This window comes from Phyllobates terribilis, unplaced genomic scaffold (assembly GCF_046119375.1).
Source record: "Phyllobates terribilis strain yellow unplaced genomic scaffold, ASM4611937v1 Scaffold_1__5_contigs__length_1240528914, whole genome shotgun sequence".
Classification (NCBI taxonomy): Eukaryota; Metazoa; Chordata; class Amphibia; order Anura; family Dendrobatidae; genus Phyllobates; species Phyllobates terribilis.
In genome coordinates, this window is record NW_027362761.1 from 602,724,746 (window position 1) to 602,795,542 (window position 70,797).

Consider the following 70,797-nt stretch of genomic DNA (forward strand, 5'->3'; position numbering starts at 1 on the left):
GTCCTGGGTAGATTGCTTGCCCATTGCATTATATTCAGTGAGGACCGCCCCAAGGTGTAGCGAGAAGCTGTCCCCAGTGAAATTATAGGGGGATATATGACAGTGGCGCTAGAAGGATTTTGCCAGCAGGACTGCTGCGAATTCAGAGGCAATGCCACAGTTTGCCCAAAGAGTAGGGTAAATAGATATAATATATTGAATTCGCACTGAACTGTTGCATAAATGAACTGAATTGAATATTTGAGATAAATGATTAAAAAATGCTTTATTGATATAAAATCATACAACTAAAATTGATAAAATATTGTTTAAGACGAGGATAGAAGAATGAGTTGTCCTCCGGTGTTGAATATATTCGACTTGATGAGTTTAGGTCCTATTGCTAGAAGTAGTGCTGTAGATTTGAAGCTGATGATGGTTGGTGGTGGGCCCTAAATGAAGGGAATAAGTTTTTTAGATATAAGGATAGTGATTTATCCTGATAAAAGGCCTAAGTAGGAGCGTATAGGTTACTTACCCATATGGGGTAGTGGGAGGATGGTCCCCGTAATGGTGCCTGTTGTTGCAAGGCCGTGCAAATTAAAGTGCCCGAGTGCTGGATGCTAGAATATGAAGGGTACAGCCGTTATTTAATAGGGTATAGGGGTATATCCATAACGATGTGTCTATTGATATGGTAATAGTAATACCTGATTATATGTGCAGTAGCATGTAGTAGGCTGCTAAGGTATTACAGGAATTAGGCTTTCTCCTTCACAGGCAGTAGTTTATACTGGGGTGATCCGCATGGATCCCTACAGATGTTTGGAGATTATGTTCGGTTAATATGGTGTGGCCCTATTTCCAGGATAGTCAGGGCTGGATAGATAGTGCGGACATGGATTGTTTCTGGCAGACCCTTGTATCAGCGTGATATTGTTATGGCTGCTGTAGGAGAGAAGGAGGCACGTAAGGGAAGTTTCCCATGTCAGATGCCGCGGTTAGGGTATATTGTGCGGTCTTCAGTATTGACACAACCTGTGAAGAGAGTCTTGCCTCCAGCAGGTGCACTGTCTGTATGCAGCTTTTAGGTGCTTACAGTACCTTGGTGCAGCGTGAGTAGAGTGCGGCTGCTTCTGTAAATATGCCGTCAATGCGTGGCTCTAGAAGTGATTATCGTATGTGATGTCCGAAAGTCCTGAGGAAAGGCGATTCTGGCTGATAGTGTTGATAGGCAGAGTCCCGGCCGTTGACTCGTGCTTCTGTGGTATGTTGCTCGTTGGCGCGCTTTCTTGTAGTAAGGCAGGCTGACCTAGCAGGACCTGACGTGATGTCACGGTCACGTGACTATCACGTGATGAAGCAGCTAAGGATAGCTGAGAGGACCAAAAATCCAACGCGTTTCGGAGATGTTCATTAATTCTAACATGCATTGATCGCTTGGTACGTCCAATGTATAATCTATGGCAAGGGCATCTAAGACCATATATGACTCCCTTAGTAGAACATGTAATAAAATTTATAATAGGGAATTCGTTGTTATTATTTTTAATGGTTTTATATTTCTACATAGGTAGAGTTTTGCAGACTGAACATCTTTTGCATGGAAAAAAGCCTTTTAATTTATTGAACAGAAAATGTTCAGTGTGCTGGGGGGCCTTTTTTGAGGAGTTTTTCACTGAAGGGGCAACAATAATGGTGTGGGGTGGCATTTCTTTGGAGGGCCGCACAGCCCTCCATGTGCTCGCCAGAGGTAGCCTGACAGCCATTAGGTACCGAGATGAGATCCTCAGACCCCTTGTGAGACCATATGCTGGTGCGGTTGGCCCTGGGTTCCTCCTAATGCAGGACAATGCCAGACCTCATGTGGCTGGAGTGTGTCAGCAGTTCCTGCAAGATGAAGGCATTGAAGCTATGGACTGGCCGCCCGTTCCCCAGACCTGAATCCGATTGAGCACATCTGGGACATCATGTCTCGCTCCATCCACCAACGTCACATTGCACCACAGACTGTCCAGGAGTTGGCGGATGCTTTAGTCCAGGTCTGGGAGGAGATCCCACAGGAGACCATCCGCAACCTCATCAGGAGCATGCCCAGGCATTGTAGGGAGGTCATACAGGCATGTGGAGGCCACACACAATACTGAGACTCATTTTGACTTGTTTTAAGGACATTACATCAAAGTTGGATCAGCCTGTAGTGTTTTTCCACTTTAATTTTGGGGGTGACTACAAATCCAGGCCTCCATTGGTTAATAAATTTGATTTCCATTGATGATTTTTGTGTGATTTTGTTGTCAGCACATTTAACTTTGTGCAGAACAAAGTATTCAATGAGAATATTTCATTCATTCAGAACTAGGATGTGTTATTTCAGTGTTCCCTTTATTTTTTTGAGCAGTGTACATTTATGAAACACAGTGAACATAATTACAGTTTCTTTCCTGTATGACTTCTCTCGTGTTTTAAAAGATATGATTTATGTATAAAAGATTTCCCACATTCTGGACATGAATACGGCTTCTCTCCTGTGTGACTTCTCTCGTGGCTCACAAGACTTGATTTTTTTGTAAAGCATTTCTCAAAGTCAACATGAATACGGCTTCTCTCCTGTGTGAATTCTCTGATGTCTAATAAGACTTCCTTTAACTGCGAAGGACTTCTCACATAGTGAACATGAATATGACTTCTCTCCTGTGTGGATTTTCTGATGTGTAACAAGCTGTGATTTATTGGCAAAGCACCTTCCACATTCTGAACATGAAAATGGCTTCTCTCCTGTATGAATTCTCTTATGTGTTGCAAGATTTGATTTATATATAAAACATTTCCCACATTCTGAACAGGAAAATGATTTTTCTCCTGTATGAATTTTCTCATGTGCAACAAGGTGTGATTTATATATAAAAGATTTCCCACATTCTGAACATGAATACAGATTCTCTCCTGTGTGACTTCTCTCATGTTGCACAAGAGTTGATTTTTTTGTAAAGCATTTTTCACAGAATGAACATGAATACGGCTTTTCTCCTGAGTGAGTTCTCTGATGTGTAACAAGTTGTGATTTATCTGGAAAGCTCCTTCCACATTGTAAACATGGAAAAGGTTTTTCCCCGGTGTGAATTCTTTGATGTTTAACAAGCTCTGATTTACTTCCAAAACATTTCCCACATTCTGAACATGCAAATGGCTTCTCTCCTGTATGAATTCTCTCATGTGTAGCTAGATTTGATTTATATGTAAAAGATTTTCCACATTCTGAACATGAATACAGATTCTCTCCTGTGTGACTTCTCTCATGTTCCACAAGACTTGATTTTTTTGCAAAGCATTTCTCACAAAATGAACATGAATATGGTTTCTCCCCGGTGTGAATTCTCTGATGTTTAACAAGATCTGATTTATATCTAAAGCATTTCTCACATTCTGAACATGAATATGGCTTCTTTCCAGTATGAATGCTCTGATGTCTATTAAGATACCTTTTACCTGTGAAGGATTTCCCACATAGTGAACATGAATATGGCTTTTCTCCTGTGTGAATTTTCTGATGTGTAGTAAGATGCGCTTTATCTGTGAAAGACTTCCCACATAGTGGACATGAAAATGGCTTCTCTCCTGTGTGAATTCTCTGATGTCTAATAAGATTCCCTTCATCTGTAAAGCATTTCCCACATTCTGAACATGAATATGGATTCTCAACTGTGTGAGTTTTCTGATGTCTAATAAGACTACTTTTATATGTAAAGCATTTCCCACATTCTGAACATGAATATGACTTCTCACCTGTATGAATTCTCTGATGTACAATAAGATTCCCTTTATCTGTGTAGGATTTATCACATTCTGAACATGAAAATGGCTTCTCTCCTGTGTGAATTCTCTCATGTATAACATATTTTGATTTACATGTAAAACATTTCCCGCATTCTGAACAGGAGTATGGCTTCTCTCCTTTGTGCTTTCTTTGTGTTAAAGAATCTGAGCTTTTAGTAAATTGCTTGTCACACTGAAGTCTTTTATCCACTATGTCACCTGGAATAGTGGTAACAATGTGAGATTGTTCAGGAGAGGGTTCCTCATGATCAGGAGGATTATAAGAAGGTGAAGTGCTGTGAAGTCCAGGAGGTGCAGGAAGGGTGATCAGGTTTTTTCCATTAGAGTGCTTCCTGATATCTTCTTTTCTACAATTTAGTGATAAACCGTTATTCTCACAAGGATTTCCTATAAGGAGGAAAGATAGATTAGATGTGATTTTTTTTCTTCAACACAAAAGAGATTTCTCAATGTATTTTATGAAGATCACAATAAAGACTCCAGTCAGTGAAAGTACCGGTAATAAGGAGGACAACTACATGCCATAACATTAACACAATGATGGGTAAAGTGAATAACACTTATAAACTGGTGACATTGGCACAAGTCAGGGGTGGCAGAGATTAGACAGCAAATAGACTGTTCTTAAAGGGAACCTGTCATCACGAATTACCCCCTTAATGTACCACCAGTGCCATTTCACTCTCTCAAGCTTCCTATCCTGCCCTCAGTGTAGAAAAGTGTCCACACAATTAAAAATTACTTTTTAATATTTCAGTATCATATACAAATGAGATTGACTAATCACAAAGGCGGCCGCACATCCAGGAGCAGTGGAGCTCCGGCCTCAGTAATGACGTCACAGAAGATGTGGTATCCAGATCCAAGTAAAAAGATGCTTTTAATTAGTCCATGTTAAAAATTACACCCATGAGGAAAGGGTATGGGGGGTAGGTGGACAGTGCTACGCGTTTTTAACGATCTGGCGTTCTTTGTCACAGCTTCTGGAACAGTGTGTCAGTGCATCCTAAATTCCATTGATAATTACAAACCAGTGCTGATTTAATCAGATGGTTAGCCATGTCCACAGACCTCATCACTGAAAAGAAATCAGCATGGATTTCAGAAAAGTGTGTCAGCGTACCCTGAATGATCTAAAAAAATTGGTGAAATAATTAGTTCACATTTTTTATTTATTTTACTCACTTATATAGCGCCACTAATTCGACAGTGCTTTCCAGACCTTATGGGCACTGTCCCCATTGGGGCTCACAATCTAAATTCCCTATCAGTCTTTGGAGTGTGGGAGGAAACCGGAGAACCCGGAGGAAACCCACACAAACACGGGGAGAACATATAAAACTCCTTGCAGATGTTGTCCTTGGTGGGATTTGAACCCAGGACCCCAGTGCTGTAAGGCTGCAGTGCTAACCACTGAGCCACCGTGCAGTGCTAACCACTGAGCCACCGTGCAGTGCTATCCACTGAGCCACCGTGCAGTGCTAACCACTGAGCCACCGTGCAGTGCTATCCACTGAGCCACCGTGCAGTGCTAACCACTGAGCCACCGTGCAGTGCTATCCACTGAGCCACCGTGCAGTGCTAACCACTGAGCCACCATACAGTGCTAACCACAGAGCCACCGTGCAGTGCTAACCACTGAGCCACCGTGCTTGCCATTATCAAATTATGAACCGACATCGCTGCCAGAAGAAAACACAATTATGCAGCGGCACATAGAGAATAAGTGCAAATACAAAAAGTGAAAAACAAATATACAATGAAAAATGGGTATGAGTATAAAAAAAACATCCAAAAACCCCATCTAAGGAGAAACATACAGAGGAGAGATGCATACCTCTCTGGATTATTGAGTAGTGAAGCATTACCTCTCTGGATTATTGAGCAGTGAAGCATTACCTCTCTGGATTATTGAGTAGTGAAGCATTACCTCTCTGGATTATTGAGCAGTGAAGCATTACCTCTCTGGATTATTGAGCAGTGAAGCATTACCTCTCTGGATTATTGAGCAGTGAAGCATTACCTCTCTGGATTATTGAGTAGTGAAGCATTACCTCTCTGGATTATTGAGTAGTGAAGCATTACCTCTCTGGATTATTGAGCAGTGAAGCATTACCTCTCTGGATTATTGAGCAGTGAAGCATTACCTCTCTGGATTATTGAGCAGTGAAGCATTACCTCTCTGGATTATTGAGCAGTGAAGCATTACCTCTCTGGATTATTGAGCAGTGAAGCATTACCTCTCTGGATTATTGAGCAGTGAAGCATTACCTCTCTGGATTATTGAGTAGTGAAGCATTACCTCTCTGGATTATTGAGTAGTGAAGCATTACCTCTCTGGATTATTGAGTAGTGAAGCATTACCTCTCTGGGTTATTGAGTAGTGAAGCATTACCTCTCTGGATTATTGAGTAGTGAAGCATTACCTCTCTGGATTATTGAGTAGTGAAGCATTACCTCTCTGGATTATTGAGTAGTGAAGCATTACCTCTCTGGATTATTGAGCAGTGAAGCATTACCTCTCTGGATTATTGAGCAGTGAAGCATTACCTCTCTGGATTATTGAGTAGTGAAGCATTACCTCTCTGGATTATTGAGCAGTGAAGCATTACCTCTCTGGATTATTGAGCAGTGAAGCATTACCTCTCTGGATTATTGAGCAGTTAAGCATTACCTCTCTGGATTATTGAGCAGTGAAGCATTACCTCTCTGGATTATTGAGCAGTGAAGCATTACCTCTCTGGATTATTGAGCAGTGAAGCATTACCTCTCTGGATTATTGAGTAGTGAAGCATTACCTCTCTGGATTATTGAGCAGTGAAGCATTACCTCTCTGGATTATTGAGCAGTGAAGCATTACCTCTCTGGATTATTGAGCAGTGAAGCATTACCTCTCTGGATTATTGAGTAGTGAAGCATTACCTCTCTGGATTATTGAGCAGTGAAGCATTACCTCTCTGGATTATTGAGCAGTGAAGCATTACCTCTCTGGATTATTGAGCAGTGAAGCATTACCTCTCTGGATTATTGAGTAGTGAAGCATTACCTCTCTGGATTATTGAGCAGTGAAGCATTACCTCTCTGGATTATTGAGTAGTGAAGCATTACCTCTCTGGATTATTTAGTGGTGAAGCATTACCTCTCTGCGCAGGTTCAGACCGTGGAACACACGAGCCCAAACTGTAACTCCAGAAGGCTTCTCTGGTGCACAGTCGTCTCATACGATCGCCGCCCCGGGTAGATGTAATAACTCCTTCTATACCCATAACACGTAAAGATGAAATCTGTCTATTATGTGGAGACATTAAATGTTTAGATGCCAGTCTGCAGCTCGTTGAGAGCATTCAGGCTGCGCTGACACACTGTTCCGGAATCCATGCGGGTTTCTTCTCAGTGATGACGTCTGTGGACGCGCCTAACCGTCTGATACATCAGCACCGGTTTGTCATTATCAATGGAATGTAAGATGCACCGACATCGGCTCCGCAAAACCAGCAGAATTAGATGAAGAAACATCTGAAGATAGTAACAATACTCCATCCAATTACATATAACTGGGGGAAGTGATAATAACATTTATATTAATTTTCTAATATGTTTCATTTGAGGCATCGAATAAACGTAACTCAGAGCAAGCGAAAGCCCCTCAGGTCTCTAGATGTCAGATCAGAGCCATCAATCCATAGACCCCAGATCTTGTCACATTTACAGATAGCATCTCCTTTTAGGTATATGCCTTTTTCCAAATTTACTAGCCCGTTACCTTTATCATTCTGATATCATGGGCTCCTGATCTGCTATCAACTTTCTTGCCATATATAACATACGTGCCGCCGCAATTTTGCCGTACTCCTCAATAGTCAGATCTTCAACATATCCCAGTATACATAGTAATGGTGAAAGCTCTACGTCAATTGAATAAACCCTGTTAATCATTGCTACAACACTCTTCCAGAAGGACACCAGGTTAGGACCGTTCCACATCATATGAAGCAGGTCTGCTATGGTAGTTTTGCATCTAGGACAGTGGGGACTTGAATGAAATCCGATGTTAAATAAGAATTGAGGTGTCCTGTATACCCGGTGTATTACATATATATGGGACAGTCTATGGGATTCACTTAAAGACAATTGTGGAACTCTTTGCAGTATATCTGACCAGTGATTTTCCTCTATGGTCCCATTACACTCTCCCATTTTTCTTTTGATCGCGTCGGCTGGTTTGTCAATGTAATGTCTAAGAGAATGTTATAAAGTAATGAGATCAGTCCACGAGAACTGTGTAGATTTGCTACTCTCTGTATTATTGAGTTTCGGGGTACCCCTCCTTCCAGAACAATGCCTTCCCCCCGATATGCGTGCCTAAATTGTAAGTATCTATAGAATTCAGAGTAAGGTAACTCATATTCGTTTTGCAGCTGTGAGAATTCCTTAATCACATCACCTATCAGCACTTGATTAAGTCTGTTTAAACCCTTGGAGCTCCAGGAGTTAAATCCCACCAGTTGCTGTAAATTTGGAAGCCATGGAGTGTTCCATAATGAAGAAAATTGTGAAACACCTTCTATTCCTTGTAATTCTTTCACCGTCCCCCAAAGTTTGGGACATAATAGCATAGTCGGTATTTTGCCTCCAAGTGTCCCAAACTTATGCGCCTCCAATACTTCATAGAGTTTATCTGATTGGAAATAATGCTGTAACAACATACGCTGAGCTCCCCCAGGGTCGTCCTATCCCCACATACGCTGAGCCCCCCCTCCCCCAGGGTCGTCCCATCTCCACATACGCTGAGCTCCCCCTCCCACAGGGTCGTCCCATCCCCACATACGCTGAGCCCCCCCTCCCCCAGGGTCGTCCCATCCCCACATACGCTGAGCCCCCCCTCCCCCAGGGTCGTCCCATCCCCACATACGCTGAGCCCCCCCTCCCCCAGGGTCGTCCCATCCCCACATACGCTGAGCCCCCCCTCCCCCAGGGTCGTCCCATCCCCACATACGCTGAGCCCCCCCTCCCCCAGGGTCGTCCCATCCCCACATATGCTGAGCTCCCCCTCCCCCTGGGTCGTCCCATCCCTACATACGCTGACACCCCCTCCCCCAGGGTGTCCCATCCCCACATACACTGAGCCCCCCCTCCCCCAGGGTCATCCCATCCCCACATACGGTGAGCTCCCCCTCCCCCAGGGTCGTCCCATCCCCACATACGCTGAGCCCCCCCTCCCCCCAGGATCGTCCTATCCCCACATACGCTGAGTCCCCCCTCCCCCAGGGTCGTCCCATCCCCACATATGCTGAGCCCCCCTCCCCCAGGGTCGTCCCATCCCCACATACGCTGAGCCCCCCCTCCCCCAGGATCGTCCCATCCCCACATACGCTGAGCTCCCCCTCCCCCAGGGTCGTCCCATCCCCACATACGCTGAGCCCCCTCTCCCCCAGGATCGTCCCATCCCCACATATGCTGAGCCCCCCCTCCCCCAGGGTCGTCCTAGCCCCACATATGCTGAGCCCTCCTCCCCCAGAGTCGTCCCATCCCCGGGTAGGTTGAAGCTGAGATGCCGAATAATACACCCATGGGCTAGGAACTGCAAGCCATCCCATTGTTTTGTTTCTTTGCAAGGTTTTCAGTGTAATTCTCGGAGTCTGTTTGCCCCATATTAATTTTCTAAACTCCTGACTGACTTTAAAGAAAAGCCTCTGATTTATCCATATTGGGGGGTTGTGTAGAACATACAGCAGTTGTGGCATCCGGATCAGTGTGACCAGGTTAGCACGGCCCACCACCGACAACGGTAACTTAGACCAGGCGCCTAGTTTACCTCTAAATTTAATCAAGACTGGGTCAAGATTCAACTTCTCCTAATCATTTATTTTTGCCGATATATTGATGCCTAAATATTTAAACTCCGACACCACTTGTGAACCCGAGTTAATGTAGTGGGAAGCATTCTCATCTGTATTATCCAATGGAAGTATGACTGATTTGCTCCAGTTTATCTTCAGACCGGAGTATTTTCCAAATGTTTCTATCGTTTCCATTGCTATAGGAAGGGACTCAGAAGTTTTAGCCAGAAATAATAAAGTGTCGTCAGCGTATAACGCGACCTTCTCTTCACTGATCCCACTACGAAACCCAACTATTCATGGATGCTCCCTGATACGCGGTGCCAGGGGTTCAATGGCCAGTGCAAAGAGCAGGGGGGACAATGGGCACCCGTGCCTCGTACCGCTACTCAGTGCAAAAGCCGGGGAGAGGTGTCCATTTACCCGTATTCTAGCCACCGGCCTACCATACAGCAATTTAACCCATGAAATAAAACTATGTGCTATACCAAACTTTTCCAACACCGCCCATAAATATTCCCACTCAACAGAATCGAATGCCTTAGCGGCGTCCAAAGAACATACAGCCCTGTCCCCATCACCATCCACCGGCAACTGAAGATTAAGAAACAATCTCCGGATATTAACAGCTGTGGATCTAGCCGGCATGAAGCCTGACTGGTCGGTATGAATTACTGTAGAAATAACTGTATTCAATCTAGACGCCAGAACCTTCGCAATGATTTTAACGTCAGTTAACAATAAAGATATGGGTCTGTATGAGTCAGGGATTAAAGGGTCTTTACCTGGCTTAGGTATGACTACTATCACCGCCTCTTGCATTGAATGGGGTAGGTTTTACCCCCTCACCGTCTCCTCGAAGGTAGCCAGTAAGTGGGGAAGTAAAATATCTCCAAATTTCTTATATATTTCTGTGGGAAGCCCGTCTAGTCCTGGAGATTTGTTATTAGCCATAGAGGCTACTACCATTTGTAACTCCTCCAGTTGTAGTGGTCTATTTAATAATTCTTGATCTTTAATGCTGAATGTCAGTAGTTTGATTTTCCTCAAGTAGGATAAGATCTGTTCTGTATATAGATCTTTATAAAATTCTAGCAGAGTGTTTGAGATCTGGTCAGTCTGGTTTACTACCGCTCCTTCCCAGTCCTTCAGCACCAATAAAAGAACCCCCCCGTCTGGGCTCTTGCCATCACGGCCAATAAGTTTCCTGCCTTCTCCCCTTCCTCGAAGAAGTGTGTCTGGGTAAAACATGTGTTTGTTTTTAGCTTTTTTCCCTAATATGTGTGGTGTATGCTTCTTGTGCCTCTCCCCACTCCATCAGGTCTTCTTTTACACCGGTTAGTACAAATTTCTCTTCTGTAGATCTAACTCTATCCCGTAAAAACTCCCCAAACTGTTTTGTCTTAGTTTTGGATCTGTTAATGACCTGTATTAAGACTCCTCGTAAGCCGCTTCAGTGGAGTAATCCGGAAAAAAGGAAATTCTTTGGCCGTTAATAGAGATGTCCCCTTTATCATGGGCGGCCTTAAGGATGGCATCTCTGTCTTTGTAGTGCAGCAGCTTTATTAATACTGGACGTGGAGGGGCCCCGGTGACAGCGGCCGGGTTGGCACCCTGTGCGCCTTTCCACAGCAAAGAAGGCAGACAGGCAATCAGCCCCAAACAACGTAACCATGTCTCAAAGTACTCATTCGGATTATTGCTCACAGTTCTTTCAGGGACACCAATCACTCTTATATTATTTCGCCGGAGTCTGTTCTCCAAATCATCTGTTTTAGGTAATAGGGTCATGATCTGTTGTCCATGTCTGTGGCTGTCCTGTGATACCTGAGACTGTTTATCCTCCAGATCACTGGTTCTGCCCTCTGCTGCTGTAGTGCGGTCGTTAACCTTTTGTAGCCCTTGCCTCATAAAACAAAGTTCCTCTTTAATTTTTCCCATCTGACTGTTAAGTGAGGCTAAAGCAGCTTCATACTGTGTTACAGCCACAAACACATCCTTTATCGTGGGCTCATTAATGTTCTGATCTGTATTATGGTGGGAAGCAGTGATTTCTGGCTGAGGCTGCGGGCACGGGAACTTGCAGAGACCTTATCAGCAGTGTTATTGAATTCCTCTGAGAGCGCAGAGAAAGGATTAGACACCTCAATGATTTGTGTCTGTGCCTCATTGTCAGTGCTGGCTCCTGTGTCTGAAGCTCTAACAAATCCAGCCAGCCTCAGTGCTGTGCCTGCAGCCACTGACTTCCCTGTTCTGTTACCTGCTGCAGAGGAGCCTGCGCCATCTTGGGTGCCTCCATTCCCTCTTGCTGCTGCTCCCCGTCGTCTCGCTGCTGCTCCTCTGGCCATGATCGCTCCTCCTATGCACACCGGTAAGTGCTAGGACGTGTATAGAAGGGGTAATACCGCTTTTTATTAAGTTAGGGGACCAATAGATCCTCCGGCAGGCTAGTTATCCCAGGGGCTCTCCTAGCACACTTCCACTCACATGTCCGTCCACGCCCCATGGATGTAATTTTTAAACATGGACTAATTAAACGCATGTTTTTACTTGGAGCTGGACACCACATCTTCTTTGGCTATTCATCACGCTTTGATCAGAAGCTTCTCCCGTGCTCCAATCATGAACCACACAGGTGAGCTGGATTTACTTTATCTCTTATCAGTAATCATGTCCACAGTATGTCTACCAGCATGATAGATAGGAAACCTTAGAAGACTGGAATAGCACTGAAGACACATTAACCACTTAAGGACCGAGCCACTTTGTATGCTAATGACCCGGCCTCATTTTACAATTCTGACCGGTGTCACTTTATGTGGTAATAACTCTGGAGCTTCCGCACATCCCAATGATTCTGAGAATATTTTTTGTGACACATTGCACTTCATGTTAGCGGTAAATTTTGGTCGTTATTATTTGCATTTATTTATGAAAATATCAAAAATGTGACAAAAAAAAAATTGAGAATTTTGCAATTTTCCAACATTGAATTTTTATGCCCTTAAACCAGATATTTATTAACTATTTTTGGTGGTAAAACTAAAATTTACTACATGTCTACTTTACATCAGAGTCATTTTTAAAACAAATATATTTTTTTGTTACGAACTTAGAGGGTTAGAAATTTATCAGAAGTTTCTCATTTTTTCAAGAAAATTTACAAAACCTATTTTTTATGGACCACATCATGTTTGACTTTGAGGGACCTATGTGACAGAAAATACCCAAAAGTGACACGATTTGAGAAACTGCACCAATCAAAATTGCTCAAAACCACATTCAAGAAGTTTATTAACCCTTTAGGTGCTTTACAGGAATGAAAGCAATGTGGAAGAAAAAAATGAAAATGTAATTTTTTTCCCACAAAAATGTTGCTTTAGCCCCAAATTTTGCATTTTTACAAGAATGAAAGGAGAAAATGCATCATACAATTTGATGTGCACTTTCTCCTGAGTACACCGATACCCCATATGTAGGGGAAAACCTACGGTTTGGGTGCATGGCAGGGCTCAGAAGGGAAGGAGCGCCATTTGACTTTTGGAGTGCAAAATCATCTAAATAGATAGCGGACGCCATGTCACGTTTGCAGAGCCCCTGATGTGCCTAAACAGTGGAAACCCCCCACAACTGACCCAATTTTGGAAACTACAACACTCAAGGAATTTATCTAAAGGTATGGTGAACATTTTGAAACCACAGGTGCTTCACAAAATTTTAAGAAATTGGACTGTGAAAATTAAAAATTATGTTTTTTTTCCAAAAATGTTGTTTTGGCCACAAATTTTTCATTTTCACAAAGAAATCATCCAGGGGTGCAGTGATCATATTGACTCCATATGTGTTTCACAAAATGTTATACCATTGAACGGTGAAGAACATAAATGACATATTTACCACTAAAATGTTGTTTTAGCCCCAGATTTTACATTTTCACAAGGGGAAATGGGAAAACATGACCACATAATATGTTACACAATTTCTGCTGAACGTGGCGATACTCCATATGTGGCTGTACTGTACTGCTTAGCCACATGGTGAGACTCGGGAGGGAAGGAGCAATATTTGACTCTTGGAAAACAAATTTTCATAGAATAATTTGCAGACTCCATATACAGAGCCTCTAAGTGGCAGAAGAGCAGTATCCCCCCTCAAGTGACCCTATTTTGGAAATTATAACCCTTTAAGAATTTATCTAGTGTAGTGATGAATTTGACTCCATGAATGTTTTCCAGAAACAAGCAGCAATGGATGTTGTTGAGTGAAAATGCAAATATGCCATTATAGTGCCCGGTACATTGTAGTGGCCAGTACTTTGTAGTGCCCATTACATTATGCCCGGCTCGTGCTTCTGGAGTCACGCACCCTGGAAATTAAGTGGGCTCTTCTATCTACATTAATGACAAACATGTGGACGCTAACTGTGGTTTTGGCACACTGTGGGGCCCAGGAGGAGGGGGTATTTGAATTTGGGAGCGCAGATTTTGCTGGATTTCTTTTAGTGGGAGCCACGTCACTTTTCCAGTGCCTTTGTTCTACCAGTAATGTGGACGCCCCCTATACTTCTGTTTACAGATGATGAACCTGAGTAGGGACTTGTTTTTTGTGGGTTGAGTAGAAGCTTTTATTGGTGCCATTTTGGATCACATTTATCCTGTGCTCTACGCTGAGCACTTACATCGGGGTTTCAATCTATATCTACAAAATACGTGTTTCAGATGACACCCCCGAGGGATACATTCATATAATGAGACAGAAGAGTTGCTTTGGACTCTGCGTTGGCTCTGATCAGCGGTGTCCTTTTTTTCAAAAGTGCACAAAGCTGTGGCGGACCGCGCTTTTATGCACGCTTAAAAAGACGGACACCGACGGATCACAGGTCAGACGGCGTCCACAATGTCTCCATCTGCCTCATTATAGGGAATCTGTCTTGGAAGTTCTGTCTGAATCACAAGCTCAATCATTTATATGGCAGCACGGGACTTGTGTAAGAACAATATGGAAGTGAAGGATGGAAGGAATATTAAAGCCAGTAATTATTATACACTGGACATTATTACACACCTGTGGAAACATCTACCGGAATCTCCTCCTTCCCGTCACTCACACACGGCTGATCCCTCCTCGTCATCGCTTCTTCTTCTGTCTCATCCTTCATTTTATTCTTAGTCGGATCTTCCTCCTGATATATCAGATGTAACAATCAGCACAATACAAGAAACCACCAAAATCTGTGACATCTATGACCTCGATCACAAATGTCCCCCCATAAACAGATCCAGTACAGGGCTCAGCACCATCTACCTGATGACCCTCCGGGATGTTGTGATTCTCCTCTGGACAGTCCTGGGGATACAGAGGACGGGGACATCTCTCTGGTGGATTTCTTTCCATGAGTCCATCTGTAGGAAACACAAAGTGACAGAATACAGTGACATGTAAAAGTTTGGGCACCCCTGGTCAAAATTCCTGTTATTGTGCACAGTGAAGAAAGCTGAAGATGAAATGATCTCTAAAAGACCTAAAGTTAAAGATGACATTTCCTTTGTATTTTAGGCAAATAATAAATAAATAATGCAAAAGTTTAGGCACCCTGCATGGTTAGTACCTAGAAGCGCCCCCTTTTGCAAGTATCACAGCTTGTAAACCCTTTTTTGGCCAAATTCTTATTTGAGGGATTTTCATTCATTCTTCTTTGGAGAATTCTTCCAGTTCTGTGAGATTCCTGGGTCGTCTTGCATCCTCTGCTATTTTGAGGTCTAGCCACAGATTTTCAAGATGTTCAGATCAGGGGACTGTGAGGGCCATTGTAAAACCTTCAGCTTGCGCCTTTTCAGGTCTTCTATGGTGGATTTTGATGTGTATTTAGCATCATTATCCATTTGCAGAATCCATCCTCTTTTCACCTTCAGCTTTTTTACAGATGCTGTTATGTTTGCAACAAGAATTTGTTGAAATTTCATTGAATCCATTCTTCCCTCTAACCATGAAATGTTCCCAGTGCCATTGACTGCAACAGAACCCCAAAGCATGACTGATCCACCCCCATGCTTAATAATTGGCGAGATGTTCTTTTCCTAAAATTCTGTGCCCTTTTTTCTCCACACATACCTCTGATCATTTTCTATTCTAACCTCATTGGTCCACAGGACTTGTTTCCAAAATGCATCAGGCTTGTTTAGATGTTCTTTTGCATACGGCTGACACTGAATTTTATGGAGAGAATGCAGGAGAGGTTTTCTTCTGATGACTCTTCCATGACGGCCATATTTGTGCAGGTATCTCTGAACAGTAGAACAATGTACCACAACTCCAGAGTCTGCTAAATCTTTGTGAAGGTCTTTTGCAGTCAGGTGGGGGTTCTGATTTGCCTCTCTAGCAATCCTACGAGCAGCTATCACTGAAATTTTGCTTGGTCTTCCAGACCTTATATTGACCTCCACTGTGCCTGGTAACTGCCATTTCTAAATTAAATTTCTGAGGAAAGGGCAACTTGAAAACGCTTTGCTATCTTCTTATAGCCTTCTCCTGCTTTGTGGCCTCCACCATTTTCAGAGTGCTCGGCAGCTGCTTAGAAGAACCCATGGCAGCTGTTTTTGGCACAATGTTAGAGGGGGCTGGGTTTTTATAAAGCTAAGAAATTTGCATCACCTGGTCTTTACTATTGATGATAGTGAATGAGCCATAACCCTAACAGGCTAAGTAAGGTCTGAGACCTTGGTTGAAGTCATCTGAGCACACAAATCTCCAAAGGCGCCCAAACTTTTACATCAGCCCATTTTTCTTTTTGTAGTTTTTAAAATGTAAAAAATGTCAATATTTCTTATTTTTTGCCGAAAATACAAAGGAAATGTGTCATCTTTAACTTTAGGTCTTTTAGATCATTTCATCTTCAACTTGCTTAACTGTTCACAATAAGTCATTTTGACCAGGGGTGACCGAACTTTTACATGACACTGCAGATTGTGTCATGTGATGATGAGATGATGGGAGTAGTAGTAGGTGACCACAGAACAGACATGACAGTCTCCCCTCCTCACCCTGCTGATCGGCCCATATTGCGGTCGCCTCTTGTGCTCCATGTATAACCTCAACCTTAATATCAATCAGATCTTCACCCTAAAAATAGGAATGTAAGATGAGCTCAGGTCCCATCACTTCATGGTCAGATGTTGTGGGGACTTCAGTGTCATCTACCTGATGATCCTCCGGGATGTTGTGATTCTCCTCTGGACAGTCCTGGGGATACAGAGGACGGGGACATCTCTCTGGTGGATTTCTCCTCCTGGATCCATCTGTGGAGACACAGAGACTGAATACATGACCTGCCGTGTATCTGTCTATATATGAGACTCGTCTCTCAGAACCAGTAATTCTATGTTTATGTATCAGGGAATAAATTACATTGTTGTGGTCGTCATCCCCGGTACAGAGGTCCCAGCACATTGTGGGCCTCAAGTATGAAGTGATAATCAGCGAGGCCAAAGCCTAATGCTCTCTGCTCTGCACTCGGAGGATGAAGACCCCGAGAAGAGGGACAGAGAAGATCAGGGCTGTGGAATCGGAGCCCATTTTGCTGGAGTCGGTAGAAAATGGACCAACTGACTCCTAAAATATATAATAAATTGGGTATAGTAATTCAATGCAGTTTGTGGGAAATATTTTTTCATAAGAATTTGGGAAAGTTATGAAATGTCCTATACATGTCTGTCCTATTCCTGATCTAAGGGTCTAGACTTTTAGCTGAGATGAATCTGTGCTAAAGTAAATTTATCACTTAAACATGAGCCGTGTATGAGGGAGTCGGAGTCGGTGTCATGGAAATTGAGGAGTCGGAGGTTTGGCTTACCGACTCCACAGCCCTGGAGAAGACCCTCGTCAGTCAGATGAAGGAGCCGTACTAAGAAACACAACTTCTCCAGGATTCATCTCCACCAGGGATGGAACCACAGAGGAGCTGGAGAAAGCTCCACATTTCCATCCATCGGTTCCTTTCCTAATTCGCCATTATGGAGATTGGGGGACGGATAGTTACCATTTACCAGTGATTGTTTTTTGAGAGCTCATGATGTCACCATGAGGACAGGATCCTCTGGGATCACTAAGAGGAGAGAACCTGACATCCTCCTATTAAAAGATGAGTTACTGTGTTTTTATTCTTTTTTAAATAGAGAGAAATCTCAACATCCGCTTCGATATAAACACTAAAATAGGCAGCAAGTGTGCGTAAAAGTCTGAATTTGTCTCTGAAGGAGGAAAAAAGGGCACATGTACGGCTGACGGATGAAGTCACAGCGCCCGGAAGGACGGTGTTGTGGGGAGCACCCGGTACGCAGCGGTTAGCACCCATCAATGTGTAGAAAGGACAACTAGAGAGCAGGCACCGGGGTCATGGGCGCTTACTGATGCACACGGGGAGCCAAGGAGAGATTGTCTGGTCAGATTCCACATAAAAGCTCCATAATACATATTCTTCTGAACAAACATCCCTGTAAGGGAGACTTACACTTATTATTACCACCCTTGTGCTGCCCGATGTTCCTGCACGGCCAACACCTGCGCCATGATCCCTCTTATATCGTTCTGATCAGACCCGATGAAGAGGAAGAGCGCACCACCTGACATTTTGCTATCGTTGAGCCCTTGAGGCGAGAACACCCCGTCCCGCGCATTCTGATGTAATGTGATAAAGCTCTTTAACCCCTTCCTGATATCTGGTATTCATGCATGGAGCATGCCGGGTGCACGTATGTGGAGTGAGCTCCAATTGCTGCCATTTAACCACTTCACTGCTGCTGACAGCCTGGCAGTGCCATTTAAAGGGAACCTGTTATGTAAAACAATGCTATTAACCTGCAGACATCAGGCCAATCTACAGGTTAATAGCATTTTGAACCTGCTTGGCGCCCACATTTACAGCCACGCTGCCGGTAGGAAATGAACCTTATTCCATTCCGCAGTGTTTGGCTTCCAGTCATAGAGTTTGGGCCGGAGCAGCTACAGTCACTGCTCAGTGTAAAGAGAGCGGCGGCACTTACCGCACCCTGGCACTGACTGACAGCCAGCTCAGCATTAGAACTGGCAGTCAGTCAGTGCCGGGGGTGTGGATTCAGCCGCTGCTCACTGTATACTGAGGAGAGACTGAAGCCGCGCCCCCAGGTACTGACTGATAGCCAGCTCAAATGTAGACCCGGCTGTCAGTCAGTGCCGGGGGGCGCGGTAACAGCCGCTGCTCTCTATACACTCAACAGTGACTGTAGCTGAGCCGGCCGAAACTCTATGACTGGAAACCGAACACTGCTAGGGAACATCTGCAGGTTAATAGTGTTATTTTACATGACAGGTTCCCTTTATGTGGTTGGGTGTCCCATTCTCCTACCAATCAGTCAATAAATCGGAGGATCCCAACAACGGTTTGCCATGACTGCCGGGGGACTGCAGAAGACCCCCGTCTCTGCCTCCATGGTTTTCCTATGAAGCCCGGTATGAATAGGATCTTAGGTTGAAGTCGCCATTATTTTTGCTTTATCTCCCAAAATGAGAAGACATTTTTTTTTTTTATAAACAAACATAGTTGCCATTTTCACTTCAGGATTTATCCCACACGGTCAGGACAGAGGACAGAGACTCGTGTTTCGGGGTCTGAGGGACGGTCCGGTGCCGATATTTATCCAGGACTTTGTGCTCAGTATGGAGAAAGAGATTTGTCACAAAGAAAAAGAATGAACGGAGGAGACCAGGGAAGGTCACACAAGTGTCAGCCAAGAGGGAGGAGCCAGACGCCCGACCACGACTGATGACGACATTGAGCCGGCACCGATTCTGAGGGACGGACGAGCGACAGCGGATTAGGGGGAAAATCATCAGTAAATTAACCCTGACTCTGCTGAGTAACAATCCACGACAGACTCAGGTACCGAAAGATCTCACAGGAGAGAACGGACAGAAGCACTGGGACATCTGCAGACAAAATGTGACCGATGCTCTAAAGAAGGTGAAAGATTCTGAAAGAAGCCGCCGAGGACGAAGACTCAAGACTGATGAAGACGACAGCGGAGAAACCGCGACTCACAGATCAGAAGAGAAGAATCAGGGAATGAAAGCTGTGAGAAAATGTAGAGAAAACCAGAGCAAGTCTGGAGAAAAATCATCTATTATAGGACGAGGCCGAGAGACGTCATCACATCCCCCGGAGCCAACAAGAGTCTCCTCTCACCTGGTGATGTCAGAGGCCGGAGCTCCTCCATCATCACCTCCTGGTACCGATCCTGGTGTCCTTCTAGATACTCCCACTCCTCCATGGAGAGATAGACAGCGACGTCCTGACATCTTATAGGAACCTGACAACAACGACACCGTCATCACCCAGAATCCTCCAGTGCTGCCCTGTATAATGTCCCAGCAGCCACCTCTCTGCTCATCACCCAGAATCCTCCAGTGCTGTCCTGTATAATGTCCCAGCAGCCACCTCTCTGCTCATCACCCAGAATCCTCCAGTGCTGTCCTGTATAATGTCCCAGCAGTCACCTCTCCGCTCATCACCCAGAATCCCCCAGTGCTGTCCTGTATAATGTCCCAGCAGTCACCTCCTCCGGTCATCCCCCAGAATCCTCCAGTGCTGTCCTGTATAATGTCCCAGCAGTCACCTCTCCGGTCATCACCCAGAATCCTCCCGTGCTGTCCTGTATAATGTCCCAGCAGTCACCTCTCCGCTCATCACCCAGAATCCTCCAGTGCTGTCCTGTATAATGTCCCAGCAGTCACCTCTCCGGTCATCACCCAGAATCCTCCAGTGTTGTCCTGTATAATGTCCCAGCAGTCACCTCTCTGGTCATCACCCAGAAACCTCCAGTGCTGTCCTGTATAATGTCCCAGCAGTCACCTCTCCGCTCATCACCCAGAATCCTCCAGTGCTGTCCTGTATAATGTCCCAGCAGTCACCTCTCCGGTCATCACCCAGAATCCTCCAGTGCTGTCCTGTATAATGTCCCAGCAGTCACCTCTCCGGTCATCACCCAGAATCCTCCAGTGCTGTCCTGTATAATGTCCCAGCAGTCACCTCTCCGCTCATCACCCAGAATCCTCCAGTGCTGTCCTGTATAATGTCCCAGCAGTCACCTCTCCGGTCATCACCCAGAATCCTCCAGTGCTGTCCTGTATAATGTCCCAGCAGTCACCTCTCCGGTCATCACCCAGAATCCTCCAGTGCTGTCCTGTATAATGTCCCAGCAGTCACCTCTCCGCTCATCACCCAGAATCCTCCAGTGCTGTCCTGTATAATGTCCCAGCAGTCACCTCTCCGCTCAGCAGCTCAATCATCTTGTTGCTGAGCTCTAGGATCTTCCTCTTCCTCTCATGTATCGGGGGGTGCGGGGGAGGCTCTGTGATGGGGTCCGGGCTCCGCCCTCCTGACTCCTGGAGATGGATGATGGGAGTCACACCCTCCCCCGGTGTCTTCCTCACTATTGTGTAATCCTGTGTATGGAGAGAGACACTTAGGGAGAAGAATTCCTTCCCGACTCCAGATCTGACAATCAGTAGAAATCCCGGGATCAATAACCGTCTCCAGTAATCTGGGGCCATAACCTGGAATATTATTACACTCAGGACAGACATCCAGGCCCCTCTACAGCTCTTATAGGGAATCCCCATGACAACTCCTCCTGGCAGAGAGCTGCACACAATCACTGCTCTTACAGTAAAGAATCCTTCTCTTCCTCTTCTGGATTTCCTCTTCCCGATGTCGGACTTGTTACATAACACAATAAAGCTGATAGAAATGTAGAGGAGTTACCTCTCCGCTCAGCAGGGAGATGATCTCCAGGGTGAAGTGTAATAATCTTCTGGTGGTCTCGTCCTCGTCCATCCTCGGGGTCATTCAGGAGAAGGAGGGATGAGCACTGGATCAGCTGGAGGGATCTCGTCCTGCTGGCTGATAACAGAGAGCAAGAGCTGCACACAACCAGGATGGAGCTGCTGCACTGAGAGCTGGAGGACCTGTGGTGACGTCATTGTCATGTGATCAGGGGGCGGGGCTCAGGAGTGAAGTGGTGGAGGACCTGTGGTGACCTCAGTATCACATTGTCGGTGGTAGCCCTTTGAAGAAGAGCTAATTTGGATGGAGATAATTATCTGTAAATCTGTCGGCCATTTTTGGTTGTAATTAGATGAATAGAATCAATACGATGCATCGGAGAGAAGAGAATAACAAACAGCCGGTGTCTGAGTCTCAGGAGCCGTCACGTATATTTATTACAGCAGAGATATGAGAAGGTCTTCAGGTCTTCACAGGATTTACATTACTTCACGCTGCAGATATTTTAATTGGAAATAGCAGAGTCGTCCTTGAAGGCAGCTCTGTGTAATTAGCTCTACTTTACAAAAACAGACGAACATGTAACAGAAAGGCAGCTGTATATAACATGCAGTGCTGGGTTATCGCTTTTATGAATAACACTTATAAAGCTAATATTAAACTATCAAATATATATATAGGTGGATTTGTCTAAAATAATAACAAAACCAAAGTATAAATATTTACCACAACAAGATGTAGAGGTGGAGGGGCTGCACACAGTAGTGGAGGGGCTGCACACAGTGGTGGAGGGGCTGCACACAGTAGTGGAGGGGCTGCACACAGTGGTGGAGGGGCTGCACACAGTGGTGGAGGGGCTGCACACAGTAGTGGAGGGGCTGCACACAGTGGTGGAGGGGCTGCACACAGTGGTGGAGGGGCTGCACACAGTAGTGGAGGGGCTGCACACAGTAGTGGAGGGGCTGCACACAGTAGTGGAGGGGCTGCACACAGTGGTGGAGGGGCTGCACACAGTAGTGGAGGGGCTGCACACAGTGGTGGAGGGGCTGCACACAGTGGTGGAGGGGCTGCACACAGTAGTGGAGGGGCTGCACACAGTGGTGGAGGGGCTGCACACAGTAGTGGAGGGGCTGCACACAGTAGTGGAGGGGCTGCACACAGTGGTGGAGGGGCTGCACACAGTGGTGGAGGGGCTGCACACAGTAGTGGAGGGGCTGCACACAGTAGTGGAGGGGCTGCATACAGTGGTGGAGGGGCTGCACACAGTAGTGGAGGGGCTGCACACAGTGGTGGAGGGGCTGCACACAGTAGTGGAGGGGCTGCACACAGTGGTGGAGGGGCTGCACACAGTGGTGGAGGGGCTGCACACAGTAGTGGAGGGGCTGCACACAGTGGTGGAGGGGCTGCACACAGTAGTGGAGGGGCTGCACACAGTGGTGGAGGGGCTGCACACAGTGGTGGAGGAGCTGCACACAGTGGTGGAGGGGCTGCACACAGTGGTGGAGGGGCTGCACACAGTAGTGGAGGGGCTGCACACAGTGGTGGAGGGGCTGCACACAGTGGTGGATGGGCTGCACACAGTGGTGGAGGGGCTGCACACAGTGGTGGAGGGGCTGCACACAGTGGTGGAGGAGCTGCACACAGTGGTGGAGGGGCTGCACACAGTGGTAGATGGGCTACACACAGTGTTGGAGGGGCTGCACACAGTGGTAGATGGGCTGCACACAGTGGTGGATGGGCTGCACACAGTGGTGGAGGGGCTGCACACAATGGTGGAGGGGCTGCACACAGTGGTGGAGGGGCTGCACACAGTGGTGTAGGGGCTGCACACAGTGGTGGAGGGGCTGCACACAGTAGTGGAGGGGCTGCACACAGTGGTGGAGGGGCTGCACACAGTGGTGGAGGGGCTGCACACAGTGGTGGAGGGGCTGCACACAGTGGTGGAGGAGCTGCACACAGTGGTGGAGGGGCTGCACACAGTGGTAGATGGGCTACACACAGTGTTGGAGGGGCTGCACACAGTGGTAGATGGGCTGCACACAGTGGTGGAGGGGCTGCACACAGTAGTGGAGGGGCTGCACACAGTAGTGGAGGGGCTGCACACAGTGGTGGAGGGGCTGTGACGCGCCCCTGGGCCTTCGTCGCACGGCATCGCGCGCACGGGAGCTTACCCGGAGCCGGATCTGTTGAGGGTTGTAGTCTCGTGGTGGTGACCCGGTCCGTGCCCAGGGAGTCAAACTGAGCGGCGATGTATTAGCGGTAGATGTTGGACGACTACGCCACCCGTTGAATGCAGCGAAGGAGCTGCCGCTGCAGGGCAGACCGCTGAGGCCGGTGGTAGGATTCTGCAGCGTGATAGTATCACCCCCAACGGGAGGGGTATGGCCTCAGGGCAGCCGACGTGGATGATGGGGGAAGCAGGAATCACTCAGAGACGATGCGGTGTAGTTCAGGGTCTTTACTGGTGATAAAGATAGACCCTCCCGGAGTACTGGCTAGCGACCGGGGCCTGATCAGTCTTTGAGCAGATGGGATTTCCCCTGGCCAGGCGGAGTTGTAGGCCTCCCCAACTAATTGTACTCTTCTGGCTACCTTGCTAGAGGCGGGTAAAAGTAGCCCACGTCCCTGAGTGTACCGTGTGGTGCTCACCCGTATGGCCGGTGACTCGGGGCCTTCTAGTGGCGTCCGCTCCACGACGGCGGTGCTGGTCCCACGCGTGTGACCGTGCCTTCGGGTTTCTTGGCCAGAGGACCTGAAATCCCCTGCCGGGCGGTTTCTGCTGCTGGGTATAGATTAGTCCCCACAGCCTCGGACTCCAGATAGCTTCTCAGTCAGGGCGAGCTCTGCAGCTGCCAGCCCCTGACTCCTTATAGCACTGCTCCCACAGAGCTCCTGATGTTCTTTTCCTATATCTTCTTCTCTTCTCTGTCTCTACTTCTTCTCTACCCTAACCATGCCTCAGCCCCAGGTTTATATAGGGGAAGTTCTTCCCCTCCCAGGACTGGGCAGGAGGTGTGGCATGCATAGGATCCCTGACCAAGAGACCTCCCACCTGCTCTCAGACATAACATTGCTGTTACTGTGGAAACCAGACCCCTGGGGTGCCACATTCCCCCCTAGTGAAATTTAGTACTCCGGGACTAAACATATTTTTAGAAAAACATAACAAGGTATAAACAATAATAATACAATAAGAAAAACACATAAAGATGGTTACGGCGTGTCCGCAACCGGGTGCAGTTTTGAAGAAAAGCAAGGTGTCCATTTCACCAAACAGGGAGACGTAACCAGGTAGGGGTCTGTCCTGCCCCGAGTCCTTAACAGTCTTTAGTCCATTCCTAGGTTACGCTCCAACCAATTGTACAAGGATTCCCGGTAAATCCACCAAGGACTCCTAAAAATAACTAGAAACACATAATTATTTACAAGTAACAGACAGGTGACCACAAATAAAACAATTTAAACACTTCAAATCCTCCAACGTGCGGGTAACTGGCCTCTAGTGGCCCTAGTGGACCTACGGAGCTGACTGTCTGGCCCTGAACTACAGGGTGTAGGAGCTGTCAAGGGTAAACTGGGCAGCTGTCTACGGGCTCTTTGGCTCACTAGGGGTACGGCAGGCTCACTATAAGCAGAGGGTTGATCCTCCTGTTCTGCTTGTGTGGAGTCTCTTGCCTCCTGGACCGGCTGCTCTCCCAGCTCTACCTGTTGCTCCGTAGGCACTTGGGATGCTGGTTGGAGGAACGTGAGGACGGGTACCACAACTGCACCATTGACTTGAGTCCAGGACCGAGGGAAGTCTCCGAGCACAGTACTAACCATATCTTCCCTTTCCTCTACGGGTCGAGGGTCTTCTTGTTCCCCTTCTGGGTTCCGTAGCTGTTCGGGACACTTCTTCAGGTGATCCCGGGATACAATGGCTGTGGTTTCCCCTCCGTCTTTACTGATGGTACAAACCTTTGGGTTGTCGTGGCTTGAGGGCAGTACGGTGTACGGGTCCTTCTCCCACTGGTCGTCCAACTTGTGGAGCCGTCTCTTCCTCTTCAAGACCTGCTCTCCGGGTACCAGGGGAACAGCGGGAGCATACTGGTTGTAAGTTTTCTCTTGTCTTTCCCTAGCGAGACAGAGACTTCGCTCCACGCTCTCCTGTACTTTCCGGTACTGCTGCTGCCTCTCTGTGTCCCAGTCTGCTTCCGGTGAAGTGTCCTCGGGTGTCAGGACTCCCATCTCCAGGTCAACAGGTAGCTTACCAGGCCTTGCCCTCATTAGGTAAGCCGGGGTACAGTTGGTGGAACCTACAGGGATGTAGTTGTATAGGTCCACCAGGTCGGGCAGCTTCTCAGGCCACAGACTGCGTTCTTCCAGGGGCAACGTTTTCAGAAGATCCATTACCACCTGGTTCATTTTCTCACAAAGTCCATTAGTTTGCGGATGATAGGGTGTCGTCCTTATCTTCCGGCAGCCATACAGATTGCAGAATTCCTGGAAGACCTCCGCTTCAAAGGCAGGTCCCTGGTCCGTCAGCACTTGGTCCGGGTACCCGTGTGGACGGCAGAAGTGCTGCTGGAAGGCTCTAGCTGCTGTTTGAGCTGTTAAGTCCTTAACGGGGACGACAACCAAGAACCGGGAGTAATGATCCACAATGGTTAACGCGTAGACGTAGCCACTTCTGCTTGGGGTCAGTTTTACATGATCCAAGGCTACCAGTTCCAACGGCTGCTTGGTGACGATGGACTGAAGGGGGGTCTTCTGGCTGGCACGGTCCTTCCTTCTTAGGTTGCACGGGCCACAGTCTCTGCACCACCTCTCGATGGTTCCCCTCATGCCTACCCAGTGGAACCGCCCGCGCAGCAGGAACTCCAGCTTCTTCCATCCGAAGTGTCCAGCCCCGTCGTGGTATGCCTCCATCACCATGGCTGCGTCTCTTCGTGGCACCACTACTTGCCAGATTAGTTCATGCGTCCGGGAGTTAACCATTCTGCGGCACAACTTCCCCTTGTAAAGGAACAGTCGACTCTTCTCAGCCCACAGTTGTTTGGCTTCCTCCGGAGCGTCGGGGTCAAGGCGAGCCTCCGGCCGAGTCAGCATCTCCTTCACCAGTCGGACGGCAGGGTCACTGTCTTGCGTTTCCTCCCAGTTGTAGTGAGGCAAGGGGTTAAACGTAGCGGCTTGCTTACTCCTTACCCGATGGGAATACTGGATAGTCCCATGACGGTGGAACGCGGGGAGTTCGACTTCTTCCAGTCCCTCTGGATCTTCTCCTACGTCCGGTAGGTTTGGCATCCTGGACAGGGCGTCCGCGTTGGTGTTGGAGCGTCCTGCCCGGTATTTGATTGTGAACTCGTAGTTGGACAGACGGGCCATCCATCTCTGCTCTAAGGCACCGAGTCTTGCCGTGTCCAGGTGTGTCAACGGGTTGTTATCCGTGTACACGGTGAACCGGGAAGAAGCGAGGTAGTGCTTAAAGCGTTCGGTGACTGTCCACACCACTGCCAGGAACTCTAGCTTAAATGAGCTGTAATTCTCAGGGTTTCTTTTGGTGGGTCGCAGTTTTCGACTGGCGTAAGCGATTACTCGTTCTTTCCCCTGCTGGATCTGGGACAGTACGGCTCCTAGCCCGATGTTACTTGCGTCGGTGTAGAGGATAAAGGGCTGGCTGTAATCAGGGTACGCCAGGATTTCATCCCCCGTGAGGGCCATCTTCAGCTGGCGGAAGGACTCTTCTAACTTCTCCCATTTGAAGGGCGGCTTCTGGTTCTTGGCCTTCCGGGACTGGCCTATCAGGAGGTCCTGCATAGGAGCTGCCTTTTTGGTGAAACCGAGGATGAATCTGCGGTAATAGCCTACCAACCCGAGGAACTGCCGCACTTCCTTTACACTGGAGGGACTTGGCCATTCCTTAATTGCGGTGATCTTATCAGGGTCGGGAGCCACTCCGTCAGCGCTCACCACGTGTCCCAGGTACTGCACCTTTGGTTTTAGGAGGTGACACTTGGAGGGTTTTACCTTTAGGCCGTAGTTTGCCAGAGCTTCGAACACTTCCGCCAGGTGTTTCAGGTGGTCCTCATAAGTCTTGGAATATACGATGACATCGTCCAGGTACAACAGGACCGTCTCGAAGTTTTTGTGGCCCAGACAGCACTCCATTAATCGTTGAAAGGTTCCTGGTGCGTTACAGAGTCCGAACGGCATGCAGGTGAACTCGCTAAGTCCCATCGGGGTGGTGAATGCGGTCTTCTCCCGGTCCGCCTCTGCTACAGGAACCTGCCAGTACCCGCTACTGAGATCCAAGGTAGAGAAGAAGTTAGCAGATCTTAAAGCAGCCAAAGACTCCTCTATCCTTGGTAAGGGGTACGCATCCTTGTGTGTGATACGGTTGATTTTCCGGTAATCTACACACATCCTCATGGTGTTGTCTTTCTTTTTGACTAAGACTAGTGGAGCTGCCCAGGGGCTACAGCTATCCCTGATCACCCCAGCCTCCTTCATGTCCCTAAGCATCCCCTTGGCATGTTGGTAGTGTGCAGGGGGTACGGGTCGATACCTCTCTTTTATGGGAAGATGGTCTCCCGTGGGGATGTGGTGTTCTACCCCCTTGACTCGCCCGAAGTCTAACGGGTGTTTACTAAACACTCTCTCGTACTCTTGAACCACCCGATAGACTCCCTGTCTCTGGTGTGAGGGAGTGGAGTCAGTACCCAAATGTAGTTGCTGACACCAGTCCTCCATTGTTTCCTTAGAGCCGTTACTTTCCTCCGGGGAAGATGGAGGCAAGGGTTCTACGGACTGTACGGAGTTTTGATTGATGGTATACAATTTGGCTAGCGTGGCATACCGGGGCAGGTACACTTCCCTCTTCCCGATATTTATTATGCGAACGGGCACCCTCCCATGGCGTACATTGACCACCCCCCGTGCTGTCAAAATGGTGGGCCTACTGTCTGAGTAAACTGGTTCTACCATTGCCTGGTAATCTCTACCTCTCAGACCAATAGCTGCCCGGCACCAAATCATCATTTCACTTTTTGGGGGCATGGCAATAGGGAAAGGGTCACACATTCTTACGCTACCAATCTCACCACCGGAGAGTTCTATCTGTTGCCGTCGCATCAGTGCCCGGATCTCTTTCTGGAGCACTCGCTGCTGGCCGGAGCTGGCGTTCTTGGCAACCTGCTGTAAAAGGAAAATCACCTCTGCAAGACAATTTTCAATTACATTAGTTCCTAGAGTTATCTTTGGGTGACTCTCGTGCTTGTCAATGTCTACAATGATCAGTCCCTGTGCCGCCAGTTCAACTCTACCGATTTTAATGGTCACCTCTTTAAATCCAATCTGTGGCACGGGCTGACCATTGCTGGCGATGATACTCAAATCGTCGTCAGGGTAGCGGGTGATATCCGAGTCATTCCAGTACTGCTTGAAGAGCACGTACGGGATAGTGGTAACCTGTGACCCGGTGTCCAGTAGGGCACTCATAGGGATGCCATCCAGTACCACAGGCAAGACTGGACGTCCTCCCACATATTTGTCGCGCCAGTTCGATGGGCCTGATGATCTTTTTCCTGGGGTTTGGCCCTCTACCCCAGGTTGTGCCAGTTTAAAGGACAGTACCTTGCCATATGTCCGGGTTGATTGCAGCGGCGGCAGATGGGTTGTCCGTCCTCGTTGTATCGGTCGCTGGGTCTTCCTCTGGCCGGTGGGGTCCTCCTTGGTCGACGCCACGGGATGTCCTCCGGTCCGGATGCCAGCTGGATCTTCCCTGGAGTGGAAACCTGTAAAGACTGCACAGTTCGGGTTAGCGCGGCAACGCTTTTAGCTAGCTCTTGGACCTGATGGTGCAGGTCTGGAGCCGGGTCATTGTTCAAAGCCTGCGCATCAGCTCCCACAGGCCCTGCCGACAAGGGCGCCTCCTCCTGGTGGTAAGTGGTAGTGGGGCGTCTGTGGGTCACAACGCCACCTGGTGCCGGTTCTCGGAGCACCCGGATGGCTCTGTCCTTGAACTGTGCAAATCCCAGATGAGGGTCCTGTAAGGCCATTGCCCGCAACTGGGTTCGATGGGCATTGCAATATAAACCCTCTATAAATTGTTCAGTCAACAGCCTGTCCTCGTCTCCCACGCCGTCAGGGTCGGTCTGCTTAATGGCTCTCAGGGCCTCTTGTAGGTTCACGGCATAGTCCCTTATACTCTCGTGTGCTCGCTGCTTGCACCCGTAGAATCTAAGCTTGATCTCGGCTGAGGTGCGGGTATCAAAGGTGTCCCTCAGCCGGGTTAGTATCCCTGCAACAGTCCTCCCCCCAGGTGGCCAGGACTTTACCTCCCTTTGGGCTGCCCCGGTTAATTGGGCCACCAGGATGCTCACTTTTTGCTCTTCTGTGAGGGGATACACCTGGAAGAGGCTATCCAGCTTTTCTCTAAAGTCATGCAGGGTATGTGACTCCCCTGAGTACTGGGGTAGGCAGGCCGCTCCCGGGATATAGGGCATGGTGAAAGGCATGACTGCAGCAGCAGTGGCGCTGGCGGGGGTTGAGGCAGTGAAGCTCTCCTCCGTATCCGACATCTTCCTCCCCCCCTAGTGGACCGTGGCCTACCTTGCGATGATCCTCTTCCGTAGGCCGCGGCTCCGCAGTGGATCGTCAGGGTTGAGGACCTTCCGTCGCGCTCTTGTGATGTCGGCGTCTGCTGGGCTCCTTCCAGGACCTTACGCAACGTCCGGACGTGAGGCGGGGCTTCAGTTCTCGCGCGCTTTCGGAGTCCACGCCCCTCTTCTTCCCGCGCGGCGTCTTCAAGATGGCGTCCAACGGTGGGAAAACTCCACGGATGGCGGGAAGAAGGCAGAAGATGGCGCCGGATGGCGGGAAAACTTCGCGGATGGCGGGAAGAAGGTAGAAGATGGCGCCGGATGGCGGGAAACCTCCACGGATGGCGGGAATCTTCACCACTGGTAAGTTTGAACAGTCTTTTTCAGGCACGCAGTACCCGGTGGTTGCGGGCACGAAATCCTGCCGACTACGCCAAAAGTTGACGCGCCCCTGGGCCTTCGTCGCGCGGCATCGCGCGCACGGGAGCTTACCCGGAGCCGGATCTGTTGAGGGTTGTAGTCTCGTGGCGGTGACCCGGTCCGTGCCCAGGGAGTCAAACTGAGCGGCGATGTATTAGCGGTAGATGTTGGACGACTACGCCACCCGTTGAATGCAGCGAAGGAGCTGCCGCTGCAGGGCAGACCGCTGAGGCCGGTGGTAGGATTGTGCAGCGTGATAGTATCACCCCCAACGGGAGGGGTATGGCCTCAGGGCAGCCGACGTGGATGATGGGGGAAGCAGGAATCACTCAGAGACGATGCGGTGTAGTTCAGGGTCTTTACTGGTGATAAAGATAGACCCTCCCGGAGTACTGGCTAGCGATCGGGGCCTGGTCAGTCTTTGAGCAGATGGGATTTCCCCTGGCCAGGCGGAGTTGTAGGCCTCCCCAACTAATTGTACTCTTCTGGCTACCTTGCTAGAGGCGGGTAAAAGTAGCCCACGTCCCTGAGTGTACCGTGTGGTGCTCACCCGTATGGCCGGTGACTCGGGGCCTTCTAGTGGCGTCCGCTCCACGACGGCGGTGCTGGTCCCACGCGTGTGACCGTGCCTTCGGGTTTCTTGGCCAGAGGTTTATATAGGGGAAGTTCTTCCCCTCCCAGGACTGGGCAGGAGGTGTGGCATGCATAGGATCCCTGACCAAGAGACCTCCCACCTGCTCTCAGACATAACATTGCTGTTACTGTGGAAACCAGACCCCTGGGGTGCCACAGCTGCACACAGTGGTGGAGGGGCTGCACACAGTAGTGGAGGGGCTGCACACAGTGGTGGAGGGGCTGCACACAGTGGTGGAGGTGCGGTGCAGGAAGACAGAGCATAAAGTGCTAATTATGGAGGCGACCTAACGTTTCGCCCCAGTCCTGGGTCTTGTTCACAAAGTGTCTCTGAGGGGAGGGAATGAGCAGATTGATAGTGTTATGGTAAATATCTATACTCTGTTTTGATTATTATTCAGACAATTCATATATCTTTGATAATTTTGTATTTTAGTATTAGCTTTTATAAGGCTATGTGCCCATGATGCAGAAATGCTCCGGATTTTTCCTGAGCATTTCTGCATCTCCCTGGCAGAGAAAACACATGCGGATTGTACATGCGGATTGTACATGCGGATTGTACATGCGGATTGTACATGCGGATTGTACATGCATTTTTCCTGCCAGGGACATGCGGATGTGAAGCGTTCTTCACTTGCATTTCTGCATGCGGGTTGACAAGCGCTTTCCAAGCGATTTTAGCATCACTTGGAAAAGTGCTTGACAACTTGGTCACACTATATACAGTGCCTACAAGTAGTATTCAACCCCTTGCAGATTTAGCTGGTTGACACATGCGGAATTAACTTGGCATTGTGACATTTGTACTGTAGATCAGCCTGGAAGTGGGAAATGAACTGCAGCAAATTTTATTTTGGTTTTTCTTTTTTTTTTTTTTTACACGTTAAAAGTTAATTCAGAGTGTCATTTATTATTCAACCCCTCAAACCACAAGAATTCTGTTTGGTCCCCCTAAAGTATTAAGAAGTATTTCTGGCAACAAGAATAATGAGCTTCACATGTGTGGATTAAAGATCTCTTTTGCCAGCCTTTTCTGACTATTTAAGACCCTCCCCAAACTTGTGAACAGCACTCAGACATGGTCAACATGGGAAAGACAAAGGAGCATTCCAAGGCCATCAGAGACAAGATCGTGGAGGGTCACAAGGCTGGCAAGGGGTACAAAACCCTTTCCAAGGAGTTGGGCCTACCTGTCTCCACTGTTGGGAGCATCATCCGTAAGTGGAAGGCTTATGGAACTATTGTTAGCCCTCCACGGCCTGGACAGCCTTTGAAAGTGTCCTCCCGTGCCGAGGCCAGGCTTGTCCGAAGAGTCAAGGCTAACCCAAGGACAACAAGGAAGGAGCTCCGGGAAGATCTCATGGCAGTGGGGACATTGGTTTCAGTCAATACCATAAGTAACGTACTCCACCGCAATGGTCTCCGTTCCAGACGAGCCCGTAAGGTACCTTTACTTTCAAAGCGTCATGTCAAGGCTCGTCTACAGTTTGCTCATGATCACTTGGAGGACTCTGAGACAGACTGGTTCAAGGTTCTATGGTCTGATGAGACCAAGATCGAGATCTTTGGTGCCAACCACACACGTGACGTTTGGAGACTGGATGGCACTGCATACGACCCCAAGAATACCATCCCTACAGTCAAGCATGGTGGTGGCAGCATCATGCTGTGGGGCTGTTTCTCTGCCAAGGGGCCTGGCCATCTGGTCCGCATCCATGGGAAGATGGATAGCACGGCTTACCTGGAGATTTTGGCCAAGAACCTCCGCTCCTCCATCAAGGATCTTAAGATGGGTCGTAATTTCATCTTCCAACAAGACAACGACCCAAAGCACACAGCCAAGAAAACCAAGGCCTGGTTCAAGAGGGAAAAAGTCAAGGTGTTGGAGTGGCCTAGTCAGTCTCCTGACCTTAACCCAATTGAAAACTTGTGGAAGGAGCTCAAGAATAAAGTCCACATGAGACACCCAAAGAACCTAGATAACTTGGAGAAGATCTGCATGGAGGAGTGGGCCAAGATAACTCCACAGACCTGTGCCGGCCTGATCAGGTCTTATAAAAGACGATTATTAGCAGTAATTGCAAACAAGGGTTATTCCACAAAATATTAAACATAGGGGTTGTATAATAATTGACCCACACTTTTATGTTTAAAATTTAATAAAATTCAACTGAGCAACATAACTTTTTGGTTTGTAAGATTTATGCTTCTGTTCATAAAACCTACTCTCGTTTGCTGTTTGAAGGCTCTAACTTATTTGCATCTTATCAAACCAGCTAAATCTGCAGGGGGTTGAATACTACTTGTAGGCACTGTAAATCCATGCAACCGGCAACCGGCATAGATTTATATACTTTGACCAAATTAGTTAATTATTTTTTTTATAGGTTCTATGGTACCCGGATCTGGATTAGAGTCTCCTCTTCTCCAGACCCGGGTACCATCCGCACATTGAATCGCTTAATATCCGCATGTGCACATGTAGTGATGCGGATATTAAGCAATTCAAGTCAATGTCGGCGAAAACGCTGCGATTACGCAAAATAATTGGTAGTGCTGCGGATTTTTCATTGGGGAACATGGCAGACCTTCTACCAAGCGTTTTTTTTCAGCATTTCTGCTGCGGAATTGCCGCTGCGGAAACGCTTAAAAAACGCATAGTGGGCACACAGCCTAAGTGTTATTCATAAAAGCGATAACAGGTGAACACCAGGATTTGCCTCCCACACTGCCTGTTCCCCATGATGGCTGTCCTAGCACATTCCCCCAGAGCACAACTCAAAGGGTGTTATGTGTCCAGTGATGCTACAAAACTGGTGCGACCCAGGGTTCTCGAATGCAGCTACAAAGTCTGTCTCGTTTGTGCGAAACATAACCCCGGTAGACCTATTCGAGTCCCACAAAATGCACACCAAAACCAGATTACCCATTTCAGAGACTGCAGGAGGACTATGACGCACCCCCTGGGGCCGTGGGGTACTCGGTAGCCGGGCTGGTCCTTTTCTATTGGAGTAGTCACGGTGGCAGTGACCCGGTCCGTGGCCCAGGGCGGTCAATAAAGAAAAGTCAATTTGGGGAATAAAGTTTTTGGGGATAATGATTCACGACGCCACCCGTGGTATGCGGCTATATGGGGCAGCCGCTGCTATTCAGATCCACTGGGGCTGTTAGCGATGCAGCAAAGATGTTTCAGCTCTCCACGGACAGAGCTAAGCCCCAGGGCAGTATATAGGACTTGATGAGGTAGATGTTGCTGGTGTAGTGCAAGGCAGGTGGTGCAGCAACCAGTCAAGGACACAGCGGGGTGCAGTCTTCAAGTATTTACTCACAGTTATCAAGCTGCTCCAGGTTACAACTGCTGAATTATAACCGCCCACGTCGTCCTGTGTCCTCCGGGGAAGTGATCCAGCCAACTCTCAGATAACTTGGGTGCATTTGAACGGGACCCCTTTCTGTGTACCTTTCCAGGTCGTCTCTCTGCTCTGGCTCTCGCCCTCCCTCCCTGTGCCTCACACAGTGTCCCGAGCCAGTGGCCGCGGGCCTTGTCGGGTGACGTCCGGTCTGCCCCCTTTGTCCTATATTGTGTGTGGATTTTGGCTATGGCACATGAAGATACCGCAACCTCCAGTTTGATAGCTGAGCCTTAAAGTACTCCACTAGTCTGGGGCCGGTCCCCTACTACGGCCTTGATCCCTCCACGGTCAGTGTGAACTCGGGCGCACGGGTGGCACCCGCCATGCCCCTAGGATCCCTTCTTTCTCTGGAGCCCCTCTCACTGCTCTGGAGTTCTCTCCTTCTGGGCCCCATTGATTGGGCCCCCTCGCCGTCAGGACCTTAATCCTCACAGTCCTCCCTCGCTCCCCTGAGCAGACCTGACAGAACTCCTGCTCCAAGGACTGGATGCAGGAATCAATCCTTCTACATGTTTCTACCCTTCTTTTTATACTCTTTCTTCAGTGCTCCCCTAATCTACTTCCTCCACCCACCTCCTCTACTTAGTTCCACCTTCCTAACAGGGACAGGACCTGTGCTCTCCCTTAGGAGCTATCTGGACCTTTCCTTATGAAGTGGTGTAGTGTTGGATGTGAGTGGTTGGGTCCCGGGTAGTGCTCCCTCCTTACCTGAGAGTGGGGTACCACAACTCTGGCTGAGATGCAGTACATCTGTGGCAACTGGACCCTCAGGGGCGCCACAACTACATACAGCTACCTAAGGTGGGTACTTATGAATAAATTCTGGCATGCATTGATCTGTTCCGTTGGTTGCCTGAAGCTTGGGCCGTGACCAAAGTTAACACAGAAAAAAATGATAAGTGAGGTGGTTTGCAGATATGGGGAAACCAAAACCATAGAAAGTGACAGAGGCACCCCCTTCAATGGAAAGCTGATGAAACAGATCATGGCCGCTCTGGGGACAGAACACGTTTTCCATGTTCACTATTACTCACAAGGTAGTGGGAAGGAGGAAAGCCTTAATGGTACTCTAAAATTAAAAATCTAGAATTGTATGGAGGAAACACACGTGTCCTGGGTAGATAGCTCTCCCAGTGCATTATATTCTATGAGGACCACCACAAGAGGTAGAGAGAAGCTGTCCCTGATGAAATACTGTTTGGTGGTGTCCTTAAGACAGGGTTGTATTTCCCACAGCAGCTGCCGGTCTCCTATGGTTCTCTCACTGAATATGTCTTGGAATTGCACAAACATCTGACTGTTACTCATAACCGTGTTCTTTCCTCCATCCCAGACCCGAACTGTATAAGCGACACACACACATTGGTAGCAGGAGAATGGGTCGTTCTAGGTCAAGAAAAGCAAACTAGAAAAACTGGAAAGACAAAAAGCGCAAATAGTGTCTTATCTGATAAGCAAGTGGTGTAAAATGTTATAGGTACGCTCACCTGATAGGGTGAACTATAGAGGCATATAAAAAGCTGCTGCAGGACCCCGAAGGAGATATGTTGCTGTAAATGTGGAGTACGGTGGATCAGAATCCGCGCTGCCCAATGGTTCAAATATGTGATTACACACGAAGGTGAAGCATGAATGCGGTTTATTTTGTCAACGTGTTTCAAGGTTTTCAAAACCTCATCAGGACCAAACCACGCAGATTCTGAACCACCATTCTTGGTCAAGAGACATATGAGGAGAACACTGAACCCAGATACAGTGAGCCATTTCAGGTATTACTGACCACTGTCACTTCTGTCAAGCTCCAAGGCAAAGATACTTGGATCAATGTCAGCCACTGGAAAAGGTCCTGATCCCCGGCAGCAGCAAAGATGATAATCCTGCCCCTGTGGACCATGCTGATGGCAATTGCATCCCTTGCCCTACTCTCAATGACGTACTAGAGGAGGACTGGGGCAACAAACTGATAAGTATCAGCAAGTCCTGCTGCGAGATATAGTTTCAAAAGACATTCCTGAAAGCTGCTGGATATGCACCCACAGCCCAATATGCTCAGATACTATGCCATGTCTCGTAGTGCCCCTAACCCCATATGATGCTTTCAATTATAGCTGTTTCCATGAAGGGACTTTTGATACTGCCCATTACGATGGAGGAAACCTCACCAGCAGCCATGTGGTACCGGTCCAGATAGTGGGGTGGATGGAGAGTCCATGGTTACAGATAAATCTAATGGGTAGCTTAAAACGTTGGTATGAGCTGGACCTAGTACAAGGTGAATTTATAACACACAGGGCTAAGAAGTTTCCAGTAGGTGAAATTCCAGTAAAGGCTGCGATGCCCACACTCCGAGGACTAGGAAAGGTGTGAGAGCACTTCTATGATTCGTGATGATAGGCCTTTTCAGAAAAATAACAATGGAAATTTGGACAATAACAAGTTGTGATCTACAGATTCTGACCAGACTTGTGAACAACTTGACCCATTTAATTACCCTTCTGAGTCTAAGACATGCTGAAGGAATGAGGTTGGTTTCCAAAACAATGGAACTTGGTGTGCCAAACATCTGATGTAAGAACTTTTGACTTGTATACGTTGTCTTGGGAGACTCACTGACATCATATCCTGCATATTGCCAATGATTTATATCTAGTATGTGGTCATCAGGCCTATAAATGGCTTCCTCCGGGTGCAGAAGGAAGCTGCACCTCAGCATGCCTTACGCCTGCAACCTTCATACTTCTGCATGGTGACCTAGATGTAAATGCTGTCCCCAAACATTCCCTATATAAACAAGCTGCAGACAATCGCCCCAGACCAAATGGTAGACCTCATATAGTGGAAATGGGGATAAGAGTATATGCATTTACCTGTCACGCCAGGTGTGGGAAAGACTTAGTGCAACACAGTGGGAAAGGGAGACACCAGGGAAAGGGGGAAGTGTAGACCTCCTACTCTGGTCTAGTGTCACCCTGTCTCAACTACCGTCCCTATATTGACTGGCTAAGGCTAGGGATGGGAGGAGATGAGCACTAGTCGATCTCCACTAAACTCTATAGACAACAAGGGTAGACAAACAGGGGGAAATTGCTTAGCTTTAGACGACTCCAAATGTGAACACGGCCTCAAGCTCCAGAGAGGACGAAGTACTGCTCTTGCTAAGCCTCACAAGTAGAAATGAATATAGTCGACACCTCCCTCTCAGACACACCAGGTATTTGTACACCCAGGCCAGACAGCTAATTAGCCAGAGGGAGGTAGCTGCTGGGTCCTAAAGATAGCCTCTCATCTAAGAAGATGTCTATAATGATAAACGTAGAGATCTCCTGCAACCAACTGCAGGGCGACTGTCTGTCACCTCTGATACACTAGTGACATTACCCTTTCAATACATAAATGTTGGTATTACTAGTGTATGTAATCGCTAGAACTGGTATTTTTGTTATGACGACACTATGTAAAGAGATGCACAAGATCAGACATCATAGACCGTCAGTTATCACATCTGCAACTTATCACAGTGCTCCTCCAGTAATCATATATGATGAGGTTTACAAACAAGTTATCTGTCGGTGAATGGGATTCGTCCCCTCCAGACTCTCATAGCATGCGGAAGTAGCTGATGGATAAATTGTCTGTAAATAATAAAAAGGGAGGAATTGTTATGGTAAATATTTATACTTCGCTTTCATTATTATTTAGACAATTCCTATATGTTTGATAATTTTGTATTTTAGTATGAGCTTTATAAGTGTTATTCATAAGAGCAATAACACAGGGTATTGTATCTGATATAGAGGTTTCTTCATGTTAAGCTTTACTTTGCTTTTAAAAGTATAGTTAATTGGACAAAGCTAATGTCAAGGACTTCTGCAGCAGTGTCCATAATTTATGCCCTTGTTATTCAAAATGAAAATACTTTCTTTCCCCAATTAAAATATTTTCTGTGTTAGGTAATGTAAAGCCATGCCCCTTTTCATATCACTGTGGTTGTAATAAAAATTTGTGACTGGGCAAACCCAGACAAACCCGTACACAGACACTGACTTTTTTGCCCTTGTCGCCGATTGATTGACTCTGATTTGATCAAAACTGGCAAACATGTGAAACTGTAACATACCTGGTGGCGTCCTTGCATAGTGGTCCATCTCCCACTGTGCAAGAGCGTGCGCTTGATCTCCAATCCAGAATGTCTCTCTGGCTTCCCTCTATGCTGTCTGTTTGCTTCTGTTTCTGTTTCTGCTTAAGGGCGGCACCCGATCACTTCCTGCTTTTTGTACCTGCTGCAGGCACACCCCTTGTGCCTCCTCAGCCTATTGCTGTCTGTCACCTGGTATTTAAACCAGCTGCTCCAATTAACCCATGCCTGAGCATTGTGTTTCATTCAGTGTGCTCTTTCACTCTGAATGTGCCAGGTCCCCTTCTGTGTTTGCTTGTCTGCCTATCCTGGAGGCTGTATTTCCAGGCCTGTGTGAACACGCTCCTTGCCTGTTCGTTCCGCCTTCTAGGGGCCGCATACCTAGACCCGCTCCTGTATCTTGTCTGTCCTGTCTGATCACGCTCCTAGCCTGTTCCTCCCGCCTTCTAGGGGCTGCATACCTAGACCCGCTCCTGTATCTTGCTACTGTGTCTGTTCTTGTCTGTATACTCTTCTAGCCTGTTTCCTGTGTCTGTAACTTTCCTTTTTCTGCAGAGTCTAAACTCGTACCTTACTCCTGCTCGTTGTCACTGTACTTCCGTTTGTGAGTTTGTGGTCCACTCGCTACTTCACTGTAAGTACCCTGTGGGTATCTGGTTCTGCCTTTCCCTTCCTGCCTGTTCCGTGTGTACAGAGCCTTGTCCCCCTGCTCTGCCTTGCTCACTGCTCCGGCGGTTCTAGCCTGCTCTGCCTTGCTCACCGCTCCGGCGGTTCTAGCCTGCTCTGCCTTGCTTACCGCTCCGGCGGTTCTAGCCTGCTCTGCCTTTGCTCACCGCTCCGGCGGTTCTGGCCTGCTCTGACCCTTTGCTCACTGCTCCGGCAGTCTTGCTCCGCTCTGACCCTTTGCTCACTGCTCTGGCAGTCTTGCTCCGCTCTGATCCTTTGCTCACTGCTCTGGCAGTCTTGCTCCGCTCTGACCCTTTGCTCACTGCTCCGGCAGTCTCGCTCCGCTCTAACCCTTTGCTCACTGCTCCGGCAGTCTCGCTCTGCTCTGACCCTTTGCTCACTGCTCTGGCAGTCTCGCTCTGCTCTGACCCTTTGCTCACTGCTCCGGCAGTCTCACTCTGCTTTGACCCTTTGCTCACTGCTCCGGCAGTCTCGCTCTGCTCTGACTACTCTTGCTCACCGCTCCAGGCGGCCTCATCCTGCTCTACTCTTGCTCACCGCTCCAGGCGGCCTCGTCCTGCTCTACTCTTGCTCACCGCTCCAGGCGGCCTCGTCCTGCTCTACTCTTGCTCACCGCTCCAGGCGACCTCGTCCTGCTCTACTCTTGCTCACCGCTCCAGGTGGCCTCATCCTGCTCTACTCTTGCTCACCGCTCCAGGTGGCCTTGCTCGTCCTGCTCTACTCTTGCTCACCGCTCCAGGCGGCCTCGTCCTGCTCTACTCTTGCTCACTGCTCCAGGCGGCCTCGTCCTGCTCTACTCTTGCTCACCGCTCCAGGCGGCCTCGTCCTGCTCTACTCTTGCTCACCGCTCCAGGCGGCCTCGTCCTGCTCTACTCTCACTTACCGCTCCAGGCGGCCTCATCCTGCTCTACTCTTGCTCACTGCTCCAGGCGGCCTCGTCCTGCTCTACTCTTGCTCACCGCTACAGGCGGCCTCGTCCTGCTCTACTCTCGCTCACCGCTCCAGGCGGCCTCGTCCTGCTCTACTCTCGCTCACCGCTTTAGGCGGTCTCGTCTTGCCCTGCTCTCGCTCACCACTCTGGGCGGCCTTACTCTGCTGTGTTTGTCCGCCACATCTGTGGTTCTGTTCCTGAGTTCCAGTGTGTACTGGGTCCTATCCCGCCTGTGTTCCTACCTGCTAGTGCCTCCCTGTCTGCACTCTAGCCGTGCTTGCCTGTACCCCCCTGCCTGCATACCCGCCTGCCTGCATGCCAATCGTGCCTGCCTATACCCACCAGTCTGTGTGCCAGCCTAACCAGTCTGTTCCTGTATTCCCCTGTGTGGGTCAACAGCCGTGTCCGGGGTCTGTCCTGGAGTAGCACCTGGTCCCTCTGCTCGGTTCCTCCTTGGTGCACTGGCGTTGTATGCCGTCGTGTGACCCTGGTCGGATCGGGTGAATACCTAGTTACGCCCCTCCAGGCATTCACTCTCCGGCACGGTCCAGTGGAATCACACGCACACGCCGCTCAGCCCGGGCGTGTGCATTACAGAAACCTTTTGAGTTTCTCCTAAAACTTTCCATATCAGCGGTGACAGGAGCAGAATGGAGGAGATTCCAGCAGCTCCAGTGTAGACGGCTCAGCGGTGACAGGAGCAAAATGGAGGAGATTCCGGCAGCTCCAGTGTAGACGGCTCAGCGGTGACAGGAGCAGAATGGAGGAGATTCCGGCAGCTCAAGTGTAGACGGCTCAGCGGTGAACGGAGCAGAATGGAGGAGATTCTAGCAGCTCCAGTGTAGACGTCTCAGCGGTGACAGGAGCAGAATGGGGGAGATTCCAGCAGCTCCAGTGTAGACGGATCAGCAGTGACAGGAGCTGAATGGAGGAGATTCCAGCAGCTCCAGTGTAGACGGCTCAGCGGTGACAGGAGCAGAATGGAGGAGATTCCGGCAGCTCAAGTGTAGACGGCTCAGCGGTGACAGGAGCAGAATGGAGGAGATTCTGGCAGCTCCAGTGTAGACGGCTCAGCGGTGACAGGAGCAGAATGGAGGAGATTCCAGCAGCTCCAGTGTAGACGACTCAGCGGTGACAGGAGCAGAATGGAGGAGATTCCGGCAGCTCCAGTGTAGACGGCTAAGCAGTGACAGGAGCAGAATGGAGGAGATTCCAGCAGCTCCAGTGTAGACGTCTCAGCAGTGACAGGAGCAGAATGGGGGAGATTCCAGCAGCTCCAGTGTAGACGGATCAGCAGTGACAGGAGCTGAATGGAGGAGATTCCAGCAGCTCCAGTGTAGAAGGCTCAGCGGTGACAGGAGCAGAATGGAGGAGATTCCGGCAGCTCCAGTGTAGAAGGCTCAGCGGTGACAGGAGCAGAATGGAGGAGATTCCGGCAGCTCCAGTGTAGACGGATCAGCAGTGACAGGAGCTGAATGGAGGAGATTCCAGCAGCTCCAGTGTAGACGGCTCAGCGGTGACAGGAGCAGAATGGAGAAGATTCCGGCAGCTCCAGTGTAGACGGCTCAGCGGTGACAGGAGCAGAATGGAGGAGATTCCAGCAGCTCCAGTGCAGACGGCTCAGCGGTGACAGGAGCAGAATGGTGGAGATTCCGGCAGCTCAGGATAGACGGCTCAGCAGTGACAGGAGCAGAATAGAGGAAATTCCGGCAGCTCCAGTGTAGACGGCTCAGCGGTGACAGGAGCAGAATGGAGGAGATTCCGGCAGCTCCAGTGTAGACGGCTCAGCAGTGACAGGAGCAGAATGGAGGAGATTCCAGCAGCTCCAGTGTAGACGGCTCAGCAGTGACAGGAGCAGAATGGAGGAAATTCCGGCAGCTCCAGTGTAGACTGCTCAGCGGTGACAGGAGCAGAATGGAGGAGATTCCAGCAGCTCCAGTGTAGACGGCTCAGCGGTGACAGGAGCAGAATGGAGGAGATTCCAGCAGCTGCAGTGTAGACAGCTCAGCAGTGACAGGAGCAGAATGGAGGAGATTCCGGCAGCTCCAGTGTAGACGGATCAGCAGTGACAGGAGCAGAATGGAGGAGATTCCGGCAGCTCCAGTGTAGACGGCTCAGCGGTGACAGGAGCAGAATGGATGAGATTCCAGGAGCTCCAGTGTAGACGGCTCAGCCGTGACAGGAGCAGAATGGAGGAGATTCCGGCAACTCCAGTCTAGACGGCTCAGCAATGACAGGAGCAGAATGGAGGAGATTCTGGCAGCTCCAGTGTAGACGGCTCAGCGGTGACAGGAGCAGAATGGAGGAGATTCTTGCAGCTCCAGTGTAGACGGCTCAGCGGTGACAGGAGCAGAATGGAGGAGATTCCGGCAGCTCCAGTGTAGACGGCTCAGCAGTGACAGGAGCAGAATGGAGGAGATTCCAGCAGCTCCAGTGTAGACGGCTCAGCGGTGACAGGAGCAGAATGGAGGAGATTCCAGCAGCTCCAGTGTAGATGGCTCAGCGGTGACAGGAGCAGAATGGAGGAGATTCCGGCAGCTCCAGTGTAGATGGCTCAGCGGTGACAGGAGCAGAATGGAGGAGATTCCGGCAGCTCCAGTGTAGACGGCTCAGCGGTGACAGGAGCAGAATGGAGGAGATTCCAGCAGCTCCAGTGTAGACGGCTCAGCGGTGACAGGAGCAGAATGGAGGATATTCCGGCAGCTCCAGTGTAGATGTCTCAGCGGTGACAGGAGCAGTATGGAGGAGATTCCGGCAGTTCCAGTGTAGACGGCTCAGTGGTGACAGGAGCAGAATGGAGGAGATTCCTGCAGCTCCAGTGTAGACGGCTCAGCGGTGACAGGAGCAGAATGGAGGAGATTCCGGCAGCTCCAGTGTAGATGGCTCATCGGTGACAGGAGCAGAATGGAGGAGATTCCGCAGCTCCAGTGTAGACGACTCAGCTGTGACAGGAGCAGAATGGAGGAGATTCCGGCATCTCCAGTGTAGATGGCTCAGCGGTGACAGGAGCAGAATGGAGGAGATTCCGGCAGCTCCAGTGTAGACGGCTCAGCGGTGACAGGAGCAGAATGGAGGAGATTCCGGCAGCTCCAGTGTAGACGGCTCAGCTGTGACAGGAGCAGAATGGAGGAGATTCCGGCATCTCCAGTGTAGACGGCTAAGCAGTGACAGGAGCAGAATGGAGGAGATTCCAGCAGCTCCAGTGTAGACGTCTCAGCAGTGACAGGAGCAGAATGGGGGAGATTCCAGCAGCTCCAGTGTAGACGGATCAGCAGTGACAGGAGCTGAATGGAGGAGATTCCAGCAGCTCCAGTGTAGAAGGCTCAGCGGTGACAGGAGCAGAATGGAGGAGATTCCGGCAGCTCCAGTGTAGAAGGCTCAGCGGTGACAGGAGCAGAATGGAGGAGATTCCGGCAGCTCCAGTGTAGACGGATCAGCAGTGACAGGAGCTGAATGGAGGAGATTCCAGCAGCTCCAGTGTAGACGGCTCAGCGGTGACAGGAGCAGAATGGAGAAGATTCCGGCAGCTCCAGTGTAGACGGCTCAGCGGTGACAGGAGCAGAATGGAGGAGATTCCAGCAGCTCCAGTGCAGACGGCTCAGCGGTGACAGGAGCAGAATGGTGGAGATTCCGGCAGCTCAGGATAGACGGCTCAGCAGTGACAGGAGCAGAATAGAGGAAATTCCGGCAGCTCCAGTGTAGACGGCTCAGCGGTGACAGGAGCAGAATGGAGGAGATTCCGGCAGCTCCAGTGTAGACGGCTCAGCAGTGACAGGAGCAGAATGGAGGAGATTCCAGCAGCTCCAGTGTAGACGGCTCAGCAGTGACAGGAGCAGAATGGAGGAAATTCCGGCAGCTCCAGTGTAGACTGCTCAGCGGTGACAGGAGCAGAATGGAGGAGATTCCAGCAGCTCCAGTGTAGACGGCTCAGCGGTGACAGGAGCAGAATGGAGGAGATTCCAGCAGCTGCAGTGTAGACAGCTCAGCAGTGACAGGAGCAGAATGGAGGAGATTCCGGCAGCTCCAGTGTAGACGGATCAGCAGTGACAGGAGCAGAATGGAGGAGATTCCGGCAGCTCCAGTGTAGACGGCTCAGCGGTGACAGGAGCAGAATGGATGAGATTCCAGGAGCTCCAGTGTAGACGGCTCAGCCGTGACAGGAGCAGAATGGAGGAGATTCCGGCAACTCCAGTCTAGACGGCTCAGCAATGACAGGAGCAGAATGGAGGAGATTCTGGCAGCTCCAGTGTAGACGGCTCAGCGGTGACAGGAGCAGAATGGAGGAGATTCTTGCAGCTCCAGTGTAGACGGCTCAGCGGTGACAGGAGCAGAATGGAGGAGATTCCGGCAGCTCCAGTGTAGACGGCTCAGCAGTGACAGGAGCAGAATGGAGGAGATTCCAGCAGCTCCAGTGTAGACGGCTCAGCGGTGACAGGAGCAGAATGGAGGAGATTCCAGCAGCTCCAGTGTAGATGGCTCAGCGGTGACAGGAGCAGAATGGAGGAGATTCCGGCAGCTCCAGTGTAGATGGCTCAGCGGTGACAGGAGCAGAATGGAGGAGATTCCGGCAGCTCCAGTGTAGACGGCTCAGCGGTGACAGGAGCAGAATGGAGGAGATTCCAGCAGCTCCAGTGTAGACGGCTCAGCGGTGACAGGAGCAGAATGGAGGATATTCCGGCAGCTCCAGTGTAGATGTCTCAGCGGTGACAGGAGCAGTATGGAGGAGATTCCGGCAGTTCCAGTGTAGACGGCTCAGTGGTGACAGGAGCAGAATGGAGGAGATTCCTGCAGCTCCAGTGTAGACGGCTCAGCGGTGACAGGAGCAGAATGGAGGAGATTCCGGCAGCTCCAGTGTAGATGGCTCATCGGTGACAGGAGCAGAATGGAGGAGATTCCGCAGCTCCAGTGTAGACGACTCAGCTGTGACAGGAGCAGAATGGAGGAGATTCCGGCATCTCCAGTGTAGATGGCTCAGCGGTGACAGGAGCAGAATGGAGGAGATTCCGGCAGCTCCAGTGTAGACGGCTCAGCGGTGACAGGAGCAGAATGGAGGAGATTCCGGCAGCTCAAGTGTAGACGGCTCAGCGGTGACAGGAGCAGAATGGAGGAGATTCTGGCAGCTCCAGTGTAGACGGCTCAGCGGTGACAGGAGCAGAATGGAGGAGATTCCAGCAGCTCCAGTGTAGACGACTCAGCGGTGACAGGAGCAGAATGGAGGAGATTCCGGCAGCTCCAGTGTAGACGGCTCAGCAGTGACAGGAGCAGAATGGAGGAAATTCCGGCAGCTCCAGTGTAGACGGCTCAGCGGTGACAGGAGCAGAATGGAGGAGATTCCGGCAGCTCCAGTGTAGACGGCTCAGCGGTGACAGGAGAAGAATGGAGGAGATTCCGGCAGCTCCAGTGTAGACGGCTCAGCAGTGACAGGAGCAGAATGGAGCAGATTCCAGCAGCTCCAGTGTAGACGGCTCAGCAGTGACAGGAGCAGAATGGAGGAAATTCCGGCAGCTCCAGTGTAGACTGCTCAGCGGTGACAGGAGCAGAATGGAGGAGATTCCGGCAGCTCCAGTGTAGACGGATCAGCAGTGACAGGAGCTGAATGGAGGAGATTCCGGCAGCTCCAGTGTAGACGGCTCAGCAGTGACAGGAGAAGAATGGAGGAGATTCCGGCAGCTCCAGTGTAGACGGTTCAGCGGTGACAGGAGCAGAATGGAGGAGATTCCGGCAGCTCCAGTGTAGATTGCTCAGCGGTGACCGGAGCAGAATGGAGGAGATTCCGGCAGCTCCAGTGTAGATGGCTCAGCGGTGACCGGAGCAGAATGGAGGAGATTCCGGCAGCTCCAGTGTAGACGGCTCAGCGGTGACAGGAGCAGAATGGAGGAGATTGCGGCAGCTCCAGTGTAGATGGCTCAGCGGTGACAGGAGCAGAATGGAGGAGATTCCGGCAGCTCAAGTGTAGACGGCTCAGCGGTGACAGGAGCAGAATGGAGGAGATTCTGGCAGCTCCAGTGTAGACGGCTCAGCGGTGACAGGAGCAGAATGGAGGAGATTCCAGCAGCTCCAGTGTAGACGACTCAGCGGTGACAGGAGCAGAATGGAGGAGATTCCGGCAGCTCCAGTGTAGACGGCTAAGCAGTGACAGGAGCAGAATGGAGGAGATTCCAGCAGCTCCAGTGTAGACGTCTCAGCAGTGACAGGAGCAGAATGGGGGAGATTCCAGCAGCTCCAGTGTAGACGGATCAGCAGTGACAGGAGCTGAATGGAGGAGATTCCAGCAGCTCCAGTGTAGACGGCTCAGCGGTGACAGGAGCAGAATGGAGGAGATTCCGGCAGCTCCAGTGTAGACGGCTCAGCGGTGACAGGAGCAGAATGGAGGAGATTCCGGCAGCTCCAGTGTAGACGGATCAGCAGTGACAGGAGCTGAATGGAGGAGATTCCAGCAGCTCCAGTGTAGACGGCTCAGCGGTGACAGGAGCAGAATGGAGGAGATTCCGGCACCTCCAGTGTAGACGGCTCAGCGGTGACAGGAGCAGAATGGAGGAGATTCCAGCAGCTCCAGTGCAGACGGCTCAGCGGTGACAGGAGCAGAATGGTGGAGATTCCGGCAGCTCCAGGATAGACGGCTCAGCAGTGACAGGAGCAGAATGGAGGAAATTCCGGCAGCTCCAGTGTAGACGGCTCAGCGGTGACAGGAGCAGAATGGAGGAGATTCCGGCAGCTCCAGTGTAGACGGCTCAGCGGTGACAGGAGAAGAATGGAGGAGATTCCGGCAGCTCCAGTGTAGACGGCTCAGCAGTGACAGGAGCAGAATGGAGCAGATTCCAGCAGCTCCAGTGTAGACGGCTCAGCAGTGACAGGAGCAGAATGGAGGAAATTCCGGCAGCTCCAGTGTTGACTGCTCAGCGGTGACAGGAGCAGAATGGAGGAGATTCCGGCAGCTCCAGTGTAGACGGATCAGCAGTGACAGGAGCTGAATGGAGGAGATTCCGGCAGCTCCAGTGTAGACGGCTCAGCAGTGACAGGAGAAGAATGGAGGAGATTCCGGCAGCTCCAGTGTAGACGGTTCAGCGGTGACAGGAGCAGAATGGAGGAGATTCCGGCAGCTCCAGTGTAGATTGCTCAGCGGTGACCGGAGCAGAATGGAGGAGATTCCGGCAGCTCCAGTGTAGATGGCTCAGCGGTGACCGGAGCAGAATGGAGGAGATTCCGGCAGCTCCAGTGTAGACGGCTCAGCGGTGACAGGAGCAGAATGGAGGAGATTGCGGCAGCTCCAGTGTAGATGGCTCAGCGGTGATAGGAGCAGAATGGAGGAGATTCCGGCAGCTCCAGTGTAGACGGCTCAGCAGTGACAGGAGCAGAATGGAGGAGATTCTGGCAGCTCCAGTGTAGACGGCTCAGCAGTGACAAGAGCAGAATGGCGGAGATTCCGGCAGCTCCAGTGTAGATGGCTCAGCGGTGACAGGAGCAGAATGGAGGAGATTCCAGCAGCTCCAGTGTAAACGACTCAGCGGTGACAGGAGCAGAATGGAGGAGATTCCGGCAGCTCCAGTGTAGACGGCTAAGCAGTGACAGGAGCAGAATGGAGGAGATTCTGGCAGCTCCAGTGTAGACGGCTCAGCGGTGACAGGAGCAGAATGGAGGAGATTCCAGCAGCTCCAGTGTAGACGACTCAGCGGTGACAGGAGCAGAATGGAGGAGATTCCGGCAGCTCCAGTGTAGACGGCTAAGCAGTGACAGGAGCAGAATGGAGGAGATTCCAGCAGCTCCAGTGTAGACGTCTCAGCAGTGACAGGAGCAGAATGGGGGAGATTCCAGCAGCTCCAGTGTAGACGGATCAGCAGTGACAGGAGCTGAATGGAGGAGATTCCAGCAGCTCCAGTGTAGACGGCTCAGCGGTGACAGGAGCAGAATGGAGGAGATTCCGGCAGCTCCAGTGTAGACGGCTCAGCGGTCACAGGAGCAGAATGGAGGAGATTCCGGCAGCTCCAGTGTAGACGGATCAGCAGTGACAATAGCAGAATGGAGGAGATTCCAGCAGCTCCAGTGCAGACGGCTCAGCGGTGACAGGAGCAGAATGGTGGAGATTCCGGCAGCTCCAGGATAGACGGCTCAGCAGTGACAGGAGCAGAATGGAGGAAATTCCGGCAGCTCCAGTGTAGACGGCTCAGCGGTGACAGGAGCAGAATGGAGGAGATTCCGGCAGCTCCAGTGTAGACGGCTCAGCGGTGACAGGAGAAGAATGGAGGAGATTCCGGCAGCTCCAGTGTAGACGGCTCAGCAGTGACAGGAGCAGAATGGAGCAGATTCCAGCAGCTCCAGTGTAGACGGCTCAGCAGTGACAGGAGCAGAATGGAGGAAATTCCGGCAGCTCCAGTGTAGACTGCTCAGCGGTGACAGGAGCAGAATGGAGGAGATTCCGGCAGCTCCAGTGTAGACGGATCAGCAGTGACAGGAGCTGAATGGAGGAGATTCCGGCAGCTCCAGTGTAGACGGCTCAGCAGTGACAGGAGAAGAATGGAGGAGATTCCGGCAGCTCCAGTGTAGACGGTTCAGCGGTGACAGGAGCAGAATGGAGGAGATTCCGGCAGCTCCAGTGTAGATTGCTCAGCGGTGACCGGAGCAGAATGGAGGAGATTCCGGCAGCTCCAGTGTAGACGGCTCAGCGGTGACAGGAGCAGAATGGAGGAGATTGCGGCAGCTCCAGTGTAGATGGCTCAGCGGTGATAGGAGCAGAATGGAGGAGATTCCGGCAGCTCCAGTGTAGACGGCTCAGCAGTGACAGGAGCAGAATGGAGGAGATTCTGGCAGCTCCAGTGTAGACGGCTCAGCAGTGACAAGAGCAGAATGGCGGAGATTCCGGCAGCTCCAGTGTAGATGGCTCAGCGGTGACAGGAGCAGAATGGAGGAGATTCCAGCAGCTCCAGTGTAAACGACTCAGCGGTGACAGGAGCAGAATGGAGGAGATTCCGGCAGCTCCAGTGTAGACGTCTCAGCAGTGACAGGAGCAGAATGGGGGAGATTCCAGCAGCTCCAGTGTAGACGGATCAGCAGTGACAGGAGCTGAATGGAGGAGATTCCAGCAGCTCCAGTGTAGACGGATCAGCGGTGACAGGAGCAGAATGGAGGAGATTCCGGCAGCTCAAGTGTAGACGGCTCAGCGGTGACAGGAGCAGAATGGAGGATATTCTGGCAGCTCCAGTGTAGACGGCTCAGCGGTGACAGGAGCAGAATGGAGGAGATTCCAGCAGCTCCAGTGTAGACGACTCAGCGGTGACAGGAGCAGAATGGAGGAGATTCCGGCAGCTCCAGTGTAGACGGCTAAGCAGTGACAGGAGCAGAATGGAGGAGATTCCAGCAGCTCCAGTGTAGACGTCTCAGCAGTGACAGGAGCAGAATGGGGGAGATTCCAGCAGCTCCAGTGTAGATGGATCAGCAGTGACAGGAGCTGAATGGAGGAGATTCCAGCAGCTCCAGTGTAGACGGCTCAGCGGTGACAGGAGCAGAATGGAGGAGATTCCGGCAGCTCCAGTGTAGACGGCTCAGCGGTGACAGGAGCAGAATGGAGGAGATTCCGGCAGCTCCAGTGTAGACGGATCAGCAGTGACAGGAGCTGAATGGAGGAGATTCCAGCAGCTCCAGTGTAGACGGCTCAGCGGTGACAGGAGCAGAATGGAGGAGATTCCGGCAGCTCCAGTGTAGACGGCTCAGCGGTGACAGGAGCAGAATGGAGGAGATTCCAGCAGCTCCAGTGCGGACGGCTCAGCGTTGACAGGAGCAGAATGGTGGAGATTCCGGCAGCTCCAGGATAGACGGCTCAGCAGTGACAGGAGCAGAATGGAGGAAATTCCGGAAGCTCCAGTGTAGACGGCTCAGCGGTGACAGGAGCAGAATGGAGGAGATTCCGGCAGCTCCAGTGTAGACGGCTCAGCGGTGACAGGAGAAGAATGGAGGAGATTCCGGCAGCTCCAGTGTAGACCGCTCAGCAGTGACAGGAGCAGAATGGAGGAGATTCCAGCAGCTCCAGTGTAGACGGCTCAGCAGTGACAGGAGCAGAATGGAGGAAATTCCGGCAGCTCCAGTGTAGACGGCTCAGCGGTGACAGGAGCAGAATGGAGGAGATTCCGGCAGCTCCAGTGTAGACGGATCAGCAGTGACAGGAGCTGAATGGAGGAGATTCCGGCAGCTCCAGTGTAGACGGCTCAGCAGTGACAGGAGAAGAATGGAGGAGATTCCGGCAGCTCCAGTGTAGACGGTTCAGCGGTGACAGGAGCAGAATGGAGGAGATTCCGGCAGCTCCAGTGTAGATTGCTCAGCGGTGACCGGAGCAGAATGGAGGAGATTCCGGCAGCTCCAGTGTAGACGGCTCAGCGGTGACAGGAGCAGAATGGAGGAGATTCTGGCAGCTCCAGTGTAGACGGCTCAGCAGTGACAAGAGCAGAATGGAGGAGATTCCAGCAGCTCCAGTGTAGACGACTCAGTGGTGACAGGAGCAGAATGGAGGAGATTCCGGCAGCTCCAGTGTAAACGACTCAGCGGTGACAGGAGCAGAATGGAGGAGATTCCGGCAGCTCCAGTGTAGACGGCTAAGCAGTGACAGGAGCAGAATGGAGGAGATTCCAGCAGCTCCAGTGTAGACGTCTCAGCAGTGACAGGAGCAGAATGGGGGAGATTCCAGCAGCTCCAGTGTAGACGGATCAGCAGTGACAGGAGCTGAATGGAGGAGATTCCAGCAGCTCCAGTGTAGACGGATCAGCGGTGACAGGAGCAGAATGGAGGAGATTCCGGCAGCTCAAGTGTAGACGGCTCAGCGGTGACAGGAGCAGAATGGAGGAGATTCTGGCAGCTCCAGTGTAGACGGCTCAGCGGTGACAGGAGCAGAATGGAGGAGATTCCAGCAGCTCCAGTGTAGACGACTCAGCGGTGACAGGAGCAGAATGGAGGAGATTCCGGCAGCTCCAGTGTAGACGGCTAAGCAGTGACAGGAGCAGAATGGAGGAGATTCCAGCAGCTCCAGTGTAGACGTCTCAGCAGTGACAGGAGCAGAATGGGGGAGATTCCAGCAGCTCCAGTGCAGACGGATCAGCAGTGACAGGAGCTGAATGGAGGAGATTCCAGCAGCTCCAGTGTAGACGGCTCAGCGGTGACAGGAGCAGAATGGAGGAGATTCCGGCAGCTCCAGTGTAGACGGCTCAGCGGTGACAGGAGCAGAATGGAGGAGATTCCGGCAGCTCCAGTGTAGACGGATCAGCAGTGACAGGAGCTGAATGGAGGAGATTCCAGCAGCTCCAGTGTAGACGGCTCAGCGGTGACAGGAGCAGAATGGAGGAGATTCCGGCAGCTCCAGTGTAGACGGCTCAGCGGTGACAGGAGCAGAATGGAGGAGATTCCAGCAGCTCCAGTGCAGACGGCTCAGCGGTGACAGGAGCAGAATGGTGGAGATTCCGGCAGCTCCAGGATAGACGGCTCAGCAGTGACAGGAGCAGAATGGAGGAAATTCCGGCAGCTCCAGTGTAGACGGCTCAGCGGTGACTGGAGCAGAATGGAGGAGATTCCGGCAGCTCCAGTGTAGACGGCTCAGCGGTGACAGGAGAAGAATGGAGGAGATTCCGGCAGCTCCAGTGTAGACGGCTCAGCAGTGACAGGAGCAGAATGGAGGAGATTCCAGCAGCTCCAGTGTAGACGGCTCAGCAGTGACAGGAGCAGAATGGAGGAAATTCCGGCAGCTCCAGTGTAGACGGCTCAGCGGTGACAGGAGCAGAATGGAGGAGATTCCGGCAGCTCCAGTGTAGACGGATCAGCAGTGACAGGAGCTGAATGGAGGAGATTCCGGCAGCTCCAGTGTAGACGGCTCAGCAGTGACAGGAGAAGAATGGAGGAGATTCCGGCAGCTCCAGTGTAGACGGTTCAGCGGTGACAGGAGCTGAATGGAGGAGATTCCAGCAGCTCCAGTGTAGACGGCTCAGCGGTGACAGGAGCAGAATGGAGGAGATTCCGGCAGCTCCAGTGTAGACGGCTCAGCGGTGACAGGAGCAGAATGGAGGAGATTCCAGCAGCTCCAGTGCAGACGGCTCAGCGGTGACAGGAGCAGAATGGTGGAGATTCCGGCAGCTCCAGGATAGACGGCTCAGCAGTGACAGGAGCAGAATGGAGGAAATTCCGGCAGCTCCAGTGTAAACGGCTCAGCGGTGACAGGAGCAGAATGGAGGAGATTCCGGCAGCTCCAGTGTAGACGGCTCAGCGGTGACAGGAGAAGAATGGAGGAGATTCCGGCAGCTCCAGTGTAGACGGCTCAGCAGTGACAGGAGCAGAATGGAGGAGATTCCAGCAGCTCCAGTGTAGACGGCTCAGCAGTGACAGGAGCAGAATGGAGGAAATTCCGGCAGCTCCAGTGTAGACGGCTCAGCAGTGACAGGAGCAGAATGGAGGAGATTCCAGCAGCTCCAGTGTAGACGGCTCAGCGGTGACAGGAGCAGAATGGAGGAGATTCCGGCAGCTCCAGTGTAGACGGATCAGCAGTGACAGGAGCTGAATGGAGGAGATTCCGGCAGCTCCAGTGTAGACGGCTCAGCAGTGACAGGAGAAGAATGGAGGAGATTCCGGCAGCTCCAGTGTAGACGGTTCAGCGGTGACAGGAGCAGAATGGAGGAGATTCCGGCAGCTCCAGTGTAGATTGCTCAGCGGTGACCGGAGCAGAATGGAGGAGATTCCGGCAGCTCCAGTGTAGACGGCTCAGCGGTGACAGGAGCAGAATGGAGGAGATTCTGGCAGCTCCAGTGTAGACGGCTCAGCAGTGACAAGAGCAGAATGGAGGAGATTCTGGCAGCTCCAGTGTAGACGACTCAGCGGTGACAGGAGCAGAATGGAGGAGATTCCGGCAGCTCCAGTGTAAACGACTCAGCGGTGACAGGAGCAGAATGGAGGAGATTCCGGCAGCTCCAGTGTAGACGGCTAAGCAGTGACAGGAGCAGAATGGAGGAGATTCCAGCAGCTCCAGTGTAGACGTCTCAGCAGTGACAGGAGCAGAATGGGGGAGATTCCAGCAGCTCCAGTGTAGACGGATCAGCAGTGACAGGAGCTGAATGGAGGAGATTCCAGCAGCTCCAGTGTAGACGGATCAGCGGTGACAGGAGCAGAATGGAGGAGATTCCGGCAGCTCAAGTGTAGACGGCTCAGCGGTGACAGGAGCAGAATGGAGGAGATTCTGGCAGCTCCAGTGTCGACGGCTCAGCGGTGACAGGAGCAGAATGGAGGAGATTCCAGCAGCTCCAGTGTAGACGACTCAGCGGTGACAGGAGCAGAATGGAGGAGATTCCAGCAGCTCCAGTGTAGACGGCTAAGCAGTGACAGGAGCAGAATGGAGGAGATTCCAGCAGCTCCAGTGTAGACGTCTCAGCAGTGACAGGAGCAGAATGGGGGAGATTCCAGCAGCTCCAGTGTAGATGGATCAGCAGTGACAGGAGCTGAATGGAGGAGATTCCAGCAGCTCCAGTGTAGACGGCTCAGCGGTGACAGGAGCAGAATGGAGGAGATTCCAGCAGCTCCAGTGTAGACGGCTCAGCGGTGACAGGAGCAGAATGGAGGAGATTCCGGCAGCTCCAGTGTAGACGGATCAGCAGTGACAGGAGCTGAATGGAGGAGATTCCAGCAGCTCCAGTGTAGACGGCTCAGCGGTGACAGGAGCAGAATGGAGGAGATTCCGGCAGCTCCAGTGTAGACGGCTCAGCGGTGACAGGAGCAGAATGGAGGAGATTCCAGCAGCTCCAGTGCAGACGGCTCAGCGGTGACAGGAGCAGAATGGTGGAGATTCCGGCAGCTCCAGGATAGACGGCTCAGCAGTGACAGGAGCAGAATGGAGGAAATTCCGGCAGCTCCAGTGTAGACGGCTCAGCGGTGACAGGAGCAGAATGGAGGAGATTCCGGCAGCTCCAGTGTAGACGGCTCAGCGGTGACAGGAGAAGAATGGAGGAGATTCCGGCAGCTCCAGTGTAGACGGCTCAGCAGTGACAGGAGCAGAATGGAGGAGATTCCAGCAGCTCCAGTGTAGACGGCTCAGCAGTGACAGGAGCAGAATGGAGGAAATTCCGGCAGCTCCAGTGTAGACGGCTCAGCGGTGACAGGAGCAGAATGGAGGAGATTCCGGCAGCTCCAGTGTAGACGGATCAGCAGTGACAGGTGCTGAATGGAGGAGATTCCGGCAGCTCCAGTGTAGACGGCTCAGCAGTGACAGGAGAAGAATGGAGGAGATTCCGGCAGCTCCAGTGTAGACGGTTCAGCGGTGACAGGAGCAGAATGGAGGAGATTCCGGCAGCTCCAGTGTAGATTGCTCAGCGGTGACCGGAGCAGAATGGAGGAGATTCCGGCAGCTCCAGTGTAGACGGCTCAGCGGTGACAGGAGCAGAATGGAGGAGATTCGGGCAGCTCCAGTGTAGACGGCTCAGCAGTGACAAGAGCAGAATGGAGGAGATTCCAGCAGCTCCAGTGTAGACGACTCAGCGGTGACAGGAGCAGAATGGAGGAGATTGCGGCAGCTCCAGTGTAGATGGCTCAGCGGTGATAGGAGCAGAATGGAGGAGATTCCGGCAGCTCCAGTGTAGACGGCTCAGCAGTGACAGGAGCAGAATGGAGGAGATTCTGGCAGCTCCAGTGTAGACGGCTCAGCAGTGACAAGAGCAGAATGGCGGAGATTCCGGCAGCTCCAGTGTAGATGGCTCAGCGGTGACAGGAGCAGAATGGAGGAGATTCCAGCAGCTCCAGTGTAAACGACTCAGCGGTGACAGGAGCAGAATGGAGGAGATTCCGGCAGCTCCAGTGTAGACAGCTAAGCAGTGACAGGAGCAGAATGGAGGAGATTCCAGCAGCTCCAGTGTAGACGTCTCAGCAGTGACAGGAGCAGAATGGGGGAGATTCCAGCAGCTCCAGTGTAGACGGATCAGCAGTGACAGGAGCTGAATGGAGGAGATTCCAGCAGCTCCAGTGTAGACGGCTCAGCGGTGACAGGAGCAGAATGGAGGAGATTCCGGCAGCTCCAGTGTAGACGGCTCAGCGGTGACAGGAGCAGAATGGAGGAGATTCCGGCAGCTCCAGTGTAGACGGATCAGCAGTGACAGGAGCTGAATGGAGGAGATTCCAGCAGCTCCAGTGTAGACGGCTCAGCGGTGACAGGAGCAGAATGGAGGAGATTCCGGCAGCTCCAGTGTAGACGGCTCAGGGGTGACAGGAGCAGAATGGAGGAGATTCCAGCAGCTCCAGTGCAGACGGCTCACTGGTGACAGGAGCAGAATGGTGGAGATTCCGGCAGCTCAGGATAGACGGCTCAGCAGTGACAGGAGCAGAATGGAGGAAATTCTGGCAGCTCCAGTGTAGATAGCTCAGCGGTGACAGGAGCAGAATGGAGGAGATTCCGGCAGCTCCAGTGTAGACGGCTCAGCGGTGACAGGAGAAGAATGGAGGAGATTCCGGCAGCTCCAGTGTAAACGGCTCAGCAGTGACAGGAGCAGAATGGAGGAGATTCCAGCAGCTCCAGTTTAGATGGCTCAGCAGTGACAGGAGCAGAATGGAGGAAATTCCGGCAGCTCCAGTGTAGACTGCTCAGCGGTGACAGGAGCAGAATGGAGGAGATTCCAGCAGCTCCAGTGTAGACGGCTCAGCGGTGACAGGAGCAGAGTGGAGGAGATTCCAGCAGCTCCAATGTAGACGGCTCAGCAGTGACAGGAGCAGAATGGAGGAGATTCCAGCAGCTCCAGTGTAGACGGCTCAGCAGTGACAGGAGCAGAATGGAGGAGATTCCGGCAGCTCCAGTGTAGACGGATCAGCAGTGACAGGAGCAGAATGGAGGAGATTCCGTCAGCTCCAGTGTAGACGGCTCAGCGGTGACAGGAGCAGAATGGATGAGATTCCAGGAGCTCCAGTGTAGACGGCTCAGCGGTGACAGGAGCAGAATGGAGGAGATTCCGGCAACTCCAGTCTAGACGGCTCAGCAATGACAGGAGCAGAATGGAGGAGATTCTGGCAGCTCCAGTGTAGACGGCTCAGCGGTGACAGGAGCAGAATGGAGGAGATTCGGGCAGCTCCAGTGTAGACGGCTCAGCAGTGACAGGAGCAGAATGGAGGAGATTCCGGCAGCTCCAGTGTAGACGGCTCAGCGGTGACAGGAGCAGAATGGAGGAGATTCCGGCAGCTCCAGTGTAGACGGCTCAGCAGTGACAGGAGCAGAATGGAGGAGATTCCGGCAGCTCCAGTGTAGACGGCTCAGCGGTGACAGGAGCAGAATGGAGGAGATTCCAGCAGCTCCAGTGTAGACGGCTCAGCAGTGACAGGAGCAGAATGGAGGAGATTCCAGCAGCTCCAGTGTAGACGGCTCAGCGGTGACAGGAGCAGAATGGAGGAGATTCCAGCAGCTCCAGTGTAGTTGGCTCAGCGATGACAGGAGCAGAATGGAGGAGATTCCAGCAGCTCCAGAGTAGATGGCTCAGCGGTGACAGGAGCAGAATGGAAGAGATTCCGGCAGCTCCAGTGTAGACGGCTCAGCGGTGACAGGAGCAGAATGGAGGAGATTCCGGCAGCTCCAGTGTAGACGGCTCAGCGGTGACAGGAGCAGAATGGAGGATATTCCGGCAGCTCCAGTGTAGATGGCTCAGCGGTGACAGGAGCAGTATGGAGGAGATTCCGGCAGTTCCAGTGTAGATGGCTCAGTGGTGACAGGAGCAGAATGGAGGGGATTCCGGCAGCTCCAGTGTAGACGGCTCAGCGGTGACAGGAGCAGAATGGAGGAGATTCCTGCAGCTCCAGTGTAGACGGCTCAGCGGTGACAGGAGCAGAATGGAGGAGTTTCCGGCAGCTCCAGTGTAGATGGCTCATCGGTGACAGGAGCAGAATGGAGGAGATTCCAGCAGCTCCAGTGTAGACGACTCAGCGGTGACAGGAGCAGAATGGAGGAGATTCCGGCATCTCCAGTGTAGATGGCTCAGCGGTGACAGGAGCAGAATGGAGGAGATTCCGGCAGCTCCAGTGTAGACGGCTCAGCGGTGACAGGAGCAGAATGGAGGAGATTCCGGCAGCTCAAGTGTAGACGGCTCAGCGGTGACAGGAGCAGAATGGAGGAGATTCTGGCAGCTCCAGTGTAGACGGCTCAGCGGTGACAGGAGCAGAATGGAGGAGATTCCAGCAGCTCCAGTGTAGACGACTCAGCAGTGACAGGAGCAGAATGGAGGAGATTCCGGCAGCTCCAGTGTAGACGGCTAAGCACTGACAGGAGCAGAATGGAGGAGATTCCAGCAGCTCCAGTGTAGACGTCTCAGCAGTGACAGGAGCAGAATGGGGGAGATTCCAGCAGCTCCAGTGTAGACGGATCAGCAGTGACAGGAGCTGAATGGAGGAGATTCCAGCAGCTCCAGTGTAGACGGCTCAGCGGTGACAGGAGCAGAATGGAGGAGATTCCGGCAGCTCAAGTGTAGACGGCTCAGCGGTGACAGGAGCAGAATGGAGGAGATTCTGGCAGCTCCAGTGTAGACGGCTCAGCGGTGACAGGAGCAGAATGGAGGAGATTCCGGCAGCTCAAGTGTAGACGGCTCAGCGGTGACAGGAGCTGAATGGAGGAGATTCCAGCAGCTCCAGTGTAGACGGCTCAGCGGTGACAGGAGCAGAATGGAGGAGATTCCGGCAGCTCCAGTGTAGACGGCTCAGCGGTGACAGGAGCAGAATGGAGGAGATTCCAGCAGCTCCAGTGCAGACGGCTCAGCGGTGACAGGAGCAGAATGGTGGAGATTCCGGCAGCTCCAGGATAGACGGCTCAGCAGTGACAGGAGCAGAATGGAGGGAATTCCGGCAGCTCCAGTGTAGACGGCTCAGCGGTGACAGGAGCAGAATGGAGGAGATTGCGGCAGCTCCAGTGTAGACGGCTCAGCGGTGACAGGAGAAGAATGGAGGAGATTCCGGCAGCTCCAGTGTAGACGGCTCAGCAGTGACAGGAGCAGAATGGAGGAGATTCCAGCAGCTCCAGTGTAGACGGCTCAGCAGTGACAGGAGCAGAATGGAGGAAATTCCGGCAGCGCCAGTGTAGACTGCTCAGCGGTGACAGGAGCAGAATGGAGGAGATTCCGGAAGCTCCAGTGTAGACGGATCAGCAGTGACAGGAGCTGAATGGAGGAGATTCCGGCAGCTCCAGTGTAGACGGCTCAGCAGTGACAGGAGAAGAATGGAGGAGATTCCGGCAGCTCCAGTGTAGACGGCTCAGCGGTGACAGGAGCAGAATGGAGGAGATTCTGGCAGCTCCAGTGTAGACGGCTCAGCAGTGACAAGAGCAGAATGGAGGAGATTCCAGCAGATCCAGTGTAGACGACTCAGCGGTGACAGGAGCAGAATGGAGGAGATTGCGGCCGCTCCAGTGTAGATGGCTCAGCGGTGATAGGAGCAGAATGGAGGAGATTCCGGCAGCTCCAGTGTAGACGGCTCAGCAGTGACAGGAGCAGAATGGAGGAGATTCTGGCAGCTCCAGTGTAGACGGCTCAGCAGTGACAAGAACAGAATGGCGGAGATTCCGGCAGCTCCAGTGTAGATGGCTCAGCGGTGACAGGAGCAGAATGGAGGAGATTCCAGCAGCTCCAGTGTAGACGACTCAGCCCTGACAGGAGCAGAATGGAGGAGATTCCAGCAGCTCCAGTTTAGACGGTTAACGGTGACAGGAGCAGAATGGAGGAGATTCCAGCAGCTCCAGTGTAGACGGTTAACGGTGACCAGACCGGGATGGAGAAGATTCCAGCAGCTCCAGTGTAGACGGCTCAGCAGTGACAAGAGCAGAGTAGAGGAGACTCCGGCAGCTCCAGTGTAGATGGCTCAGCAGTGACAGGAGCAGAATGAAGGAGATTCCGGCACGTTTGGTGTAGATGGATCAGCAGTGACAGGAGAAGAACGGAGGAAATTCCGGCAGCTCCAGTGTAGACGGCTCAGCGGTTACCAGACCAGAATGGAGGAGATTCCGGCAGCTCCAGTGTAGACGGCTCAGCGGTGAAAGGAGCAGAATGGATGAGATTCCAGGAGCTCCAGTGTAGACGGCTCAGCGATGACAGGAGCAGAATGGAGGAGATTCCGGCAACTCCAGTCTAGACGGCTCAGCAATGACAGGAGCAGAATGGAGGAGATTCTGGCAGCTCCAGTGTAGACGGCTCAGCAGTGACAGGAGCAGAATGGAGGAGATTACGGCAGCTCCAGTGTAGATGGCTCAGCGGTGACAGGAGAAGAACGGAGGAGATTCCGGCAGCTCCAGTGTAGACGGATCAGCGGTGACAGGAGCAGAATGGAGGAGATTCCGGCAGCTCCAGTGTAGACGGCTCAGCAGTGACAGGAGCAGAATGGAGGAGATTCCAGCAGCTCCAGTGTAGACGGCTCAGCGGTGACAGGAGCAGAATGGAGGAGATTCCAGCAGCTCCAGTGTAGATGGCTCAGCGGTGACAGGAGCAGAATGGAGGAGATTCCGGCAGCTCCAGTGTAGATGGCTCAGCGGTGACAGGAGCAGAATGGAGGAGATTCCGGCAGCTCCAGTGTAGATGGCTCAGCGGTGACAGGAGCAGTATGGAGGAGATTCCGGCAGTTACAGTGTAGACGGCTCAGTGGTGACAGGAGCAGAACGGAGGGGATTCCGGCAGCTCCAGTGTAGACAGCTCAGCGGTGACAGGAGCAGAATGGAGGAGATACCTGCAGCTCCAGTGTAGACGGCTCAGCGGTGACAGGAGCAGAATGGAGGAGATTCCGGCAGCTCCAGTGTAGATGGCTCATCGGTGACAGGAGCCGAATGGAGGAGATTCCAGCAGCTCTAGTGTAGACGACTCAGCGGTGACAGGAGCAGAATGGAGGAGATTCCGGCATCTCCAGTGTAGATGGCTCAGCGGTGACAGGAGCAGAATGGAGGAGATTCCGGCAGCTCCAGTGTAGACGGCTCAGCGGTGACAGGAGCAGAATGGAGGAGATTCCGGCAGCTCAAGTGTAGACGGCTCAGCGGTGACAGGAGCAGAATGGAGGAGATTCTGGCATATCCAGTGTAGACGGCTCAGCGGTGACAGGAGCAGAATGGAGGAGATTCCAGCAGCTCCAGTGTAGACGACTCAGCGGTGACAGGAGCAGAATGGAGGAGATTCCAGCAGCTCCAGTGCAGACGGCTCAGCGGTGACAGGAGCAGAATGGTGGAGATTCTGGCAGCTCCAGGATAGACGGCTCAGCAGTGACAGGAGCAGAATGGAGGAGATTCCGGCAGCTCCAGTGTAGACGGCTCAGCGGTGACAGGAGAAGAATGGAGGAGATTCCGGCAGCTCCAGTGTAGACGGCTCAGCAGTGACAGGAGCAGAATGGAGGAGATTCCGGCAGCTCCAGTGTAGACGGATCAGCAGTGACAGGAGCTGAATGGAGGAGATTCCGGCAGCTCCAGTGTAGACGGCTCAGCAGTGACAGGAGAAGAATGGAGGAGATTCCGGCAGCTCCAGTGTAGACGGCTCAGCGGTGACAGGAGCAGAATGGAGGAGATTCCGGCAGCTCCAGTGTAGATGGCTCAGCGGTGACCGGAGCAGAATGGAGGAGATTCCGGCAGCTCCAGTGTAGACGGCTCAGCGGAGACAGGAGCAGAATGGAGGAGATTCTGGCAGCTCCAGTGTAGACGGCTCAGCAGTGACAAGAGCAGAATGGAGGAGATTCCTGCAGCTCCAGTGTAGACGACTCAGCGGTGACAGGAGCAGAATGGAGGAGATTCCAGCAGCTCCAGTGTAGACGACTCAGCGGTGACAGGAGCAGAATGGAGGAGATTGCGGCAGCTCCAGTGTAGATGGCTCAGCGGTGATAGGAGCAGAATGGAGGAGATTCCGGCAGCTCCAGTGTAGACGGCTCAGTAGTGACAGGAGCAGAATGGAGGAGATTCTGGCAGCTCCAGTGTAGACGGCTCAGCAGTGACAAGAGCAGAATGGAGGAGATTCCGGCAGCTCCAGTGTAGACGACTCAGCGGTGACAAGAGCAGAATGGAGGAGATTCCGGCAGCTCCAGTGTAGACGACTCAGAGGTGACAGGAGCAGAATGGAGGAGATTGCGGCAGCTCCAGTGTAGATGGCTCAGCGGTGATAGGAGCAGAATGGAGGAGATTCCGGCAGCTTCAGTGTAGACGGCTCAGCGGTGACCGGAGCAGAATGGAGGAGATTCCGGCAGCTCCAGTGTAGACGGCTCAGCGGTGACAGGAGCAGAATGGAGGAGATTCCGGCAGCTCCAGTGTAGACGGCTCAGTGGTGACAGGAGCAGAATGGAGGAGATTCCAGCAGCTCCAGTGCAGACGGCTCAGCGGTGACAGGAGCAGAATGGAGGAGATTCCAGCAGCTCCAGGATAGACGGCTCAGCAGTGACAGGAGCAGAATGGAGGAAATTCCGGCAGCTCCAGTGTAGAAAGCGGTGACAGGAGCAGAATGGAGGAGATTCCGGCAGCTCCAGTGCAGACGGCTCAGCGGTAACAGGAGAAGAATGGAGGAGATTCCGGCAGCTCCAGTGTAGACGGCTCAGCAGTGACAGGAGCAGAATGGAGGAGATTCCGGCAGCTCCAGTGTAGACGGCTCAGCGGTGACCGGAGCAGAATGGAAGAGATTCCGGCAGCTCCAGTGTAGATGGCTCAGCGGTGACAGGAGCAGAATGGAGGAGATTCCGGCAGCTCCATTGTAGACGGCTCAGCGGTGACAGGAGCAGAATGGAGGAGATTCTGGCAGCTCCAGTGTAGACGTCTCAGCAGTGACAGGAGCAGAATGGAGGAGATTCCGGCAGCTCCAGTGTAGACGGCTCAGCGGTGACAGGAGCAGAATGGAGGAGATTCCGGCAGCTCCATGGTAGACGGCTCAGCGGTGACAGGAGCAGAATGGAGGAGATTCCGGCAGCTCCAGTGTAGACGGCTCAGCGGTGACAGGAGCAGAATGGAGGAGATTCCAGCAGCTCCAGTGTAGATGGCTCAGCAGTGACAGGAGCAGAATGGAGGAGATTCCGGCAGCTCCAGTGTAGATGGCTCAGCGGTGACAGGAGCAGAATGGAGGAGATTCCGGCAGCTCCAGTGTAGATGGCTCAGCGGTGACAGGAGCAGAATGGAGGGGATTCCGGCAGCTCCAGTGTAGATGGCTCAGCAGTGACAGGAGCAGAATGGAGGAGATTCCGGCAGCTCCAGTGTAGACGGCTCAGCAGTGACAAGAGCAGAATGGAGGAGATTCCGGCAGCTCCAGTGTAGATGGCTCAGCGGTGACAGGAGCAGAATGGAGGAGATTCCAGCAAGTCCAGTGTAGACGGCTCAGCGGTGACAGGGGCAGAATGGAGGAGATTCCGGTAGCTCCAGTGTAGACAGCTCAGCGGTGACAGGAGCAGAATGGAGGAGATTCCAGCAGCTCCAGCGTAGACGGCTCAGCAGTGACAGGAGCAGAATGAAGGAGATTCCAGCAGCTCCAGTGTAGACGGCTCAGCAGTGACAGGAGCAGAATGGAGGAGATTCCGGCAGCTCCAGTGTAGACGGCTCAGCCGTGACAGGAGCGGAATGGAGGAGATACCGGCAGCTCCAGTGTAGACGGCTCAGCGGTGACAGGAGCAGAATGGAGGAGATTCCAGCAGCTCCAGTGTAGACGGCTCAGCGGTGACAGGAGCAGAATGGAGGAGATTCCGGCAGCTCCAGTGTAGACGGCTCAGCGGTGACAGGAGCAGAATGGAGGAGATTCCGGCAGCTCCAGTGTAGACGTCTCAGAGGTGACAGGAGCAGAATGGAGGAGATTCCGGCAGCTCCAGTGTAGACGGCTCAGTGGTGACAGGAGCAGAATGGAGGAGATTCCGGCAGCTCCAGTGTAGATGGCTCAGCGGTGACAGGAGCAGAATGGAGGAGATTCCGGCAGCTCCAGTGTAGACAGCTAAGCAGTGACAGGAGCAGAATGGAGGAGATTCCAGCAGCTCCAGTGTAGATGGCTCAGCAGTGACAGGAGCAGAATGGCGGAGATTCCGGCAGCTCCAGTGTAGACGGCTCAGCGGTGACAGGAGCAGAATGGAGGAGATTCCGGCAGCTCCAGTGTAGACGGCTCAGCGGTGACAGGAGCAGAATGGAGGAGATTCCGGCAGATCCAGGGTAGACGGCTCAGCGGTGACAGGAGCGGAATGGAGGAGATTCCGGCAGCTCCACTTTAGACGGCTCAGCGGTGACAGGAGCAGAATGAAGGAGATGCCAGCAGCTCCAGTGTAGACGGCTCAGCGGTGACAGGAGCAGAATGGAGGAGATTCCGGCAGCTCCAGTGTAGACGGCTCAGCGGTGACAGGAGCAGAATGGAGGAGATTCCGGCAGCTCCAGTTTAGACGACTCAGCGGTGACAAGAGTAGAATGGAGGAGATTCCGGCAGCTCCAGTGTAGACGGCTCAGCAGTGACAGGAGCAGAATGGATGAGATTCCAGCAGCTCCAGTGTAGACGGCTCAGCAGTGACAGGAGCAGAATGGAGGAGATTCCAGCAGCTGCAGTGTAGACGGCTCAGCGGTGACAGGAGCAGAATGGAGGAGATTCCGGCAGCTCCAATGTAGACGGCTCAGCAGTGACAGGAGCAGAATGGAGGAGATTCCGGCAGCTCCAGTGTAGACCGCTCAGCGGTGACAGGAGCAGAATGGAGGAGATTCCGGCAGCTCCAGTGTAGACGGCTCAGCGGTGACAGGAGCAGAATGGAGGAGATTCCAGCAGCTCCAGTGTAGACGTCTCAGAGGTGACAGGAGCAGAATGGAAGAGATTCCGGCAGCTCCAGTGTAGACCGCTCAGCGGTGACAGGAGCAGAATGGAGGAGATTCCGGCAGCTCCAGTGTAGACGTCTCAGAGGTGACAGGAGCAGAATGAAAGAGATTCCGGCAGCTCCAGTGTAGACGGCTCAGTGGTGACAGGAGCAGAATGGAGGAGATTCCGGCAGCTCCAGTGTAGATGGCTCAGCGGTGACAGGAGCAGAATGGAGGAGATTCCGGCAGCTCCAGTGTAGACAGCTAAGCAGTGACAGGAGCAGAATGGAGGAGATTCCAGCAGCTCCAGTGTAGACGGCTCAGCAGTGACAGGAGCAGAATGGAGGAGATTCCGGCAGCTCCAGTGTAGACGGCTCAGCGGTGACAGGAGCAGAAAGGAGGAGATTCCGGCAGCTCCAGTGTAGACGGCTCAGGGGTGACAGGAGCAGAATGGAGGAGATTCCGGCAGCTCCAGTGTAGACGGCTCAGCGGTGACAGGAGCAGAATGGAGGAGATTCCGGCAGCTCCAGTGTAGACGGCTCAGCGGTGACAGGAGCGGAATGGAGGAGATTCCGGCAGATCCAGTGTAGACGGCTCAGCGGTGACAGGAGCGGAATGGAGGAGATTCCAGCAGCTCCAGTGTAGACGGCTCAGCGGTGACAGGAGCAGAATGGAGGAGATTCCAGCAGCTCCAGTGTAGACGGCTCAGTGGTGACAGGAGCAGAATGGAGGAGATTCCGGCAGCTCCAGTGTAGACGGCTCAGCGGTGACAGGAGCAGAATGGAGGAGATTCCGGCAGCTCCAGTGTAGACGGCTCAGCGGTGACAAGAGTAGAATGGAGGAGATTCCGGCAGCTCCAGTGTAGACGGCTCAGCAGTGACAGGAGCAGAATGGAGGAGATTCCAGCAGCTCCAGTGTAGACGGCTCAGCATTGACAGGAGCAGAATGGAGGAGATTCCTGCAGCTTCAGTGTAGACGACTCAGCGGTGACAGGAGCAGAATGGAGGAGATTCCAGCAGCTCCAGTGTAGACGACTCAGCGGTGACAGGAGCAGAATGGAGGAGATTGCGGCAGCTCCAGTGTAGATGGCTCAGCGGTGATAGGAGCAGAATGGAGGAGATTCCGGCAGCTCCAGTGTAGACGGCTCAGCAGTGACAGGAGCAGAATGGAGGAGATTCTGGCAGCTCCAGTGTAGACAGCTCAGCAGTGACAAGAGCAGAATGGAGGAGATTCCGGCAGCTCCAGTGTAGACGACTCAGCGGTGACAAGAGCAGAATGGAGGAGATTCCGGCAGCTCCAGTGTAGACGACTCAGAGGTGACAGGAGCAGAATGGAGGAGATTGCGGCAGCTCCAGTGTAGATGGCTCAGCGGTGATAGGAGCAGAATGGAGGAGATTCCGGCAGCTTCAGTGTAGACGGCTCAGCGGTGACCGGAGCAGAATGGAGGAGATTCCGGCAGCTCCAGTGTAGACGGCTCAGCGGTGACAGGAGCAGAATGGAGGAGATTCCGGCAGCTCCAGTGTAGACGGCTCAGTGGTGACAGGAGCAGAATGGAGGAGATTCTGGCAGCTCCAGTGCAGACGACTCAGCGGTGACAGGAGCAGAATGGAGGAGATTCCAGCAGCTCCAGTGCAGACGGCTCAGCGGTGACAGGAGCAGAATGGAGGAGATTCCAGGAGCTCCAGGATAGACGGCTCAGCAGTGACAGGAGCAGAATGGAGGAAATTCCGGCAGCTCCAGTGTAGAAAGCGGTGACAGGAGCAGAATGGAGGAGATTCCGGCAGCTCCAGTGCAGACGGCTCAGCGGTAACAGGAGAAGAATGGAGGAGATTCCGGCAGCTCCAGTGTAGACGGCTCAGCAGTGACAGGAGCAGAATGGAGGAGATTCCGGCAGCTCCAGTGTAGACGGCTCAGCGGTGACCGGAGCAGAATGGAAGAGATTCCGGCAGCTCCAGTGTAGATGGCTCAGCGGTGACAGGAGCAGAATGGAGGAGATTCCGGCAGCTCCATTGTAGACGGCTCAGCGGTGACAGGAGCAGAATGGAGGAGATTCTGGCAGCTCCAGTGTAGACGTCTCAGCAGTGACAGGAGCAGAATGGAGGAGATTCCGGCAGCTCCAGTGTAGACGGCTCAGCGGTGACAGGAGCAGAATGGAGGAGATTCCGGCAGCTCCATTGTAGACGGCTCAGCGGTGACAGGAGCAGAATGGAGGAGATTCCGGCAGCTCCAGTGTAGACGGCTCAGCGGTGACAGGAGCAGAATGGAGGAGATTCCAGCAGCTCCAGTGTAGATGGCTCAGCAGTGACAGGAGCAGAATGGAGGAGATTCCGGCAGCTCCAGTGTAGATGGCTCAGCGGTGACAGGAGCAGAATGGAGGAGATTCCGGCAGCTCCAGTGTAGATGGCTCAGCGGTGACAGGAGCAGAATGGAGGGGATTCCGGCAGCTCCAGTGTACATGGCTCAGCAGTGACAGGAGCAGAATGGAGGAGATTCCGGCAGCTCCAGTGTAGACGGCTCAGCAGTGACAAGAGCAGAATGGAGGAGATTCCGGCAGCTCCAGTGTAGATGGCTCAGCGGTGACAGGAGCAGAATGGAGGAGATTCCAGCAAGTCCAGTGTAGACGGCTCAGCGGTGACAGGGGCAGAATGGAGGAGATTCCGGTAGCTCCAGTGTAGACAGCTAAGCGGTGACAGGAGCAGAATGGAGGAGATTCCAGCAGCTCCAGTGTAGACGGCTCAGCAGTGACAGGAGCAGAATGGAGGAGATTCCGGCAGCTCCAGTGTAGACGGCTCAGCGGTGACAGGAGCAGAAAGCAGGAGATTCCGGCAGCTCCAGTGTAGACGGCTCAGGGGTGACAGGAGCAGAATGGAGGAGATTCCGGCAGCTCCAGTGTAGACGGCTCAGCGGTGACAGGAGCAGAATGGAGGAGATTCCGGCAGCTCCAGTGTAGACGGCTCAGCGGTGACAGGAGCAGAATGGAGGAGATTCCGGCAGATCCAGTGTAGACGGCTCAGCGGTGACAGGAGCGGAATGGAGGAGATTCCGGCAGCTCCACTTTAGACGGCTCAGCGGTGACAGGAGCAGAATGAAGGAGATGCCAGCAGCTCCAGTGTAGACGGCTCAGCGGTGACAGGAGCAGAATGGAGGAGATTCCGGCAGCTCCAGTGTAGACGGCTCAGCGGTGACAGGAGCAGAATGGAGGAGATTCCGGCAGCTCCAGTGTAGACGACTCAGCGGTGACAAGAGTAGAATGGAGGAGATTCCGGCAGCTCCAGTGTAGACGGCTCAGCAGTGACAGGAGCAGAATGGATGAGATTCCAGCAGCTCCAGTGTAGACGGCTCAGCAGTGACAGAAGCAGAATGGAGGAGATTCCAGCAGCTGCAGTGTAGACGGCTCAGCGGTGACAGGAGCAGAATGGAGGAGATTCCGGCAGCTCCAATGTAGACGGCTCAGCAGTGACAGGAGCAGAATGGAGGAGATTCCGGCAGCTCCAGTGTAGACCGCTCAGCGGTGACAGGAGCAGAATGGAGGAGATTCCGGCAGCTCCAGTGTAGACGGCTCAGCGGTGACAGGAGCAGAATGGAGGAGATTCCAGCAGCTCCAGTGTAGACGTCTCAGAGGTGACAGGAGCAGAATGGAAGAGATTCCGGCAGCTCCAGTGTAGACCGCTCATCGGTGACAGGAGCAGAATGGAGGAGATTCCGGCAGCTCCAGTGTAGACGTCTCAGAGGTGACAGGAGCAGAATGGAAGAGATTCCGGCAGCTCCAGTGTAGACGGCTCAGTGGTGACAGGAGCAGAATGGAGGAGATTCCGGCAGCTCCAGTGTAGACGGCTCAGCGGTGACAGGAGCAGAATGGAGGAGATTCCGGCAGCTCCAGTGTAGACGGCTCAGCGGTGACAAGAGTAGAATGGAGGAGATTCCGGCAGCTCCAGTGTAGACGGCTCAGCAGTGACAGGAGCAGAATGGAGGAGATTCCAGCAGCTCCAGTGTAGACGGCTCAGCATTGACAGGAGCAGAATGGAGGAGATTCCGGCAGCTCCAGTGTAGACGGCTCAGCGGTGACAGGAGCAGAAAGCAGGAGATTCCGGCAGCTCCAGTGTAGGCGGCTCAGGGGTGACAGGAGCAGAATGGAGGAGATTCCGGCAGCTCCAGTGTAGATGGCTCAGCGGTGACAGGAGCAGAATGGAGGAGATTCCGGCAGCTCCAGTGTAGACGGCTCAGCGGTGACAGGAGCAGAATGGAGGAGATTCCGGCAGATCCAGTGTAGACGGCTCAGCGGTGACAGGAGCGGAATGGAGGAGATTCCGGCAGCTCCACTTTAGACGGCTCAGCGGTGACAGGAGCAGAATGAAGTAGATGCCAGCAGCTCCAGTGTAGACGGCTCAGCGGTGACAGGAGCAGAATGGAGGAGATTCCGGCAGCTCCAGTGTAGACGGCTCAGCGGTGACAGGAGCAGAATGGAGGAGATTCCGGCAGCTCCAGTGTAGACGACTCAGCGGTGACAAGAGTAGAATGGAGGAGATTCCGGCAGCTCCAGTGTAGACGGCTCAGCAGTGACAGGAGCAGAATGGATGAGATTCCAGCAGCTCCAGTGTAGATGGCTCAGCAGTGACAGGAGCAGAATGGAGGAGATTCCAGCAGCTGCAGTGTAGACGGCTCAGCGGTGACAGGAGCAGAATGGAGGAGATTCCGGCAGCTCCAATGTAGACGGCTCAGCAGTGACAGGAGCAGAATGGAGGAGATTCCGGCAGCTCCAGTGTAGACCGCTCAGCGGTGACAGGAGCAGAATGGAGGAGATTCCGGCAGCTCCAGTGTAGACGGCTCAGCGGTGACAGGAGCAGAATGGAGGAGATTCCAGCAGCTCCAGTGTAGACGTCTCAGAGGTGACAGGAGCAGAATGGAAGAGATTCCGGCAGCTCCAGTGTAGACCGCTCAGCGGTGACAGGAGCAGAATGGAGGAGATTCCGGCAGCTCCAGTGTAGACGTCTCAGAGGTGACAGGAGCAGAATGGAAGAGATTCCAGCAGCTCCAGTGTAGACGGCTCAGTGGTGACAGGAGCAGAATGGAGGAGATTCCGGCAGCTCCAGTGTAGATGGCTCAGCGGTGACAGGAGCAGAATGGAGGAGATTCCGGCAGCTCCAGTGTAGACAGCTAAGCAGTGACAGGAGCAGAATGGAGGAGATTCCAGCAGCTCCAGTGTAGACGGCTCAGCAGTGACAGGAGCAGAATGGAGGAGATTCCGGCAGCTCCAGTGTAGACGGCTCAGCGGTGACAGGAGCAGAAAGGAGGAGATTCCGGCAGCTCCAGTGTAGACGGCTCAGGGGTGACAGGAGCAGAATGGAGGAGATTCCGGCAGCTCCAGTGTAGACGGCTCAGCGGTGACAGGAGCAGAATGGAGGAGATTCCGGCAGCTCCAGTGTAGACGGCTCAGCGGTGACAGGAGCAGAATGGAGGAGATTCCGGCAGATCCAGTGTAGACGGCTCAGCGGTGACAGGAGCGGAATGGAGGAGATTCCAGCAGCTCCAGTGTAGACGGCTCAGCGGTGACAGGAGCAGAATGGAGGAGATTCCAGCAGCTCCAGTGTAGACGGCTCAGTGGTGACAGGAGCAGAATGGAGGAGATTCCGGCAGCTCCAGTGTAGACGGCTCAGCGGTGACAGGAGCAGAATGGAGGAGATTCCGGCAGCTCCAGTGTAGACGGCTCAGCGGTGACAAGAGTAGAATGGAGGAGATTCCGGCAGCTCCAGTGTAGACGGCTCAGCAGTGACAGGAGCAGAATGGAGGAGATTCCAGCAGCTCCAGTGTAGACGGCTCAGCATTGACAGGAGCAGAATGGAGGAGATTCCAACAGCTCCAGTGTAGACGGCTCAGCGGTGACAGGAGCAGAATGGAGGAGATTCCGGCAGCTCCAGTGTAGACGGCTCAGCAGTGACAGGAGCAGAATGGAGGAGATTCTGGCAGCTCCAGTGTAGACCGCTCAGCGGTGACAGGAGCAGAATGGAGGAGATTCCGGCAGCTCCAGTGTAGACGGCTCAGCAGTGACAGGAGCAGAATGGAGGAGATTCCGGCAGCTCCAGTGTAGACGGCTCAGCGGTGACAGAAGCAGAATGGAGGAGATTCCGGCAGCTCCAGTGTAGACGGCTCAGCAGTGACAGGAGCAGAATTGAGGAGATTCCGGCAGCTCCAGTGTAGACGGCTCATCGGTGACAGGAGCAGAATGGAGGAGATTCCAGCAGCTCCAGTGTAGACGGCTCAGCGGTGACAGGAGCAGAATGGAGGAGATTCCGGCAGCTCCAGTGTAGACGGATCAGCAGTGACAGGAGCAGAATGGAGGAGATTCCAGCAGCTCCAGTGTAGACGGCTCAGCGGTGACAGGAGCAGAATGGAGGAGATTCCGGCAGCTCCAGTGTAGATGGCTCAGCGGTGACAGGAGCAGAATGGAGGAGATTCCGGCAGCTCCAGTGTAAACGGCGCAGCGGTGACAGGAGCAGAATGGAGGAGATTCCGGCTGCTCCAGTGTAGACGGCTCAGCAGTGACAGGAGCAGAATGGAGGAGATTCCGGCAGCTCCAGTGTAGACGACTCAGCGGTGACAGGAGCGGAATGGAGGAGATTGCGGCAGCTCCAGTGTAGACGGCTCAGCGGTGATAGGAGCAGAATGGAGGAGATTCCGGCAGCTCCAGTGTAGACGGCTCAGCGGTGACCGGAGCAGAATGGAGGAGATTCCGGCAGCTCCAGTGTAGACGGCTCAGCGGTGACAGGAGCAGAATGGAGGAGATTCTGGCAGCTCCAGTG

The 70,797-nt window shown here is 52.1% G+C and overlaps 1 protein-coding gene and 1 long non-coding RNA gene across 2 annotated transcripts; both read right to left on the reverse strand.

The window, feature by feature from the left end:
- Nucleotides 1-239: 239 nt before the first annotated feature.
- LOC141272343 (uncharacterized) lies at nt 240-1,344 on the reverse strand. The gene is made up of 4 exons (XR_012321999.1): nt 1,084-1,344; nt 690-927; nt 518-602; nt 240-431 (listed from the first exon to the last, which is right to left on the reverse strand). It is a non-coding gene; the product is annotated as an uncharacterized lncRNA (long non-coding RNA).
- Nucleotides 1,345-1,432: 88 nt separating this feature from the next.
- LOC141272241 (uncharacterized) lies at nt 1,433-21,677 on the reverse strand. Its single transcript, XM_073682760.1, has 8 exons — nt 21,451-21,677; nt 20,952-21,131; nt 19,873-19,996; nt 16,854-16,951; nt 16,697-16,775; nt 14,961-15,058; nt 14,721-14,838; nt 1,433-4,203 (listed from the first exon to the last, which is right to left on the reverse strand). Exons 1-8 carry the CDS (start codon nt 21,532-21,534, stop codon nt 2,567-2,569), a joined length of 2,418 nt encoding a protein of 805 aa, XP_073538861.1. The 5' UTR covers nt 21,535-21,677; the 3' UTR covers nt 1,433-2,566.
- Nucleotides 21,678-70,797: the final 49,120 nt, after the last annotated feature.

Coding starts and splice junctions, on each gene's coding strand:
- LOC141272241 (XM_073682760.1), bottom strand. CDS start 21,534: ATGACCCCGAGGATGGACGAGGACGAGACCACCAGAAGATTATTACAC. Junction 16,952..19,872: donor CCGGCCTCTGACATCACCAG/GTGAGAGGAGAC, acceptor GTGTCTCCACAG/ATGGATCCAGGAGGAGAAAT. Junction 16,776..16,853: donor ACATCCCGGAGGATCATCAG/GTAGATGACACT, acceptor TCCTATTTTTAG/GGTGAAGATCTGATTGATAT.